Source organism: Castanea sativa, chromosome 5 (assembly GCF_040712315.1).
Source record: "Castanea sativa cultivar Marrone di Chiusa Pesio chromosome 5, ASM4071231v1".
Classification (NCBI taxonomy): Eukaryota; Viridiplantae; Streptophyta; class Magnoliopsida; order Fagales; family Fagaceae; genus Castanea; species Castanea sativa.
In genome coordinates, this window is record NC_134017.1 from 44,334,154 (window position 1) to 44,405,057 (window position 70,904).

Below are 70,904 nucleotides of genomic sequence, written 5' to 3' on the forward strand. Positions count from 1 at the left end.
CTTACCCAAGTGGAACGACGAAGTTCAGAACCAACAGGAGACTTAGGAGAGGGTGGTGCCACAGGATCCAAGACAGGCGGGTCATATGCCGGGGACAGAACCAGAGATGAGTCGTCTGGAGAGGCAGTCGATGTTGAAGAATCCTCCATAGGTTCAGGATAGAGAGGAAGGAAAAGATCAGTAAAAATGGGAGACTCTGAGGAAGAGGACGCAGGAAACTGCTGAAGACTTGTGAAAGGACGATGTTCCCAAAACTCAACATGACGAAAGACACGAAGGCGATGAGAAATAGGATCATAGCAGCGAAACCCCTTTTGAGATACACCATAACCAAGGAAACAACAAAGATGAGCATGAGGCTGGAGCTTTGTTCGTTCATGAAGAGGAAGAGAGACAAAGCAAGCACAACCAAAAACCCGAAGAGAGGAGTAGTCAGGAGTTTGACCATAGAGAAGCTCGAATGGTGATTTGTTGTGTGTAGTTGGTGAAAGAATACGATTAATGGTGTACACAGCAGTAAGTGCGGCCTCACCCCAAAAAGCTTAGGAAGAGAGGCAAAAATGAGAAGGGTGCGGACAACATCAAGAATGTGACGATGTTTTCATTCTACATGACCATTTTGTTAAGATGTGTAAGGACAAGATCACTGAGGAAGGGTACCATGACTGTCTAAAAAGGATAGGAAAGATTTATCATTATACTTGAGCATTATCTAATCGAAAGACTTTGACGATGTGATTGAACTGTGTTTCAATCATTTTATGAAATGTTTGGTAAATAGACACAAGTTTAGACCTATGGTGAAGCAGATAAATCCAAGTATATCAAGAAAAATCATCCACAAATATGACAAAATATTTTGATCCCCCTCAGTGGGAATAGGTGCAGGACCCCAAATATCAGAATGTATAAGATCAAAAGGTGTAGAAGAAAATGAGTCACTATTATTAAAGGGCAATTTTGTTTGTTTGCCAAAATGACAAGAAGTACAATCAAATTTTTAAAATTGAATTGAACCTAAATGACCTTGAGAAGCTAACAACTGAAGACGAGACAAGGATGGATGACCAAGACGAGCATGCCATAGATCAGGTGAGGGGGTGGTAGTGGTAGTAGCTGCAAAAATAACTTGTGAATGAATCTTCAAGTCATGAATCTTAAACATGCGACCAACTTTACAGCCTGTCCCAAGCACTTGACCTGTCCGGGGATCCTGCACATCCACACCATGATTAGTAAATAGAAGATCCACGCCTAATTCACAAAGTTGAGTAACAGAAAGTAAATTGAGGGATAACTTTGGGATATGAAAAGTGTCACTAAGGGATAAACAAGGAGAAGAGATTGTTCCTTTATGACTAACAGGCATAGGAGTTTCATCAGCAGTGTAAATGGTGATTGGATGTGCTAAGGGTGCCTTATCAGAAAATTGGGATTCATCAGGAGTCATATGGTTACAACATGCAGTATCAAAAAATCAAGGTTGTTTACCTGAGGTGACAGAAAGAGCAGTGAAAGTGCGGGATAAAACCTGTTGAACAACTGTCTCATTATCAGGCGTAGTAAGTGAGGAAGCTAAAGATGGACTTGTAGGAACTGATGGATCTGAAGGACATACAGCAGCTGCCCGAGGAAGAGAAGCTTTATTCTGCTCTTGCACAAATTTCTGCAGTTTGCGACAAACTGAGATGTCATGGCCTTTGGCACGGCAAAACTCGCAGCGAGTACCTTTGGAAGACTAAGAAGGTAGGATGCCCAGAGTTTATTCGTGGAGGAGCAGTGAATGCAGCAATGGGAGGTTGTGGAGATGGTGTAACCAATACATGATCAGATGATGACATGTGATGAGTAGGCTGACGGTTCTCCTCATAAATGAGCTCCTTGACTGCAGCATCAAGAGAAGGAGTAGGAGACCGGCTAAGCAAAGAAGCCCTAGTAGGCTCAAAATCCTCACATAGACCCATCATAAAGTGCATAAATTTACGGCGATTCCGATATTTAACAAAGAGCTCAATGTCCTTAGAACACACTAGTGGAGGATCTGCAGCAGAAACTTGTTCCCACATAGTAGAAGTCTGAGACTAATAATTAGAAATAGACTGACCTGTCTCTTGGCGCATTTGATAAAGTTTTGATTCAATGTGGAACTCCAAGCTTGAATCATTAGTACAATTATAACGATCAGCCAGAAATTTCCAAGCAGCCTCAGCAGTCTCAAAACGAGGAAAAAGATTATAAATTGAAGGAATAGAGTTATTGATAAACCAAGACAAGATCTTACTCTGAATACTCTCCTATTCCTTTAGGTGTTCTTCATAATCATCCGTTGTAGTAGCAATCTTGAAGACATCTTCAGCAGCTGTGGCTTTGGACTTAGGGTTTAGTACTGGCTTAGGTATTGAACCAGTCACATATCTCCACAGTTTACGACCCTTGAGGAAGACAGTCATATTTTGAGACCATGCATGATAGCTAGTGGGACCATCCAACATAATGGTGATAGGACGTATGATATCTCGATCATTTTGCTGAGCCATAATGAGAAAAATGACAAAAAAACGGGATTTAGAGACCTCAAATGCAAAAACAGAGCCCAAAATCGGAATCTACACAAAAAACTAAGCAAAACAGGTCCTATTGAAAATTTTTGACTTTGGTCAAAGTCAATGGTCAACGGTCTGGTCAAAGTCAACAGCTCGTGTGCTGACGTGGCAGTGTGACATCACCCTAGGGCTGATGTGGCAGTTCGTGAAATGAAGCAGGTGCGTGGAGGCACGTGACGGAACTGTCCTGGCGCGTGAGGCGCGTGAGGCGCGTGAGATTGGCCGACAGCGCGTGACGGCGCGTGGAACTCGTGCTCGTGAGGTAGAAAATTCAGCTGGCGCGTGTGGGTGCGTGGGAGGTGGTTCCTGGCGACGCTTTGCTAGGTTTTGCTCGGGATTAGAAGATCTGTCAATCTATGCCTTGACTTTGGCAGTTTGATCAACAAAATCGACGAAATCCGAGTGTTCTAGGGGCTGTGGGCATGACGGCGGTGACTCGCTTCTGACAGTGACTACTGGATGAAGGGGAGGGCAGCAGAAGAACGCCGGAGATGTCCACAGGAACCAGAAAATCAGAGGAATGACTCTGATACCATGTTAACAATATAAAGTGAGAGAGAGACTGAATAGTTAGTATATTAATGTGTATATAACAGTGTACAATAGAGAGCCTTATATAGGCTAGGTATGTGTGCAGTACAAGCAATATAAGTGAACTACAAGTACAGTATACTGGGTTAAGCCCAATGGGCTAAACTAGTCTAAGCTATACACTAACACTTTGGTTTATAATTTAACAGATTATATTTTTATGGTTTTCTAAATTAATTATCTCTATTTTTTCCCTCTGGTTTCCCAATTTCCCACAAAGTGTTCAAATAAATGCTTGAACTAAAAATATTGTTCTCTTTGTGCCGACCATCATTGGCTGCTGCAAGTTTAGAATCAAGCATGTTCTCTTTCCTTCATTTTTTTGCTGTAACTAAGTTGAATGACTTGGGAATTAGAAAACTAATATTTGGTAAACTCAAATTCTTATCAACAGGAAATTTCAATTACCATGAGCAGCCAAGTGAAGCTTGGTCTTCCCTAGCAATATATGTAGCGGCAGAGAAAACTTCAGCTATGTCTTATGAAGGCAATAAGCAATCTGTCAAAATGAACAATATGGTAGAAACCAAAGGCAAGGTTTGGATTGAATAGATTAAATGATTCATCATTACCAGTTACTTTTTTGTTTAATTTCTTCAGAGAAGGGGAATAGTATAGGTATTCAAAGATATTGGATTGGATGACTGTAAATATTTATGCTTTTGTATATTTAGTTTTTGTAGATCAGGCGTCAACATCAACAAGAGGCTTGACATTAGAGTTTTGAGACTTGAGATTGATGCTTAAGAGAGATTTTTTGTGCTCTCTTGCACTTTAGCTCAATGAAATTTTGCAATATAATGCCAACAGTATTTTGAAATTTCTTTATTTATTTATTTTTTTTAAATGAGGTGTAGAATATGGGGATATGATGAACTTGAAACAATGTCAATATTTGAGTATAAATCTTTTACCTTTTCTGCTACCGATAAGTTGTAATGCTAATTAAATTCTTGTAAATTTAAGCAAAAAGGTACCTTTAACTTTATAAATTTCTTCCCCCTCAAAAAAAAAAAAAAACTTTATAAATTTCACATGGAATATGGATAGAATAAATAAAACATTATTTATGCTTCGTTTGGCTATAAAAATTGCGATTTAAATATTAATTTGGTACCCTAAATGTTGGAATTCTTTTATATGACTTTTGGAATGTATTGGTCATGTAATTAAAACGGGAGCCTATAAAAAAAATTTTGTGCATTGCACGGCTATAAGGTGTACAAAAAGCACATAATTTTCTGTCTTTACATTTACTTAAAAGTGTGCATGAATAAACATATATAGCGAGAGAAATATTAGGGCGAGTTTTGGAAAAGTAATGTGCCCAAATAGCTAATAATATTGCCAGTCATGCTCATTGAGGTCTTGAATCCAATAATATTGTTAATATTGGTATTAAAATAGGTGGGTGGGCTTTTAACATGGCTAATAATATTGTGAAAACCACTGTTGGTCAAATTGGTTGGTATATCAAACGCGGTTTCTTTAATGAAATTGCTGTGTGTGTTGACTGTTGAGGATCCCCCAACAAATTCCTCTTGATGTGTTTTTTAAGCGGTTAAGCTTTTATGGCTAATTAGAAGAGCATCATACTAACTTGATTTTTTAATTTAAACTAAAGTTGGTGGGACATCATGGATCTAATGCACGATGATGTCTAAGAGAAGAAGAAAGGTCAGTCATGAATGGAACACAATTTGGAATCTTGTTATACATATGGAAGATAATCTCCAACTTTCAAGTAATTTTTAATGAAATTAACAAAACCATTGATGCTTTATTTTTTATTTTTCATAAATAATGAACAATTTTTTGTCGGACCATATAAATGAAATTGTCAAGTTTTGATTATTGGGAAAGATAATTACCACCAAAAAAAAAAAAGATTAGCGAGAAAGATGAAGCTTTTCAGTAATATATTTATAGCCAAAACTTAGAAAAAATTCAATTAGATTTTAATTAAATTCTCAATTTTGCGCCACTTGTTCCATTTAATTTTTAATTTTAATCGAAAAGTCCAAATCCAATTAAATCCTAAATTAGATTTCAATTGGAATCTAATTTTCAGCGACGTATTCATTTAAGTATTTAATTTTTGTAACAATTGAATTATTAAGTGCAAAAACTGAAAAGTTTAAAATCAATTAAGGGTCATTCTACCGTACCCCCAAAAAAACAAGGGGGTACGGTACCCACCTATCTCTGAGTCGTTAATTTATTTTGATTTTGATTTTGACCATTGATATAATTTTAAGGGTTTTTGGTTACCGGTGAAACCAGTTTTATATATAAACAAAAAACTAAAACATTCTTTTCAGCCCTTTCTCCTGTCTCACGTTTGCTTCTCTCATCGTTTGCTTCTTCTCTTCCATTCTAAATCGGCGGCGACACCCACAATCTTCAGGTTCTCTGTTTCCATCTCAATCTCCAACTTTTATTTACTATTCTTTCTTCTGGGTTCAACTAATCACTGTGAAAATTTAGGGTTTATATTGGGTTTTTCATTATACCACGTTTGGTTGCTGAGAAAAAAGGTAGGAATCGAAGAAATTAAAGTTAGGTTTTTTTCTTTATCTGGGTCTTATAAAAGCAGTAATATGAATGTCCACTTAATTTTGCCCAGCAAACAGTTTTGGAGAATAAGGCGTTAAAGACAGGAATTTTTCTTAATGCTATATATATTATATTGTGCTTAACTATATATTTTTGTTCTGTATATCTTTTGGTTCCATTCATTCACATAGATTCTCTCTTTGTGTTTTTGTGTGTTTGTTTTTGTGGGTTTTAATGTTTTTTCAGTGACAGAAAAATTTGGTAGTTATGGTCTTCTGGGTTTGGTAATCTCAAAGAGTCTTACATTTGTATCCCTAGCTCGTGTGTGAGCTACTGGATTTAACCACCATGTCTCAGACTAACTAGGAAGCTGATAAAATGAGAGTTCTTTTTCACTCTTCCCCTACATTTTTGTTCTTGTTGTTGCATTATTCTATCTGGGTTTCTCTTTTCTTATCATTCTATGGCTTTCCTTTGCTGTTTTCTGTTTGATTTGGGTTATGGGTTTCTAAGATTTTCTGGGTTTTTTCTCCTTTCTTTTTTTTTTTTTTTTGTATAAATTATTTTGATTCAAGTTGTGCTCTTTAGTTTTGTGCTAATTTGTGTGTGTGTGTGTATGTGTAAATTTGCATGTGTTGTATTTGTATCTTTTCTGTACTTTAGGGTTTGTGTTTTTCTGTTATTTAATGGAGTTAAATTTGTGCAATAAGTGATTTAGTATTTTTATTTTTATTTTTTATGTTTGTGGCTGTAACATTGGGGTTCCTGGACTGAAATTGTCTAATGATACCACAGTTTCTTTGTACGCTTTCTATAATCTCTATTTCGTATTTAATCTTGGGTTATTGTTGTTTTGAGCTATTGTTCTTTGTAAAAGTTCTAATTTTTCTTCCCCTAATATTCATGACCCAGACAATATGTTCTTGCTACTTCTAAATTACAGGTTAGATGTGTATATCCATGATTATTTAGTAAAGAGGGATTTAAAGGCTTCTAAGCAGGCTTTTCAAGCTGAAGGGAAAGTATCATCTGATCCTGTTGGTGAGTATATTAGAACAAGATGTTGGGATGCAAAGACAAGTTTCATTTCTGAGAGACTCTTTTTTCTTCATCTCTTTTAAACCTTTTTAATTGGTTTACATTTTTGGAACATGGGTTACAGCTATTGATGCCCCTAGAGGTTTTCTCTTTGAGTGGTGGTCAGTATTTTGGGATATATTTATTGCTTGAACTAATGAGAAGCGCTCAGAGGTTGCTGCATCTTACATTGAGGTTGGTTACGAATATTTTATTTTCTTGGACATTCTCCTTTAGTATTTGTTTTGTTTTGACAATCATTGTACAAGAGAGGAGGAAATGCGGTAACTACCTGGTAAAGCAAGAGAATAAATAAACTTGCGGTTCAAAGACATAGAACTTTTCTATCATGCATTTTCCAAATTGTTTCATCTATAGACACTTATCCTTTCAAGAAAGTACGGATTTTGAGCTTCCCATGCAGAATCAACTTGAGCTCTTATGTGGCATTAATTATGGGAAATTATTGATTCTCTTTCCATCTCTAGTTTAGTTGGTGCAAAACAAAATTATTTATTAAGATTTGTTTGAAAAACGTTAGTTCTGATCTCACTCTTAGATGTTTATACTTTGGAATCCTGGATATCAGCTAACTTTGTGATTTGCTAATTCTAAAATTGCTTGTTTTATTCCTGTGACTGGTGTAACACATTTATAGTTATCATGGCCTTTCTGGTATTTATCTTTTTCTTTGTCTCACATCCTGGAAATCGAAACTAATCTACTTCTATTGCTCTGTCTGCTTTTGGAAGTCTGTAACTTGGTATCATCTATTATAATTATTGCTAACTGTATCTTGCATTTGTCCTTGACTGTGACAAGAAATTAGAATCAGAAATGAAGGTTTCTCTTTCTCCATGCTTAGCCTTTAGTTTTTCTTTTCCTTTCTGCAACAAGAGTTCATCTCCCTCGAAGAAAAACCTGTGTTAGGTGTTTCTCTTGCTTGACTGGTTTATATTTTTGCATTGCTCATTGACAGTTGAGTGAATGACAGAATTCTTCTTAAAGAAACTAAATCATGTTATCTCCTTTACATGTCCTTATGTTAGATGTTTCCTGCCAAGATGTTTGTAGCTAAACTGGTTGGCACCTCCTAGTGTTTTCAACGGACACATATAGAGTTCAAATCTTCTGCCCCCAACTATCGAATTATCAAAAATAGATGTGCCCTGATTGTTCCTTTTCTTTGATTTCTCTTTTTCCTTGGTACATATGAGGTGAATCATTGGCTTATTTAAGGGCCGGGGTTGTGAGTTTGAAGATCAGTTGCACATCTTCAGTGATAGTCATTTCCCATAGGTAGCCATTTAAGAACTTTGATTTGCTGACGTAGAATTAGTATGCCAATCTTTGTGGAAATCACTTATTCTTTCTGCAAAACTGTCAAATGGCATAAAGTTCCTAGCTGGAAACATGGTATAGGAGGGTAGCCTATTTTGACATTATAATTGTTACGAATTTTTTTAATGCTACAAATACAATTAAAAATAGATGTGTACAACATGCCATTCCTATGGAAAAATATATGAATTCTCCCCCAGTACTTTTGGGGGGAAGCTGCACCAGACAAACACATTCTTGCATTATTCTCGTCATCAATTTTTACTACTGTACTGTATCAGTCAAAGCTTATGGAATTATGAAAACGCAGACGCAGTTGATTAAAGAAAGGGAGCAGCAGCAGCAACCTCAACAACCACAACATCAACAACAGCAGCAGCAGCAGCATATGCAGATGCAGCAGATCCTGTTGCAGAGGCATGCCCAACAACACAGCAGCAGCAACAACAGCAACAGCAACGGCAACAGCAACAGCAAAAGCAACAACAACAACAACAACAACAACAACTGGCAACCTCAAAAAGAAATGCACTACATGAAGTACTCAGTTCAGTGGTAAAAAGACTGTAGAACTTCAACGAATTTTAATCCAAATAGAGAGTAATGCAAACATTGTGGGAGCTAAACAAAGGACACTGATGACAGGAAAGGGTGTAAAAGAATTAATCAGAAAATGTCAGTCAAACAAAAGTTACAAATTGATTAAATCTGGGGACAATATCCGTTCCAGTCTAAAGAAAATGAATGGTGATGGCCAACGAATGAGGAGGTGACGTTTGGGCTAAAGCCCATTGGCAAGTAAATCCTACGGTTCCCAAAAGAACCTAGAAGCTAAAGGCAATTTTTATTGATAATAAAAAGTAAGGTTGTCTTACGATAATGCCATAATCTTCTTCTATTAGAAGACAAAACCTAGACCCCCAAAAATTTTATGACCTTTGATTCAAACTAATCGTAACCATACTTTTATATATATATATATTTTATTATCAATAAGGAAGTAAAAATTTCATTGAACAGAAAAAAAAGATAAAAGCAGTATACAGAAAGTATACTAAAGAAAACAGAAATGGAGAAAATAAATATATAAAGGGACAGCAAATCAGAACCACAATCTTGTGGAGGAGAGAAGCCTAGTTCCAGACAAACAGGTCGCTCAATAATTGCATTTTGAGCTTGGCAACCAAAGAATCTTTCTGCCCGTTTGCTGTGTTTTAACAACAGTTTTCTGCTCGTTAGGCTTTTGTGGAGAGTTGTTTTTGATAGAAAACAAGTATTGAAGTTGAAAGAATATGGATATACATTAATTGATTCTTTTAATACACCAGTATATGACAAACATGGTACATTTTCATATATACATTATGCTTAAAACAAAGACAAAGTTGGTGCCAGTATCAAGATTTGAGATCTGTATTCCCAAATTGAGATTTGACGCAAGAGCTTATCCTGTTCCAGAGTGAGAACTTGGATCCAAAGAAACACACACTCAATGATTTTCTTGACCCATCTCTCACAAATTCCAACTCCCTAGCAATGTTGTAGTTAATGCTTTCACCATCATCAAGAAGGGGGTAATGCAAGTGAACCATGTGTCTCCAGGTTTTTGATCCACCCATATAGTAAATTATTCACAACCTGTGTGACTATAACTGAAGGGGATAAAAATAGGAGACGGGTATTCCCATAGAACTCGAAGGGACGGAGAGCATGTAGACGGATCGACACCGTAGGTGACGCGACTATGACGGTTAAATTTAATTGAGTATCCGTCATGTACGAATTAATTGAAGATTCCAGGTTGCGTCATTTGATATGTTTTAAATCAACATTTGCTTTATTTCTACGCAAGCGTGCATACTTGGACTTCTTGCGACACACGTTTGAGAAGACTCCTATATGGAAAGGAACTTGAGGGGGAAGTTGTATCCTAAAAGAAAGGCAATTCTACCCAATATAAATACCCCAGAAACCCTAGATATGAAGGTACGCACAATATTCTTAACTCTGGCATTCTAGGGTTGAAGAAACAAGATTCTAACTTGACCTTCAGAGGGTTTTTGGCCGGCACCACACCGGTGCTCTCTTTTAGGTCCTCTGTTTTTATTTTTGCAGGTATTGCATTGGTTTGAGGAGTGCTTGCAACTCACTGGTGATTTTTTCGGCATCATCAATAACAGTTAATGGTCTGGTCTAAGTACTAGAATAGAAAAGGAAATAAAGCTAACCAAGGTAAAATTCTGTTTTAGTTTTCATTTGTCTTTACCACAATTTTGATTTATGCAATGTGAGTATATTTCTTTACAAACACTATCTAAGAACACCCTAAACTAGCGAGTGCCAAACTACATACCTTAGGAACTTCATCATGAGGGCAGTGACCAACTAGGCTGATCTCATAATATGGAGCTTCAGGGACCTGCCGTTTCACCTGAGTATGATCGGCATAAACTTGCCTGAGTATCTCTGCAATACTTCTAGGATCACTTATTTTCTGCCAACTGAAATTTTATTAAATAATAACATTCCCATTTACGATGGTTACTGATCTTATATGCGATGCACTGGTGCTCATAGGTTTAAGACATGACAAGCTGACTTGGAAATACAGGAACATATATCCAAAAATGGACACCATGTGATGTAAAAGATCAGTTAAACTTAAACGGATTCTGTGAGCTTCCTCACACTAGAAGGCAGAGGAAATGTTCCAGACAATGGAAATATTTTTGCTAGTCTAGGAGATGTTATTAGGTGAGGCAGAAATCCCCAGAAAGGAGTTGCATTAAGCAATGTAACACCTTTCACCAAATGAGGGTTGGATGCTATACAATGTGAGCATGGAACCGTCAAATGTGAGAAAAAAAATAAGGGAACTATCAAATGTGACAAAAGAACTGACACATGATGTTGGCACCGCACAATGTAAGGATGGAACCGTCAAATGTGAGGAAAAAAGTAAGGAAACCACCAACTGTGAGAAAAGAACTTTTACATGTGATGTTGGAAATGTACAATGTAAGGATGGAACCGTCAAATGTGAGAAAAAAAGTAAGAAAACCACCAACTGTAAAAAAAGAATTATCGCATGTGATGTTGAAATTGCACAATATGAGGATGGAACCATCAAGTGTAAGAAAAAAAGTAAGGGAAACATCTAATGTGACAAAATAACTGTCATATGTGATGTTGGAATCGCACAATATGAGGATAGAACCGTCAAATGTGAGAAAAAAAAGAAAGGAAACCACCAAATATGAGAAAAGAACTGTTAAATGTGATGTTGGAATTGCACAATGTGAGGATGAAACTGTCAAATGTGAGAAAAAACTGATCCACTGTAACAAACTTCAAACTGAGAGATTTTTATCAAGCTAAGAATAATAGTTTTGTTTCAGTGAAAGAAACTAAGGAATAAGAAATGGATACTCTTAGGCAAAGAAATCAAGATCAGAAGAAAAAATCAAAGATCTAGTATCAACATTTCCAAAATGCCAAAGCCAATAGACCCATACACACAACAATTACAAGAAAACCCATTTTCATTCAATCACAATAGATTCGGCCATATTGCAAAGCCCTAATTTTCAAACTCAAGCAAAACCATCAAGCTTTACACTCAACAAGAAAACCCATTAATCAAGCTAATAAAAAAAAAAATCCAATTTCCATACACATAGCATCACAGTTTTGGCATAAAAATCCAAAAAAAAAAAGGGCAGAATACAGAGAGATGAACTAAAACTCTATGAGGCATTTCAACAAACATCTTTAATGCTCACCCAAAAACCAGCTTTAAAAATGCCAATAATAACAGTTATTGCTAATTCCAGAAATCCAAACAAGAAAACCCATTTATCAAGCTAATCAAAACTGCAACAAAATGTTAGTCATAAAACAAAATCTCATCCCTCTCACCCCAAAATCAATGAGCAAACAAGAGGAAAAAAAAAACCCACATAGAAAAGAAAATAAATTAAGGAGAAAGAGAGGGTACCCGACGACCACTAGCGTTGGTGACGTTGTTGAGAAACCACTAGAGATGGTGGTGTTGGGGCAAGAAAAATCTTGGTCACGGCTAGACTTAAGAGAACGAGAAAAAAGAGGGACCTTAAGAGAGGAGAAGGTTAGACCGGCAAGCACCGCCGGTGGTGGTCGGTGGGCCTCGGAGGCTTCCAGTTGTAGCCATGGTTATGGAGATTAAACTTGTTGGAATAGACAAAAGTTTTGATAATTGGATTTGGTGAATCTGAAGACAATAGAAAGGGGAGAGGTGAAGAAAGGTAGCCCAACACTAGGTGAGACACGGATCGATGACGTGGTAACTAGTTACAACTGTTGGATTAAATTAAAGGTTGAGATTATGAATCTAATTTTTCTTATACGAAAGTACAGAACGGTGGTACTACTCAATAGGGAATTCCATAAAAGTGCACTGACATGTGATATTGATGTTGCATAATGTGAGGATAGTACCTTTAAATGTGAGAAAAAAAATAAGAGAATTATGAATGTGATAAAAGTAGTGGCGGAGCTAGGATTTTAGTCTAGAGGGGGCAAAATTAAAAGATGATATTAAAAGTGAAATTTATCTAATAAACATTAATCAACAATAATAACAAAATAAATAAAAATTGTAAGCAAATATGAATATATTTCATATTATTAAAATAAATAAACAAAAACAACCAATTCATAGCTACTAAAAAATTTACAAACGGGTGGAGTAAAAATATGATTAGTGTTACTTAAAAAATATAATGAATAAATGTTTGAAATTATTTTTTATGATTGGTGACATGCTAATTTGTAAGACATAAGTAGTAAAATTTGTAATATCTCTAGCATCATTTAAAGATAAAATGCTGTGAAAAGTATCATAAATAGTAACAATGATGTAAATAATGATATAAAAAAAATAGTGAAATAGGTGGTTTGGTCACTTTCAAGTTTCAACAAGTAGAAGCTTTTTTTTTTTTTTTTTTTCACGTGACTACTAATACAAAAAAAAAAAAAAAAATTAGTAGTCAAGCGGGGTAGGTGCCCCCCCACACCCCCTCTGGCTCCTACCAAAGGATAAAAGAATCACATTGCGAGTTGCGATATTATGTAATGTGAGGCTCGTACTATAAAATGTGAGAAAAAAACAAGAGAATCACCGAACGTGATAAAAGACAGCCACATGCGATGTTAAGTATAGTCATATGTGATGTTGAAGATTACGAAATGTGAGACTTGGTACTATAAAATGTGATAAAAAATAAGGGAACCATCAAATATAACAAAAAAAATAGTCGCCGTAATGCTTGCATTTACGCAATGTGAGAATGATACCATAAAATGTGAGAAAAAAAATAAGGGAACTACCAAATGTGACAAAAGTGCAAGCACGTGAAGGATGCTGATATCAAGAATGAGGATGATACCATAAAATGTGAGAAAAAATAACAACCATCGAATGTGACAAAAGTATAGTCACATGTGATGTTTGTACTCGCATAATGTGAGAATGTTACTATAAAATGTGAGAAAAAAAAATAAGGGAACCATTGAATGTGACAAAATTACAATCAAATATGATGCTTGTACTACACAATGTAAGGATGGTACCATAAAATGTGAGAAAAAATAAGGAACCACCGAATGTAACAAAAGTATAGTCACATGTAATTTTGGCATCGCGTAAATGCTGAGGATGGTACTATAAAATGTGAGAAAAAAAATAAGGGAACCATCGAATGTGACAAAAGTACAAATACCACATGTGATGTTGGTACTGCGTAATGTGAAGATACCATCAAATGTGAAAAAAATAAAGGAACTATCGAATGTGACAAAAATACACTACATGATATCACTACACAACGGAGGTACGGTACCATCAAATATGAGAAAAATAAAGGAACCATCGAATGTGACAAAAGTATAATCACATGTGATGATGGTATCGCGTAATGTGAAGATATTTCGTACTATAAAATGTGAGAAAAAAATAAGGAACCATTGAATAACGTGACAAAGATACTACGCGATGTGATGTGTATCAAGAATGTGGAAGATGATCCAACTCAAATGTGAGAAAAAAATAAAGGAACCATCGAATGTGACAAAAATACACCACATGTGATATTGGTACACAATGCGAGATGGTACCATCAAATGTGAGAAAAAATAAAGCGAACCATCGAATGTGACAAAAAAGTATAATCACACGTGTGGCATGACGCGCAATGTGAGGATGGTACCATCAAATGTGAGAAAAAAAAAATGGAACCTTCGAATGTGACAAAGTACACATACGTTGACAGCGACTACGATCTGCGGGATGATACTATTAAATGTGAGAAAAAATAAGGAACTACCGAAATGTGCGACAAAAGATGCTTACATGTGATATTAAGATTACACAATACGGTTAGGTGACCATCATCAAACGCGATATTTTTGGTAACCTGATATGGCGGTTCAACTACTAGTGGGTACCATACCCCAAAAAAAAAAGGGGGTACGCTAGAATTACCCATCAATTAAATTCTAAATCATATATATATATATATATTGAGAAACCATTACATCTTTTAAAATTAAATAATTTTAAAAAAGTATAAATTAATATCATATATAATTTGAACCTCACTTAAAAAAAATATGTAATTTGAATGATATAATTACGATTATTTGTTTTTGCTATACACTACTGTTCAATTAAAAAAAGAACCAAATTGAAGACAACCGCAGGGTCCACGTAGCTCGATTGGTTAGCGCGTTGGTCTTATGAGCCGAAGGTCGTGAGTTTATTTTTTGCCACACCAACTCGTAATGTCTTACACGGGCCCAAGAAAACACTCATTAATGGCCAGAATACTTTTCAACCTTAACTCCAGCATTCAGGAGTAGGACACAAAGCACCCAAGTCCAACACCGTAAAGAAAGAAAAAAAAAAACAGCAATCATACGATTACATGAATCAGTTTTTGTTCCCTTGTGAAACTAACATCAATAATTAAAAATCCTATTTTGAGAAAGATTTGTAAGCAAGACTGCAAGAGTAACACACCATATTCAAGAAAGGCAGCCCCTTTAATTTAAGTATTTTTTAATTTAATTTAAAAAAGTGGCGTCTCAACATTTTACAATTTTACTAGACTAATTCGCTTGTTATCATTTCTAATAATAATAATAAGTAAATAAATAAATAAATAAATAAAACTCAAATGTCTATAAGATAGGTGCCTCAGAGCATTTACATTAAACATTATAAAATTTTTAGTATTTAGCAATCCAAAACATTACTTTTTTTTATGATAAAAAAGGGGTGGAGGCGATCATATGTGGCTTATCCTAGGGCGTAACCTAATAAAGGCACCCCGCTAGGAAATGTTGGATTGAGTCATAACTACTGTGACTGGGATGCCACAGACCTCACCTTAGTACTTCAAGAGAGCCAGCGAAAGAAGTGCAAAACATGCTAGGAGTCCACCCCCATATGGTATCCACCACGACTCGAACGAGAGACTTTGTGCATGCTTGCGAGATCTCACACTAATTAGGCCACCCCTCTTGGGCCTCAAAACATTACTTTATCTCTTTTAACAACTCACTTTACTATTCATCCAACATCAATTATTCTATTTTTTTAACACTTCATTTAAATATTATTTTCTTATTCTCTCTCTTCCTGTTCATGACTCTCTCCTCTAAAGTAGTCCAAACAGTTCACATTCTTCTCAACTCCGTCCAAGCAAACCCACAGCCACACCCATCACTAGCCACAGCCAGCCACCACAACCTAAAAAAAACACCTGCCACCAGCCTCACCACTTCATGAGATAGAACTAGTTCTCTCATATCATTCACTTTTCCATGATAAAGAACCAAGAAAAGTGAAAATGGCAACAAATATTGGTCACCAACTCTTCACACACATTTGTCTGGCCACTCCATTGGATGTTCCAAACATCCACAAGCTCAAATGGGTGATAGTGTACTCTTGATGAGATTTTTACCAGACACTCGAAGATCAAATGGGTACCAGAAAATAAAATCACACAAACGCAACAATCCCACATCGAAAAAAATCCCACGAACTCAACAAACCCACATCGATCAGAACAAAACAAACTCACTTTCTTTTAATCCTTTTAATTCTTTCTCTCTCATCTGGCTTTCACTTTCTCTGGTCTCAATCCATTTCTTTCTCACTCTCTCTTTCCTCACATCTCTAGTGATTGGGCCTCCATGCCGACGAAGCAGAGATCAAAGCTTCTCCGATCTACTGGCTGAGGGGTTTTATGAGTTGGATCTCGTGGCGGAGGAGTGGTGGGCTGTGCGTTTGAGTCGTGGTGGGTCTAAGTCGTGGTGGGTCTAAGGCATGGTGGCTGTGGGTGTGGGTCATGGTGGGTCTGTGGTGCATGGGGCGTGGTGGTGCAACGGTGGCGTGGGGTTATGGGTTGTGGGTTATGTTTGGTTGTTGTTGTGCGTGTGCGTGTGCGTGTGCGTGTGCGTGTGTTTTCTCTTGGTGGTGGCGTGGTTTTCGTAGCCGGTGTGGTGGTTTTTGGTGGGTTGTGTGTGTGTCTTTTTTTTTTTTTTTTGGTGGTTCTTGTTGGTGGTTTTTTTAATAGATTTACAAGGTGGCATGGTGGTTGTTGGCCGGTGTCTGGTGGGTTAAATGGGATGTGATTGGCGGTATTTTAATGGGTTTTGCAGGAGCTAGTTGCCTGGAGGAAGAGGGGTAGAGAGAGAAACTGTAAAAATAAAAAATAAAATAAAATAAATTTAAATAAAGTACCAGAAGAAATAAAGATTGAGATGGTGGATTTGTTGAAAAATGATGCGATGAAATAAATAAAATAACTTTTAAAATGGTAAAATGAGATATCTTTTACGTGTGAATGCTTTCGTTTTGTTTGTTTCAGTATCAATATTTTTTGAAAAATAGTTCATTTATTAAAGAGCATTTTTTTAAAAATTATATCATTTTTCAGTATTTGGTAACGAACTTGAAAATGAGCTTGAAAATGTTTTCCGGTGTTTGGTATGCAAATTTTTATTTTCATTTTTATTTTTATTTTTTTGTGTAATTTAAAACATGTGTATTATGTAAACCAACTAATGTAATCAATATAAATAATAAAAAAAAAACTAAGAATGAATTTGGTTTTCATACTAAAATTTTGACAATAGATACAATCAAAATTAGTTGTCAAATTTTCATGATTTCTACCACTCATCTTGCTCATATATATGGACAGAAACATCCATACATACATACATACATACATATATATATATATATATATATATATATATATATTAACCATTTGTCTATATACATAAAATTGATAAGGGAATACGTCTTTAATAAGTATAAATAATAATAACTTTTAATTTTCTACTCTTTTTGCTGGTATATTAATTGTCTATTATGGTCAACCACAAGTCTTTGATATTACTCAAAATTATGTATTTATATAATGCATCTACATAATATATCATCACTGCATAGTATCTGCATAATATATCTATCAACGAAAAATATTATCCTATGTAAAAGCAATTTAGAGCCATATAGGCACTATGTTAAAAATTTTGTCTTTTACTTCATTCATTCTTTCTTTCTTCTTTTTTATATTTTTATTTTTTTAGCACTTTTATGTGCAAAAAAAACTTCTACCTGGAATCCATCAAACCAAAAATTTCTTAGAGAAAAAATAAAATCAAGTTTGAAATTCAAAGTAAAGAATTGAGATTTTGGTAGAGAGGAATGAAATAGTTACCGTTGCAAATATGTTCTCTTTTGTAAGTTGGTAGAGAGGAATGAAATAATTATTGAGCAATGAGGGAAAAAAAATCTACTTAAAGAACTTTGTTATAAAGGGGAAGAGAAATATAGAGAGAGAGTGAGGGAGAGAGATCTATGGAAGAGGAGAAACCAGAGTTAGCGACTGTGAGGGTGTGAGGAAAGAAAAAGAAAAGGGAAAAGAGAAAGAGTGAGAGAACGTACTGTGAGAGAGAGATTGTTTTCCAAAAAAAAATTGTTGGAAAACAATCTATACAAAAACAAGTTTTATTTTTATTAGGATTTTCCATTGACTAAAAATAGTTTTCTGTTGACCAGTTTTTCTTTGTACTACCAAACACTAGAAAATATAGAAAAATATGTTTACAGAAAATTTTCCAGTAAAACAAATAAAGCGTCTGAGTCGCTAAAGAAGCTCACGGTAGCCGAGTGTCAAATTTTGTTTGCTTTCGAGAGATTTGATGAAGAAGGTTTTCTTTGGGGGGAGGGGGGGAGGGGGCGGGGTTTGGTGTGTTTGGTGCTAAAATAACAATACAGCACTTTCAACAGTATTATTATTATTATTATTATTATTTTTTTTTTTTTTTGCTTTGTGAATTGTGAATGATCTCAACATCTTGCTAGACTAATTTCCTCTCTATTCATACGATATCTTAGAAATGATATAGACCGGATTGTGTGATGGACAAAATTTGAGAGTACATTGCACTCGCTATCGAAGGACCATGATTACATAAATTATTTTTTGTTCCATTGCAAAACTCATATCAATAATTGAAAATTCCCTTTCGAGGAAGATCAGTAAGTAGGCCAGAGACTAATCCATCATATTCCATTTAAGAAAAGGCGGGCCATCACTATCAAGCAAGATCATTTATCATTCAGCAAAAAAAAAAAAGCAAGATCATTTATCACTGTTACTTCATTAAAAAAACACACGAAAAAAACATTGTCTCTGTTTGTTCTGCTGTCGTTTTAGCCAACCTTCTGTTGAATTGTCAAACCTCAAAAGAATAAATGAAAATTAAAAATACAAAATCCAACACCAACTACACCACCACTGACCACACTGCACAACATTCACATCCACATGAGCTGTACCGTTGGTTGAGCCTTTGATTGAGGACTCAGAGACAGACAGAACAACAAATAAGAGAGAGATTTTATCGTTTTATATACACTGATCTTTTTCTTTTTCTTTTTTTTGGGGTGAATATTTTTTTCAGGAAAAAAAAATTGTAGTAGAAGTAAAAATAAAGAAAGAACAGAAAAGCTAGTGTTGGGGCCATGGCGAGCCATATTGCACACCCACCTTTTATTATTTTCTCAAGTTTTCCTTCTCCTTTACTACTACCACTACTAATACTATTGTCAACACCTTTTTTGGTCCCAAGATCTCTTGAGTGCCCATTTTTCAAAAAGGGTCTGTTTTGGACCCTTTGGAGCCTATTCTCTGGTATGTCATGCTTACCCACCGACTCTTTTGTTTATATTTTTGCTGTTTTCTTTCATTTCTGGCATGACAAATATAATTTGGGGATACCCAGTTGTTACTTGGGAGTGAATATGTGGGATCTGGAAGCTAATTGTAAGAGAATTACTAGGAATAATGCAGATTCTTTTGGAATCCAGTTATTTGTTACTTTCTCTGATTAGTTGGTTGTAATGTGGTTTCTTGTGTGATATACAATTTAATTTTTGGTGGGTATATAATCAATTGGTGAAAGCTGTCTTGCATATTATTATAAGATTATGATTCCTTCTCTCTGATTCCAATTTGGTTAAGTTTGAAATCTTGTGGAGTTGTTTCATATCATTTTTGTATTTGTTAATTGAGTTATGATTGTTTTATAACTACTAATAAGATGTGGCAGCCTCAAACATCCTGTTGATGATTGTCTGGTTGGTTGCTGAGTAGTGAGTAGTAGAGGAAAAGAAAAACTAAATGTTATAAATTCTTAAACTTTATGCTGTTTTCTCGATGCTGATTTTGACTAGATTTACATTGGAATTACTTTCAGGGGTATGTTGAGTTAAACACAGATTCTTAATAGCAGGGATGGGTTCTGGACATTGGTTTAAGACAATAATCGGCTCAAAGAAAGGAAAGCGCGGCAGTTCAAAACAAGTAAAGGTATGGAGCCCTTCAATCGCCATAATACTGCTAAATGGGACTATTTTCCCAACAGGCCTCCAATGGATCAAAAACTAAATTGTTATCTTCTTTCTAATTTTGCAATCCCTTTAGCTGTCACATTGAGTTCCTACTAATTATAGGCTTAGAATTGAAAGTAATGAGCTATTGTTGCTACATTATGTATTGTTACTTGAAGACTGAAGGGGGGATTAAGTTTAGGAATAGGAAACCTAAATAGAGTTAGTCAAGGTTTTGGCTTGGAATTGAAAGTAATGAGCTATTGTTGCTAAATTATATATCGCTACTTGAAGACTGAAGAGGTGATTGAGTTCAGGATTAGGAAACCTAAATAGAGTTTGTCAAGGTTTGGGATTTATAATTTATGTTTTCAATGGGCCTATTGTTATTTATCATGCTTGACATGGTAGAAGGTATAACTTTATGTAACATTGTCATGCTATAGGTGAAGAACATTTGATCAACTAGTACCTATCAAAAAACAAAAGAACATTTGATCAACTAGTACCTATCAAAAAAAAAAGAACATTTGATCAACTGGTAGCTTTACTATGAACTACATGCGCTTATTATGCAGGACTGAAGTTGGTATAAAGTGGCTGATTCTCATATTTTCTGATTGTTACAGGGATCCTCAGTTTCTGCGAAATCAACAAATCCCGTTAAATCGAAGAATCACTCATGGTTGGCCAATGGTGCTAACAGTAGAAATCATGGGTTACTTGGCATGCCAGTTGAGGATATCGCTGCTACAAAGATTCAGACTGCATTCCGGGCTTACATGGTATGTTGAGTTACAAATTGTTTTTTTTTTTTTTTTTTAATATTGGTAAGTTACAGTTACACACATGCCCAAAAGTCACCCTCTGCCATTCGCATGGGAGTAAAAAATACCACTAGAGCTCATTGGCCATGTCCTGTTATAAAATTTACAAACAAGAGTCCTAAATAGAATGGTCTAAGATGAGTTGGTTTATTGCAGTGCCATCCTTAATAAATTTCTTCTTCTATTTTTTTTTTTTTTTGTGGGGGGGGACTAAGGCTTTGTTATTTTTATTGTTGTTGTTGTTCTCCTTTTTACTTCTTGTTTTCCTAGGTTTTATTTGCATTTGTCATGGGGAATTGACAATTGAGAATATACTAAAACATGCATGCTAACAAATTTGTACAACATTATGCAAAAAGGATTTCTATCTGATTAAAAAATCCATTTAACATCTTGCATTGACAAAAAATAAAAAATAAAAAATTATTTGCTCATTACTGAAGAGCAGTGAGAGATCCAAGTAAATGGAAAGCAATCATTCAAGGGTCTTAAATCTTTAGTAACTCTTTGGTTAGGCAGGCTTGGATTAATTTTGATCAATTTATTTTGGAAAATTATAAAGCAATAGAGTTTCTTTGGTCAATGGACTAAACCAAATCTGTTCTGCTTTTTTTTTTTTTTAAAGTAAATGAAATTAATTGAAAAAGAGCAAAAAGGGACACAACCTTAGTACACGGGAAGTATACATAGAGCCAAGCAAGAAAAAGCATAGTAAAGAAAAATAAAATCTAAGATTCAGATGATCAATGAAATCTACAAAAGCTGTCAAGACAAATGAGCTGGACCCTTGACAGCTTCACCACTAATAGCTCACTGTCTTCAAAAGTGAATGCATTCCTTTCCCTCTAGGTCCACATCAAGTACAACGGAGCAAACTTCCAAGTTTAGCCCTAATCATGTTTTCCAAAGTGTCCATCCCAATAAGCCAATCATAGAACTTGGCGTAACCCAAGCCACCACATACTAACAGAGAACAAAAGACCATAATTCTCAAGGAATCTCGCAGTGAAGAAAAAATATGATCGACCGGCTCTCCATTAGATTTACACGTGCAGCACCAATTAGTGATTATAATATTTCTATCATCTCAGATTATCCATCATTAGAGTCTTATCCATGGCGGTTGTCCACCCAAAGAAGGCCACTTGTGGTGGACTTTTACTTGCCATATACTTTGCCATGGAAAATTTCTCTCCTCCATCTTCAATGCCTTTATAATCTCACACTGAAGCTTTTTGAAAGAGACCAAACCATTTTGTCTTCACCCCAATGAGTGAAGAATTAAATAAACAGTTATAGAAAGCAGAGAAGAAGGCCTACTTGATTTTTCTTTATAAAATAATTCACTCTAATTGACTAGGATATCTTTGGCCCTGTCACAAGAGTTAAAATATAGGTCATGGAGGAGAGAATGCAAAAAAAAAGTTGAAAAGTAGGTAAAATGGTAGTCATATAATGACTTCCAAGGTACATGCCTGAACTGGATTATCACTGTTATGGTATCTAATCAAGCAATTGAAAGATATAAATGTGTTTCTAGTAAGTTAGTAACTAGAAAAGTTAGTAACTATTTTTGAGGTCATTATTAACTATTAAGTGAGTAAAGTTCTTTCCTTTAGGAAAATTTAAGGGCAGTGCATGTTATAACTGTCATATGCTTCCGACTAAGAATAGCTCTTTGGCATATCTTTGGGATGCATTAAAATAAGACATATTTTCCCCAATTTTCTGGACATTCTCATAATTATCAATCAGTTTGCAGTATGACTGTCACGTGTTTCCTTGGTGTATAGGCATTCCTGCAAGATGGAAGATATTGTATGGAAGTACATTTCCCCTAGTTTCAAGAACCCCTTAAGTTCATAGGTTTAGCAACTTTTTGGCCCAAAAAGAAGGAACTTGCTCTCAACAGGAACTGTTTGCATTTGATTAGGCTCATGGAAAGTGTCCTTACTTCCTGTTATAAGAGGGAACAGTACTGATCCTGCTTTCTAGTTTGATATTTTTTCCCTGTTAATTGTAGTTAGCATAGGCTATATGAACCTTGAAAATTTTTCTTATTTATCTTCTTTTTGCAGTGTTTATTTGATCTCTGCTGTATAATTGGTAATGATTCTATTCTGCTAGGCCTTAGTTCTAAATAATATGGTTAGCAATTGGCCACCAATTTGTGACTGGGAATATATGAACCTATTTTTTCCGGACAAAACTTAGGCACAGTACCTTAGATGCTGTGTTTTTAGGTTCCCCTCTTAAGATTTAACCATGTAGCTGCTTAACTAAAAAATACACTTTCATCCTATGAGAATCCACATAGCAAAATTTTAAAAGGGAAACCTAAGGAACAGTAACTAACTACTGTACTTAAGTCTTGCTCATGTTTTCCTTTGAGCGAATATTAGGTGGCTAGCTTATCAACTTCTTAATAAGTACGTATTAAAACTAGCAGAGGAGCAGTGTAACCTTTCATTGTGAATTTATTGATGTCATGTACAAGCTTTATCTTTGTTTTGCTGGTTCTTGTGATTCAATGATTTATTTTCACATCCTGCTGTCTTGCAGGCTAGGAAAACTTTACGTCGTTTGAAAGGAGCAGTAAGACTACAAATCGTAGCCCAAGGTTATTCTGTTAAGAAGCAAGCTACAACAACATTGACCCATCTTCACTCTTGGAGCAATATACAGACCCAGATTAGAGCTCGCAGACTTTGCATGGTAACAGAAGGTCGGCTTAGACAGAAGAAACTTGAGAATCAACTGAAACTTGAGGCAAAACTTCATGGCCTAGAGGTTAGACCACTTGCTCCCCATCCATGAGGAATTGCATGACTTGGAACTTGTTAATAATAGTGACAATGGTCTTTAGACTAAATGGCATCTCTTTCCCATGGAAGCTTATGAGAAGTGATGTTTGGGCTCCTTGCTCTGTCAGTTTCTGATAGTAATATTGCAAAATTGTTAGATGGGGTTGCATCCAGGGTTTTCTCCCTTTAAAACTTTCCTTACCTCAGGATAGCAATTCTGAGATTCTTGATTCATCCCTCATGTCATTGGTGCTTTCTCTAAAAAAAGAAAGGTTTAAATTAATATAAAAAAGATAAGATAAGATTAAAACGTGATTCATTCTTTAGCAAAGTCTGTCATTTGCTAACAATTTGAAATCAAACCCTGGGGCCTATCATTTCTTTTTCCATTTTTTTTCATTTGAAGATCAGAAACTTGAGTACATCTTTTTTACTGATTACTGCCAGGGCCAGTGTCCTTCAATTAAAGTATTTCATACATGGGCCTTTTTTAACCCAATTACCCCATTTTATCTTTCACTGTCTGAGTAGTAGTTCAAATGGATAATAGGTGGAATGGTGTGGTGGCTCTGAAACGATGGAGGAAACTCTTGGAAGGATACATCAGAGAGAAGAAGCAGCAGTTAAGCGGGAGCGAACCATGGCATATGCCTTTTCTCATCAGGTATGTTCTCCAAAATGAAAATGTGTGATTCTCATTATTTTGGCTCACTGGATCCAATTGAAATGGACACTATACCATGATTTGCAGTGGAGGGCCAATGCTAGTCAGATGCATGGGCTGGGTAATTATGAACTTAATAAGACTAATTGGGGTTGGAGCTGGTTGGAACGCTGGATTGCTGCCCGCCCATGGGAAAGCCGTGTCCCTGCTAAGTCTATTAGCCCAAAGAAACCCCAGAGTAGGCAGTCTAGCAAGGTTGGTAGGAATGTAATTCCACTGACACCTAAAACATCTGTTTCGGTCAAACTTCCTTTAACCAATGGAAAGGGAACCACAAAGGCCCGGAGATTGTCTTACCCTGCTGGTGGAAAACCACCTGCACAAGAAGAGAGCAACAAAGCTGAAGAGGCAAACAGTAAGAAAGAACAGTTGGTTTCCTAGCATCAAGCTGATAATGGAAATAGAAATTTTCTATTGGATTTTCAAATACTTGAAATGTGGAAATGCATGGGAAAATCCATTTGTTGATTATGTGTCATATTCGATGTTGTGCATCAGGGAGTGAGTGGAGTACTATGCTTTGGCCTGTGGTAAAGAATAATTGGAAAGACCTGTATATGGGACTGACCTAGTTATCATTTCTTGTTTCTTATTATTTTTTCCCCTATATTGTATAGATTAAAAGAAAGACAATCTTATTTATAATGTAGATATATATGTTGGTGATGATTTCGTAGAATTTGAAAGCTGTTCTCTTCTTTGCTCTCTTTATGTTTCTGCCATTATGCTGAGGTGGCTTTTGCAGCTGCAAGTCTTAAGACAAATGAACATGGTAATATCCCTTTTCCCAAATTGATTACTGCTTAGGTTGCTGCTTGTGTGAACTTTCATTCATAGGACTCCCAAGTTTTTTTGTTGAAGAGTTCATTAGTATTGCCTCTAGAAGAGACACCTAACAGATCTTCTACACTAGAGTTTAATCTCTTCAGCTCTCCTGCATATACTGTTACTACTATCTCTATGAATTATAGTAAACTTGGCCAAGCTTATGTAATGTCCCAACCCCCATGGGGAAAGAAACAAATTGGAGCTAGTCTTCTGTTGGAAATAGAGGTAAACATGAGCTTTAAGAAGTCTTTTGGGCTCAATCGAAAGTCTGTATAAAACAAAGGAAGCCTCACCAGACCTCATGACTAGATCCAAGGCAAAACTACTCCTTTAGTTCTACCGCATAAGGCCTATCTGGCTAAAGAATGAGCCCCCGCCTATATCCAATCATCCATGAACAAAAACTGCAGTTCATAATTATTTGGTGTTTGTTTGGCAATGACTTTTTTTCTTTTAATATTTTAGTTTATTTGTTTATGTATAATTTTTAAAGTCTCACTTTATGTGATTTGTGACCAATAGAATTAACAAAACCATATGAGTTGTAGTCCTAGAATTTTTTGATATAAAATTTTAAATTGATAGCACAGGAATGTGTATGAAAAGAATTTATCAAAAAGGGTGTGTTTGAAAATGACCCACATGGGTCGGTTGGGTTTATGTAATTTGCCCTATTTAAAATTGAAGTCTAGTATTGAGTAATGCTAGTCCCACCAAAATTGGCATAATTTTATGCCACACCTCCCCACATAACGAGTTATGATTAGTAAAGATATGTCAGTGGGTCATGTGAGAACATACATTCACCAATCATAACTCACTATGTGACGAGTTGTGACACAAAATTGTCGCATTTTCAATTGTAATTCCATTAGTCGTCTGGTGTTGCATACCCTAAACTAGACGGTTTTTGGTAGAACTAAGATCCAGAGCAGCAAAAGATAGGTCTTGGTCAAATAACCTTTAGTATTATTTTGGTCCTCTGCAGCTCTGAAGCCAACTCTATGGGATCATAGACGCTACTCTATGACTCTCTGTCCACTACACTCTTCAAAGTACAAACCCCAAAACTCAAAAGAAAAGGAAAAAGTTCTTGACCAGTTATAATTATGTACTCGGGAAATGGAAAATACAGTTGGATTGGTGGTTCTTATGGCTTTCATGGGATTAATAATTGTACCTACCGGCTATTGTCACTTCTTTTACAGGACTATTCTATTGGCCCTCAACCACCAATACCCAAGTAAGTTTCCTGTTCCAACTTTCCAATAGCATTACGAGTCTAGAATCCTTAAGAGTAATGACACTACAAAATGAAGTAACAGACTGGTTAGCAACGGACTGGTTAGCAACTAAAAAGGTAACTCACCACTATTGCCATCAAAACAAGCAAGCAATCACTTTCTCTATTTGCTTCCTAGAATTATCAAGGGCTTCTATTATTGAAGTTTACATATTGGGATTGAGATAGCTATTGCACCGTGCAATACATATTCAATGATTCAGATCAAGAGTGAAAGTATTATGTTTTGATATCAACCATTGGATTAAGAACATTAAAAAGATTAGAGGATTCAAATTTTTGAAAAAGTTAAAGTGATATGAGAGGAATTATATTGTGCAATAGCCACCGGATCACTAAACAGCTATCCCACCAAAAAAGGATGATTAGATTTATAGAAAGGGAAATGTTAAATAATGCCTTTAGGGCATTAGTTTAGGAACCATTTCTAGAAACATTTTATTAAGAGAATGATAAAATAATAGATGTTATTAACAGTTTTTTATATTTTCCATTAAAATAGTGTCAATTTTTTTTTTATAATATATTAACAATTGTCTTGAGTGTATCCATTAACATAACCCTTATAGAAAATGTCAAGACACACAAATTTTTCTTTCTTTGAAAAAAATTATTTGAGGGCGAAGGTTATGCCCATTGCATCTTTGCATGACATGACGTATCGTGTCCAGTGCACTTTAATGGCCTAATACTACATCAATGTTATCATCTTCTCCATGCATGCTGACATGTTTGTCTGTGTGAGTAGTATTTGCTTGTGCTTGAGCATGTGCGAGATTACCATTCCATTGATATGATTAGAACATTTATTGTTGTTCCACAGTCTGATAACGTAGTTTGAACTTCAGAGGTGTGAAGATGTAAAGTATTAACTATTCGTCAATCAAATAAAATCAAGAAACATGCACCATTCAATTAAAAACTAGTATACTTAGCAAAACTTAACTACAATTATTTAATGATTATAAGTTCTAATATCAAATAAAAAGTCATAACTATTCTACGGGATAGATTGTGAATAGTTTTCTGTCACTATCATATAAATCATCACTCATAGTCTATTATTTTATGTAATCCTAGAAATTTTTGTAATTAAATTTAAATATGTGATTGCATTGATTAATAAATTTATAGTTAAATTTAATTATACGTGAAAAAGATAATAATGTTTGTGTTAGTATTGATAATAGCTATGTATCTGTAACTAAATTTCGATGTTCTTTTATTTTATTTTGTCAGTTAGTTCATCACTGAAAAACTAACCATTTCTGAACAGAAAGAAGAAATATGTTCCATGAAAGCTACCACCGGCTTCTTATTTAGAAGGTTTTTTCTCAGCCAAAAAAAAAAAAAAAAAAAAAGAAGCATTTCCAACATGCAAATATCAACAGTGCCGTTGAAATCAAAATCCCAAATCTGTCATGTGTTTCTGACTCTGATTTTTATTTCGTTACATTGATGGGACTTTCAAAATCAATTCAAAACACATACCTTTTTAACAGAGAGAAATTCAACATGCAAATTTAGTAGTTGTTATGGAAAAGCAGTTTGACAATGACTAAAGGAGCACCAACCCCAATCCCAAAAAATCCTACATCTGAGCATAGCCGGATCTAGTAACCAAATCTCCAATCCCACTTATACATTCTGAACTCATACTTTGAAGAAGACTTGAGACTCCCTGAAACCAATATAGGAGAAAAATGAACGAAATATAACAACAACTGCTAAGAAACTAAAAATTAGTAGTGTGTAGAGGGAGAGTACCTGGTGGAATGAATATTTTGATAATGCTAGCTAGTATCAATAGTGACAAGGAGAGCAAGTAGAGGATGACCTCTCAGATGTTGCATTGTACTCTTGCTCTTCAATCTGAAATCTTGGTGAAGTTTGTGAACTTAGTGCTGACCTATTATGGTGAACAGAATTAATGGAAATTGGTGGGATTGGTGGGTTGGTCCATGCAGAAACTGAAAGCAAGTTATTGGACTGAAGGGGTCCCCAGTGAGATAACAACTGGTTTTGGCATAGTAATGCAGATTGTTGTGGGGGCAAGGAATCAAAGACAAAATCTTCTCCTCCTCCATGACAACTTGTGTCAGAATTCCAAGACATCATTGTTCTTTGAAACCAACCAATCTCTATGTCAGTGGCACTGAGATCTGACAAACCAGCTGAGGCAGAATTGGCAGCTTGTTCAGTGAAATTAATTGGACTAACATGGCTGGGATCATTATCAAGAACTGGGTCTTGAAAGGATTGAAGTGAGAGGCAAAGATCTTGTGTGTGGATAATAGTTCTTGAATTTAGTTCAGGTGGGAAATGGTCATGAAATTGAATTGAAGGTGATGGATTGTATGCATTAGCATTTGCAGCCTCTGAGATAAAGCTCAAACTGTTAATGGAGTTCTCATTGGAATGCTGCTGATTTTGATAACCAAACCCAGAATTCAAACCCATGATTGTTTCTGACTCACTGTGATGCTGCTGGAGATTTAAACAAGCTTGTTCAGCAGAGTTCATGGCACTAGTAGAATTTTGATTTGGAAGTGATGATGAGTTAGCTGTTGCAAGTGCTTCAATAGCTGCTTTTGCCTTCTCCATTAGCCAATCAATGGCTTTACTGGGTCGGTCAAAGCCAAGCCTATCTTGGACATCATAGAATTGAATAGCAGTATGAGCAGCAAGTCTAAGTCTCCTATCTCTTGGACCTTTTGAAGTACATACCTTGCTGTGACGATCTTTTCTTCCTATAGCTTGTGCAATGTGGCCTCCATTAACTTCTACAATCTCTCCTCCTTTAGTGCTCTTTGACTTCTCCTTTAGTGCTCTGGCTAGGTGGGTATAACGTGTTCTTCCATGTGGTGCTCTATTGGGTTGTGATTGTTGTTGTACATGCTGATCATAATGGCCTTGCATCCTTTGCTGTGCTTGTCCTTGTTCTTCTTCATCATCATCTTCTTCTTCTTCTTCTTCTTCTATTTCTTGCTCATCTTCTTTTGGTTGAAGATCTTTTTCCTTTTCCTCATCCTTCACTCCTCTTGTTTGTAGTAGGTGAGTCCTCAGAGGATCCAGGCTTAGACAATTTTTGCTCTTCTCTTCCAGATTTTGTGTCTTTTTCCTCTTCTCTTTTTTATGACCTTGTGAGGTTTATTTACTTATTCTGCCTTGATATTTGACAGCTCCAAGACTCACTTAGGACAACTAATTAGGGCTGAGACAATGTAACCATATGAATTAATAACCCAGTGAACTCCATGTTACTCACACTGAGAACGAAGTAGTGCAAATATTCTACAGAATATTCTACAGGGCAGTGTTTCTTTCACACACTGTATTTTACACATTGCGTGAAAGAGTTTTTACACCGTCTATACTAGTACACATTGTGTTTTTTGTAACTAAAAACGTGACTCATTTTTTGTGTAACATACTATATGAAAGAGTTCTTGTACATTTCATGAAAGAGTTTTTACACGGTCTATACTAGTAGGTACGGTGTGTCTTTGTAACTAAAAACGTGACTTACTTTTTGTGTAACATACCGTGTAAAAGAATTTTTAACCATAGTTAATACCAATATACATTACCAAGTCTTAATAGGAGCCTATGAGACAACAAAAAATATGCTTTTTTTTTTTTTTTTGGGTGTGAAAATGTCTATTTCACATAATCATTTTCACACTTTTTTGAACTAAAATTATGACTTAAAATCACGATTCCAAGTTGGAAATCGTCAAATTTATGCGCAAAAGTGGTGTATGCTCTATGTGCATAAGCAAGTGCATGAAATAAACATCGTTTTTTTTGGGATGAGTTCAAGATGCTCAGCATGTGTTAAAGTCCATGACAAAAGCATTGGAACGTTACAACATTAGGAAGTGGGTGAAGAGAGGGTGGAGGTTTGGTTATGGCTTTGGCTTGTGTGTCCAGGACTCCAATGCACTAGACATATATCAAGCAAACATGTGTCTAAAAGCGATCATGTGTTTTGTCATATTTAGTCTAGAATATTGGACGGCTTGCATCTAGTGTTCCAAATGCACCAGGCATGACATGATAAGGACAACAAGGCTGAATCAACATAGTTTAGGACTTAAGGTGATAAATTTAAATAGACCTTCTATATTTGAACATCAATTAAAATAAATTTATTTAATATACTAACCAAATCAAGATTAATTTGATGAATTAATACTAAACAAACTAAAGTTAATTTCATATTGAGAATGAAATATCATGGTTCAAGCATAAAATTTAACAAAAATAAATTAGAATTATTATTCTTTTAGAAAGGAGGTTTACTTTGTCTTGGACAAGTACGACAAGGTGATGCATTGTTTTTTTTTTTTTTTTGAAGTTTTAATTTAATTTTTCAATTTTGATTTTGGTTTTAAAGAAAAGGATAGAGATTTTTTAACATGTGTCCATGTGGGAAATTAGGTGGCTGATGTTGACAATCTCTTATGTAGGATGTTGGTTTACAAAAATTAAAACATCAAAACTTTTTTTTTTACCCAAACTATTTATGGCTTTCAATTGGGTTGAGTTTTCATTGGTCTAATATTTTGGGGACTCTTTTAAGATTAAAAAAAAAGTGCATAGCCCTTTTTTGTTTTTTTAAACCACTTATTATTGCACAATTTTATAAAATGTTAAATGTACTATAAATTTATTATATAAATATATAAAAATATACAAATAGATGTTTGAATAAATGTGATAGGTGTGCTTAAACTACTTTATTAATGAAAGTTTTGAATTGTTGTTTTATGATTGATAACATAACACATCATTTTGTAAATTTTATGTAGAAAAATTTGTAATATATTCAACATCATTCTACTATTTTAAGCTTTATTAAAATGGGGGTGGGAGGCTTTTATAACAAAAAATCTAATACTACAACATTATGTGATACAACTTTGCTACATATGTAGTTGGTTTATATGAAAATAATAGATAATCAGTCGTAAATTACATAGTTAGAATAATAAAATAATAAATATTATCGACAATTTTTAAATTTTTTATAAAAGTGGTATCAAAATTTTTCTATTATAATTTATGGGTTGTGTTAACGGGCACTGTAAGATGCCCGTTAACAATATAGTTTAGGTAAATTTTTGAGTAACTTTTTTAACTTTTGGCAGTCTTTCAATTTTTGGCAATTTTTTTTTACTCTTTTTGACAATTATTTTAACAATTTTTTTTTTCTTTTTATAAATAAATCATAAAAAATAAAACCTTAACAAACACCTCTCGATACTTATTAACTTTTCTTCATAATTTATTAAAAAGTGTCATAAAAACATCCATTAATATAACCTATTCTTTTTAACGGAGCTCAAAGCCTACGCCTTGAGCCGCCACTGACAAACACACGTACAAATTGATCATGTGTCTCTATCTTGTCCTATACCTTGTAAGCTTTCCCTTGAATTATTAGTAGGCGTTGCAGGAGCTCCAGTGTATTGATTTGGCAAGATCCTCTTTGGTGGGCTAAGTGCAGCACTGCATTCTCATCAGTTACTGTTGCTTCTGTTCTTATTACTTCTTTCTTCCAAAATAGGAAATGGCGCCAACCAACTCAATTACTAGCTCACTCGATGTGCTATGATTCACTTTCTAGTTAGTACTGCTGCTGCAGACTTATTTGGGTTTGACAAAGCTGTTTTCACGAAGTGTGTGACGATTGATGCAAAGATTCCTCATACGAAAGTGACCTGCAACATATCATATCATATTGGTTACTTTGGATTTTTCTTGGGAGGAGCTCCTTTGCCTATGCTTGCTCATCATGTCAGCTCCTCGCCCTATCCAACAAAGTAACATATTCACGTTACTTTTAAAATTACACATGCTTTGTTATAATTTTTTCTGGATTACACTGCAATTGATTGTCTGTTATCAGGGACGGACATAGGTGGGTCCGGGCCCGCCTGGCCCAATTTTTTTTTAGTAGGTATATTTAAAAAAATAATAATAATAATAACTTGGGCCCCCCTTACTTAGGATCTTGGCCCCCCTCCAAAATTTTCAGCCCCATTACCAGCCGGCCAACCCAATGTAAATCAACCAAAAAAAAAAAAAAGTAAATACTGAAATTCAGTCCAAACTCCAAACGCAATAGACCCCTCCAAAATTTTCAACCACATTACTAGCCGGCCAGCCCAATGTAAATCAACCCAAAAAAAAAAAAAAACCTCCAAAATTTTGAGCCACAATTGACAATACCCAGCCGGCCAACCCAATGTAAATCATTAAAAAAAAAAAAGTAAATACAAAAATTCAGTCCAAACTCGAAAAAGCAATAGAAAAAGAAAAAGAAAAACTGATAAGAAAGAGCAAGACTACAAGACAGAGAAATTTTTTTTTCCTCTTATCTCCAGGCCCCCTAGCCTGAATTCCTGGGTCCAACCCTGTCTGTTATTATCCCATAATTTACTATTTTTTATCCATTATTTGTAATATCTCGCTTAGAATAATTAGAGCAAAGTATGCTGTACTAATATTACAGTCACCTTTAAAATAGTTATTAGCCATATATATATATATACACACACACACACACTTTTAACTTGGGACCTTCCTTGGCTTTGGGAACGCAATTGACAGGTCCCTGCTTGCATGCCTATGATAAAGATGTGGCTACTTCTAAATTCAAAGTACTTTCATCGTCACCAATTTTAACCTTTACAAAGAAAGTTATGAAAGTAAATTCTATGGTCTAAAGTTGTAAAAGAACCACCCCCCCCCCCCCTAAAAAAAAGCTTGACGCCACTTTGTCACTTTTACATAAAACCGCAGTTTTTTTCTTTTCTTTTTTTCCTAATACTCAGAATCTATCACATAAATAATTGTGATAAAAATGGTGGTCATTTATGTCCAAAATAATTTTTTGGGCAACTAATTAAACTCCAACAAAATTTGAAGGTAAAATAATGAAAGTAGTGGTAGATGAATAGTGCAGCGCACAATAAAACAATCAAGTGGGTGCTTGTGCTCTGCTAGCGGAGATTGTTAGTAGCATGTGGGCGGAGCCCACTTGCTATGATCAGTATCGGCGTGCCCTCTGAGAGCCCTTTGTGGGCCTTAGCTGTCCTATAATAGGGTATTCAAGCCCCTTTGACCGATGTCATTATTATCTCTTCAAATAATGTTTGGAACACTCAATTTCTGGTTTAGTTTAGTTTAGTTTAGTTGGTTTGTTCTCCTTGCCTAGAGTTCTTTAAAATGTTTAGGCATTTTTGAAAGGTAAGTTTTAACACACATTTTCACATTTTAAATAATATTACATATATTTTTATACACTTTTTCACACACACGTATATCAAAAATACTCAAATAACATTACTCAAACTCCTCCACCAAACAGACTCATCATCATGGTCGAAGAAGCACAAACCATATTATTATACACAAGAGGCCTAAACCCAAATGTATTGTAGGCTATACACGTAGAATAAAGATTAGTTTCGGGTTACGTTTCTTTAATATATAAAGTATAAACCCAAAATTAGGTTCATTGTAAGATAGAAGTATAATAACAAATATGTAGTTATCAAAGGTTTTCTTGAAGTGGATATAGGTTGTCAAACCAAACTATGTTGATTTTTTTGTGTCTACTCTATTTTCCCTTTTCTCAATAACTCAAACACTTAACAATTTTAACAATTGTATAAAAAGGCATTTATACTATATTTTAGATTAGGTTTCAAGTTTTTATTTGTCGGTTGAAGTCTTGAATTTATGAGATCATTTAAATTTGAAGTCTTTGACCATCTCCATTATTCATTTCTATATTTTGAGTAGTAGTGAAGCATAAAAATAAAATAAAATAAAAATTTTAAAAAGAAGAGGAAACCACAGATTAAACTCTACATTTCACTTAAGTCTTGTCCATGAATCAATTTAGCAATCATAGAATAACATAATCATAAAACAAAATGATAGCCAAAATATCAAACCTATTTACTATGGTCAACACATAGTTTTATCAACGGTTTTCCATTTTTATCTTCTTCATTACTACCCATAATATATAATGAAAATGAATAAGGAGATAGTCTTTGGCTTCAAATTAAAATGATTTCATAAGTTTGGGACTAAAATTGACTATATTAAAAGCCTAGACCTAATCTAAAACTGGTATAGCTCTAGCTTCTTTTTGTTGTAATTTTTACACGAGTTTGGCTAGAGGTTTGTAGCATATTAAAAAGAGATTTATGATTAGTAGTCAAGAATAAAGCCAAGAAAGAGAGCAGTTGTGTTGAGTTTTCTCCATATAGAATTTTAGTTTTTGAATTTCAAGAACTTGGAGAAAGGAGAAAGTTTTCCTTTAACTCAATTAGAATTTTATTTAAAAAGTCATGTAACTAGAAGTACACATGAATAATTGAATTATTTTTTCAATTGCCACGTAATTGGTTGGGTGAATTATCCTCCAAGTCATTTTATGTGATAAAATGGTGTATTTATCATTGAAAAATGTTTGAAAAAAAAAATTAATAAGAGAATTTGAGCAAATGAAAAATTTTTAGAGGTGAGAAGATAGAGAGTTGATAAAGAAACATAAGGTCCACATTGACACTTCATGGCTTGGTTTAACCGTCTAAGTGTCAATTTTATTCCAATGTTTTGTGTTTTCAAATGATAAATTCATGACAGCCAATTTTTATGAATGTGAAAAATGGTCATTTGTCCCATCTTCCTAATACTATTGAGAAAACAAAAAAAAAAAAAAAAAAAATTTTTTAAGGTTGTGAAATAAGAAGTCTACGCACCATCGTTTGATTGCCAATGGACGGAAACGAAGGAAAAGAAATGGGAGTAGTCTTATTTAGAATATTGATTTTAATGTTTTATGAGTTAATTTTTTTTAGATAATGTTGGATTTTTTTTTCTGCCAACTAAGAAATTTAAACAATTTTTTTATTGAACAAATTTTGCGAGCCAAATGAAGAAAAAGGTAATATTAAAATGTATTTGAAAAGAGCAAAGGAATGAACCGATACAAAATTTGTTGAGAGCCAAAATAAAACTGACCATAAAAATTGAAGACCAATAGCATATTTAAACCGTACCTTTTTTTTTTTCTTCTTTGTAAAACCCAAAAACTATTTTTTAAAAAAAACTGTAGCTCCTGACCTTTATAACTTGGGTTGTCGATTCTAATACTTGGGCATTTGGGCCCATTTTCCTATCCACTTTGGGATTGTTTTTTCCTTCCCACGAGTGACATGGGCTGGCCATCATAAACTCTCATATCTAATCTTTACTCAGTTTTTTTGGGTAAGAAACAAGCAATGGGCCCTGTCTGTCTAAACAAATAAACAAACAAGAGTCGGTGTATATACGTCGGATCCATGTTCCAAGTTCCAAGTTCCTACATCATTGAATTTCCTTGACAAATTATTTATTTACATCGTTGAATTCTTTTAACTGCTTAAATAAAAAAAATAAAAAAAAATATCCATGTTCATTGAACATTGATTTATTTATTTATTTATTATTATTCAATGATGATGGAGCAGTTGCAAAGTAAGGACATTTTATCATTCAATTTCAATGATCCAAATTTCCTTCAAAATTCAAATGATGCTTATTAAGAAGAGAAGATGAAGTCAGATTTTTGGTTCGCAGTGCATACTTTAATTCATGAGTCATGACTCATAAATTATCCCAAAACCCTTGTGCTTACCCAATTCCGCCAAACCATCCTTTTTTGATTTTATGATTCCAATTCTCCGAAGCCTATCAAAATCCACACCCTTTGCATTCTCGAAGCTCACACTCATGGACTCATCATCATCCAGCTCAGGCTCAAAGAAACTGGTGGCCTTGGCCCAACAGCTCCGTCTCTACAAGGCAACACCAACCATGAGGGACTTGGACGAGCAAATCCTCGAAGAAAACGTCGGAAAGGTTGTTTCCCAAGTGGGTTTTGCAGAATCAGCCACCCCAATTGGCCAACAAGACCCACAAAGCATCAGAGCCCACAAGACCCACAAAAAAGCTGCTGTTTTGATCTGTCTCTTTGAAGGTGACAATGGAGACCTGCGTGTCATTCTCACCAAACGCTCTTCCAACCTCTCCACTCACTCGGGTCGGTGCACTTTCAGTTTCACTTTCACACACCCTTTTTCTCTGTTTGGTGTGAGAAATTTGACACCAATTGATATGTGGGTTTGTTGTTGCAGGTGAAGTTGCGTTGCCAGGTGGGAAAGCAGAGGAGGGGGATAAGGATGATGGAGACACTGCCACAAGGGAGGCAAAGGAGGAGATTGGATTGGATCCTTCGCTTGTCAATGTTGTCACTTCTCTTGAACCATTTTTGTCTAAGGTACTATATTACTATCATTTATTGTTTTTGTTGGTATGCTCCAATTATGTTATATCTTTTAATTTTTCAGTTTTGGAAGTTGTAGGTTTGGAAAATCGACTAGGAAATGATAGTTGGGATTTTATTTACTTATTTGTACTGCTAACTGAACGTGTCTGGTTTATGAACTGGTCTATGGATCTTTACCGTTCCGTTCCTGTGATATAATAGTATAGGAAAAATATTAAGTTATCTTAAGTTTGAGGCCTGCTTTCACTTTTGTGCCTTAGTTTACAAGGAAAAAAGTATTTTGTAGATATGAGAAGTGCAGTTGAGAGGTTTCTGAAAGGGCTTTTTGCATGGCAGAAGTTCACAATCATTTTAAGTGCTATCCTTAGATTATAAGGAGTATTAATGTTCAATGGTGCTTCGTGCTTAAACTAGAAGGCCCTTCTACTTCCAATTACTAAATTTTATATTTTTGCTGAGATCTTCATGAGTATTTGTAAATCCTGAAATGAAACTGAAACTTAACTTTCCACTGCACGAAGTAATGAATTCAAAAATTAGGCACCCTGGATATTATAAACAATCAGTTGCAGCTCATCCATCACTTAAACTTTGGGAGAATGATTTTTTCAAAAGAAACGCAGAAAGGTTATGTAAAAGCATTGAGTAGGTCCTTTTTGGCTGCTCACCTCCCCCTCCCCCTCCCCCACTAGCTACCTACCAAAATACAGTCCTTTTTGGCTGCTGTCTTCATGTCTAACTAGGATAATTTTATTCAGTTTAGTTCATTTTGTGTTAGACTTATAGAGGAGCAAAGAGTTGGAATTTCTATCCTTTTGATTTGGATTGTGGGATTAGCTCTATTATTTAATATCTGGAAATGCAAAGTTTGAAGTCCAAGTCTTGACTTGCAAACTCTCTTTTGAGATTTGCGGGAGTAAGACTTCTTCACAAATGGTGTGATAGGATATTGATGATTGTGCTTCAGGGAGTACAGGTCACAATGCTCAAGGTGAATTTCTTGTGACTGTTGGTGTTCCATTATGGAAGGCGTGCACACAAATTTCATGTTGATAAATCACAGTCACAAAAGAGTTTAGCAAATAGTCAAATTTATATTGATATGTATAAAAGCTGGTACAATTCTCTATATGATTCTTTACAAGAAAAGAATACAATAAACTCATTTGATTCGATCTCCACGATGCTTTACGATCCAAATGGCTATAAAGCTTAATCTTGAATCATGCCTTAATGTCCCTGAGTTGGATGTGTAGATGGAAGTACTTAATTTAGTGTCGAGTTTCATTGGCTTAATCTTTATGGAAATTGAATAAAAAAATTTCCTACTTTGATTTGGAGGAATAGGCCTTCATTTTGAATGAGCAAGAGCTCTCTTTTGGACTTAGAGATCTTTTTTTGTTTGAGTGTCGGTATATATATATATTTTTTCCAAGTGTTTGTGTCCCCTTTCTCATATGAGAAGTCTTTATTCATATACAACTCAAGGGTACTTGATTTGGAATTTCCCTCAACATTTATTGATATTTAATTATGAATTTGAATTTGAATTTGGCCTTTCATTTAATCAATGTAAGCCTCATCCTTTGATGCCACGACATGGTTTCAACTAACTTGTGACGTGTCATTTTTTTGTGAGCGGGACAACTTAGCGGGCTTGACATGTGGCTCAATCTCATTGGCTTAAAGTTTGTTGAGTAGGATCAAATATCAACATGTCACCATTTGGAAATTAACTTAATAAAAATATTGACCACCATCAATCAGATGGCTATCAAAATCATGAAAATTTTCATGTCTACAGGAGGTTTTGCACTTCTGCTAGCTTTTCTGTAGTAGCTTCCAGTATGTTGGCTAGATATAAAGCCTTAACAGATAGACAGGGATCTTCTTAGGGAGATTTTTGTTCCTTGTAATCCAACATATTCACATTAACATAGTTCAAATCTTCTCGAAAAATTCTTGTTCCCTGGAATCTATCATATTCTGTCTGGACAGTTATTGCAATTCTTCATGGTCACTAGCTCTTCACAACTTCCTTTATTAAGAAGGCTACAGTGTTGCAGATGTTCTTGTGAACTATGCATGTATTTAGGTGTCAGATTTTTTTTTTTTTACCCAGAGGCTCTGATCTGCCTAGAGATATAAGAAAAAATTTTCAAATGACTTACACAGTTGTCGGGTTTGTAGAGTTCTTAAAAAGTTAGCCAGTAAACAAAACTGTCATCTTCCACCATCACAAGAAAACCATAACATATTTCCATATTATTCCTCATAATTGGTACACAAATTATTATTTCATAAATAACTAGTGTTTTTCATCTTTTGTATCTCTCATTACAATCCAAGTATGAGATTAGCTTAGGATAAGTTTGCATGTTGAGTTGCACATGACCAGTTGTATGTCAACCATTCATTAGGTTCTCCCCCCTTGGGTGGTTTAGCAACTATTGTTTTTCTCTGCAGCACCTCCTGAGAGTGGTTCCTGTTATTGGCATACTTAATGAAAAGAAAGCATTCAAGCCTGCTCCCAATCCTGATGAAGTGGAAGCAGTATTTGATGCTCCCTTGGAAATGTTTATCAAGGTTTTTCTCTTTCAAGGCCATTTCTTGATGATTAGATTATATGAGTTTTATCTTTTAATTTTCCTTTACCATATTATATAATCCAGGGTGAAAATAGGAGAACAGAGGAGAGAGAGTGGATGGGACACAAGTATCTAATTCATCACTTTGATTATGAAATGGAGAATAAGAAGTATCTGATATGGGGTTTAACGGCTGGGATCTTGATAAGGGCTGCATCAGTTGTGTACAAACAGCCACCAGCTTTTCTGGAACAGAATCCCATTTTCAAGGTTTCTAGAGATACTGATAAAGATATTAAAATGCCTTGACTTCAAGGAAAATACTGTGGGTTGTAGTTATGTATACTCATTCTTCTGCAATAATGTCCATCACAACCTGTGGTTGTTGGACTATTATAATGTATTCAAGATAATTGTTTTAGATGTACTGAAAAAAAACAGAGAAGCTCAAACATTGCTCTAGTTAGATGTATTTAAACTGAAGAGGCTGAAATATTTCAGACCGGAGGAGGCAACTGGCATTGGGTGTCAAAGAGATCTCAGCTGTGAGTAAATTATCTGAACAAAGAAGTTGGAGTCACCCTCTTCACCATTGTTCAGGTCGGGTTTTCTTTAACTGGAAATTTCCTCAATAAGTTTTGTTATAATTCTGTCTGATTTTCATCTGTAAGCTGTTGCAGGACCTGATCTCAAGAACAAAGAGCCTATCTGGTTATTGATTAACACGATTGACAAGCTTATCAGCATCAAGAATTTTTCCCCATAGTTTTACAAAGGGAAGAACAATTGAGTTTACTCTTACGCTTATCAATGCTGAGCTGTTACTCGCCAGGGTAATCTTGCATATGTTATGATAATGAGCATGAAAGCCCATGTACAAATTTCTCTTCTTATTATGTATGATTGAAAAAAAAAATTTGTTAAAAAGGAATTCTCAAGCCTAAAGATTACAAAAACTTGAAGTTGTTGCCATTTCAAAAAAACACAAAAAAAAAAAAAAAAAAATGCTGGATTTTAATTGAATGAAGCTTTAGAACTCCTTTTTGCCTATGAACTATAGCATCCAATTACTAATCCACGAAAAGGATCTTACCACTTGGCTTAACAAATGATCAAATACTCTTCTTGACTTTAATTTCGATATTTATTGAGCTTCTAATTATGGTGTATCTCTATTGGAAATTTAGTGTATGGCATTGGTAGGTAGTGAATAGTGCACTTTTCAGTAGTCTCTTTACCCCCCATGTGGTTTAGCTGAGCTCTTTATAATTTAGCACGTTAACTTTCAATTGCTAAATTAACTCCCTTAGCATTAGCATTGGTGGTGCAAAAAAATTTAGCAATTTGGCACTACAAAAGGCTATTTTATTTATTTTATTATCTCACTTTACAAAATACTCAACATCAGTGATTTTTTTTTAGCATTTAACACAATAAAATAATATAAACACTCTATAGCTCAATAACAACAAAATTTGGCTTTCCCTTTACTGATGCAGGAGCATTTTGTTATATTTGATTAGTAAATTTAGCATTTTAGCAATTTGCCTCCACCAGTACTAATTTCCTTTATTCAAAAATAAAATGAAACCATACAAAATGTGTTAATTTAAATGGACTCTTAATGATTTTATTTTAATTCAAACATTAGTGTCAAATGTAGTAATTAAAATTTTGTGGACTAAATTGTGAAGAAAAATAATATTATGTTTTATTTAGATCTCATTCGGTAAAATAGGCTTTATATGACCCTTAGGAAATAGAAAGAGATTATATTTAGGGGAAAAGGGAATGGAATGTTAAAATCTTGTCAAAATTAAGGCCCAAACCAAATCGAGTATTATAAGTTAATTATCATTTATTTAATTTTATTTTGTGTACAAGTTGAGCTTGAGTTTATTATCAAAATAAAATATATGTTTAAGTTTGATTTATTTTCTTGTGGAAGAAGCTTGAGCTTGTTTACAAGTTACAAGATTATTTTATCCTAGTTTCTTAAAAAAAAAAAAAGATTAACTTATTCGTTCCCTATATATAGTAAACACTACAACTAGTTATTATCTACCTTTTCACAAGCATGTGCTAATCATTGTAAATATCAATGATAAATGTCATATTTCCACCGGTGGTTGAGCCAACCTTTGGGTGGTCTATTTCCCAATGGTGCTTCTGGAAAAGAGCAGCATGAGAAATATTTGATATTAAAAAGTCTAAAGAATAGAGAGTGATTGTTTTGCAATAACCACCGGTCCTATTTGGCTAAGCCAAGTAAAATGCACCCCAGTCTTTGAAGTCCATACCTCACCAATAGTTGCATATCATTCTATTGTGTTCATTATAAAGGGCTTGAGACAATTTAAAGCAACTTATGGTGTACACAGGTTTTTTTTTTTAATTATTATTATTGTTATTGTGTTTTGCTAAATCTAAATTTCATTCAGCAGAAGAAGGAACAACAAAATCAGCTTCCAAGCCTCCCTAACAGTAGATGGGATGGAAGATGTATTACAACCACAAGGCCTATTAGCACCTAAAAAGTATATTGTCATAGAGTGGGCTACATGATTCAACTACCTCTTAACCCAAATACTAAAAAAAAAAAAAAAAAACCAAAAACACTTTCTACGGTTCAAGGATATTACGGATAGTGTTAAAAACAGACCAGCGAGTAATTGTTATCATTTGATGCTAACTTCTATGCAATATTTTCTTTGGTTAGTAGGATGTCTGAGACCAGCCTCCATAGGAACATTTTTTTAACTTTCGTGGATCTTGAGCCTCCATAGCTTTTGCTAGTTTTTTACACAGGTTGCTATACTTGAGGCACTAGTATTTGTTGACCAGTGGCCTTGGATAATCCTATAAGCAAACTTCACTGACAACAACCCTTTTGTATCTTCAACCCAACTTAAGCTATCTTGCTTTGGTCTAATGGGAATAGTGATTCTCTTGATGGCCTCAACTGAAGTATCAATAAACAGCTCATACAACATTTCTTTCCTCTAGCTGTGAGTCACTAAGTTGATTAGGCTAGCCGCCAATAGAGGGTTTTTTTCAACAATATCATTTTTTGGGATTGGGATGAACCCTTCAATTCCTAGAACCCAAGGGTCAAGCCAAACACTATAAACATGTCATCCCCAACTAAAAAATGTTAACGTACCCTTTTTCTTATTCAATATTTTGCCTTTTCAATTGCTTTCCATATTAGTGAAACCGATTTAACAAACTCTCTTTAACCAATCATCCCTAACTTGGTGTACACATGTATGAATTGGACCATCACTTTGATTAACTCTTCTCTTCCCTACTTGTGATAATAACTTTTTCTTTCATTCCGAAAATTACTTCCAAATTGTAAGAAACATAGATTTTGCAATGGAATATTAATAATTGATTTTTCGGCATATCTCTCTTGGACTAAACCAACGATTACATTGGAGTTTTGAGATTATTCTATGTTGTCTAGAGCCAGCCTCCACATAGACCAACAATTTAGACTTGTTCTATATTCCAAATTGTCTAACTCACAAACAAAAATATTTTTCCGATGGTGTTTCACATTACTAGAGTGATACAAACATAACCCACAACCTAAGAGTCACAACACTTTGCAAACACTATAAGAAATACAAGTTTCATTCACTGTACAATGGGTACCACTCATGGTGTTTATATACATAGCACTCCATTAATATTGAGTGCGATAGTAGGCATAGTGGGTAGAGTAACGGTTCAAATCATCACTCTAAAACTCCTAATTGTTACTCTTGGTGGAGTATACTAAGGGACATGCCCACTTTAGGTGTCCTATTTTCCTCCCCAACAAAGTATTTGAATAACTAATTCCTCCTCTCCTTTGCTGTTATAAAAATCCCTAGATTTCGCTAAACAATCTCAACAAAAAGTTAAAGCAAGAATTAAAGGTAAGGAGCTTTTTGCCCCAAACATAAAGTAGGACTAAAATGAATCATTCGGAAGAATATGAACCATTTTGAAATATGGGGCAAATATTGAGGACTAAATGTGTAATTAACTCAAAACATAATCATAAACAACAACAATAGTAATAACCAAAATTTAATCCCAAAATTTTGGAGTTGGTTTCTAACACAAACTCAATCTTTAATTGCAACAAAAGTGGCTTGCTTTGATTACACAACAACTGATGAAAGATCTCTAAGTAAATTATGGTTCTTGATCTTAGGGAATCATAGTGTATTCTATATTCCCTCTTTGGTCTCCACTTTGGTGTTCTTTATGAAATTGAATAAAGTCTTGCCTCAGTTTCAACTGTTGGCTAGAGGCTCATAAATTTACAAAATCTTGCAAAGATTAGTTGCAATATTCCATATTTGGCTAGATAGCATAACAACCCATCACTAGCAAAGAATAAGTGAATTAATCTAGAGCCACTCATAGAAGCATATGTACAAAACATCTCTTTATCCTATTCAGTTTGTCTTAACAAGTAAGGACTGAATACGACATACTTTTCATGCTTATCATAATCAAGTGTATCTAGGATGCATAAACACCCATTTTAAACATTTCTTCTAAAAACTATATTTAATTTTTTTTAAACACCTATATAATCTTAAGCTTTGTTCGTATGGAGTTTTAGGGGCATGCCATTTGGCCATAATTGCCATTAGTTTTTAATAATCATATAGAATACATTACAAGAACATTATCAATAACGAATCTACATGGAACAAAGGTAATTTGTGTATTCAGTAATAAAAAAAAAAAGGTAATTTGTGTGTCCGAGATGTCCTAGGGAAGGATGCCTTGCAGTCTGATTGTGAACACTTGGACAATGATCTTGAATATCACATTGCACAGGGCAATGGGTCTACAATAATAATCTTGTGTCTTCTCTGGTTATTTACCCTTGGGGATGACCGGGTGAGTAATATGTGTAGTTAATTTTCTTGAGCATATGGTCAAAATTCAATGTTGAAAGGACACCTTGGGTGATCTCAAGGCCCACGATATCCCAGTAGTTTTTTTTTATATATTTTTTAATAAGACACTACTCCCATTCAATTCAAACCAGGCTGACTTGGAATGAGACATTTGATTTATTGCTTGGGCGACCTAATTTAATGACCAGAACTCACCAGTAAATGAGAATTCATGTCTTTGGTGACTACTTTGTCCACACGCGCTAAGCTCTTCATTATATTAGTGGATTCAGTTGTCATTCATGAATAGGCGCTGCAAATAACCAGTGCCAATCTCCATCACTTTATTTCTATCCCTGTACAACACTGCCATTACAAACCTTGACTTTACTTCTCTTTTCTTTTTCTTTTTTTTTTCTTTTTTTAAACCAAATTAAAGTTTGGTATAAGTTAGGACTAGAGAGTTAGGTAGGGTGGGTTAATTAAGGAAACGCAGACACTACGAAAAGTTTTGCATAAAGTTTCAACTTCAACGATAAAATTACGTGTTTGGCAGCGAAAAAGAAAGTCAATTTTGTGGTAAACGTTTTTCTTAATTTGTTTTTGAGAGCCCACATATGCACAAATAAATGTCATTGAGGCATAAGGAGGACGGTTCGCATAACAAGTCACTTGTGAATTGCCAAAGAACTAAAAAACAAAAACAAAGAAAAAGGCCCAAAAATAATAATGGGTTCAACTTCCAATTCCAACAGCCTCGGAAAAGTGTTAGAGAGGCTTGAAACTCTAGCTCAACAATACCGACTTCACAAACCTAGTCCACTTCCAGTTCCCGATGGTACCAACTCGACACAACGCACTTTGGGATCCAATAAGAGAGCAGCAGTTCTGGTATGCCTCTTCCAAGATCCCTATGGAGATCTTCGTGTCATCCTCACCAAGCGAGCTTCTACTCTCTCTACGCACTCTGGTACGTACTGCACAGTCCTAGATCCACTAGCCATGCTTTGTGGTTTTGATTTTTACTTCCTTGACCGAAAACAAGAAATGGGTTTGTGTGTGTGTGTGTGTTTTGGTTGCAGGTGAGGTTTCGTTGCCCGGTGGGAAAAGAGAGGAAGGTGATGCTGATGATGTACAGACGGCATTAAGGGAGGCTAAGGAGGAGATCGGCTTGGACCCTTCCCTTGTCAATGTTGTCACTGTTCTTGAACCATTTGTCACTAAGGTAATGCCTGTTATAATGGCATGATGCTTTGCAATTTAAGGTCTCTAATTGCTCGTGTCGTTTTTTAGACACTCAATTTTGATTTCAGGAACTCGTGGTGTGGCAGTCTTAACTTATATTACTCACTCTAAAGTTTTCATTAGTTGTATCTTGTATGGGATGGGACAATATTTTTCGTGGTACAATATAAGTATGATCATGGGTACAACAATGATGTAAATTGATTTGGGTTATGTCGGCAGATTTTAAAACAAATTGTTGGATGTGACAATGTGTCTCGAACTATATATATCAGCACTCCTGCACATATTGATGTTCAAACTTATTATTTAATGATAAATCATCAACTATCGATAGTAATGATGGCCCTTTTGCATCGTGTGGGAGGTTTGACATGATGTTATAAAATTGGATATTGATTCTTGAGTCGTTCGTGTTAGAATTGTAATCAACCATTCACTAGTAATGACTAATGAAAAACCTCAGGTACAATCTTTAATGTTTTTCTATTTTGAGCCCAATAAAGTGTTCGAAATCATAGAATGTTAAAGTCATTTGTGCTTTGAATAAATCCAGAACACGACCTTTACCGGAACTTAGGTTGTGAGTGGTGAAAAAAAAAGGTTGTCTACTACTCTGAACTCGCTATCTCATCATGTTGTAGGGCAAGTTGTGTTCATAGCAAAGTTAACAACTAGTTTAAGCTAATTGCTTGTTTTGTATTTTCTGCCTATCTTTGTTCAAATTTGGAATGAAATGATCTTTAAGTCCCCTTGGGGTCTAAAGGGGTATCTGTAGGTGTAGGCCATGGTGTAAAGTTGCTGAGCAGAACTACAATTTACACACTTCACCTGTTTTTGACTAGAACTGGTTTCTTTGCACAGATTGGTTTGACAGTAGTTCCTGTGCTTGGCATACTCTCTGATATGAAAGCATTCAGTCCATGTCCAAATGCTGCTGAAGTGGAGGCAATATTCGATGCTCCCATAGAAATGTTTCTCAAGGTCTTACTATACTTTCAATTCTCACTCCTATATTTTATTCTTTTTGACGAAATTAATCTCAAAGAAATTCCTGAGTGACATTTCTTTTTATTGCCATAGGATGAGAATAGGAGAGAAGAGGAGAGAGAATGGATGGGAGTTAAGTATCTTCTGCATTACTTCGATTATGAAGCAGAGACTGAGAAGTATGTGATATGGGCTCTAACTGCTGGAATCTTGATTGAGGCAGCATCATTTGTCTTCGAGCGGCCACCAGCATTTCTAGAGAAGAGGCCAAATTTCTGGAATAGAGCTACTAACAGCAATACTACTACAACATAGATCCTAAGCATTTTTTATGGGTCTTATATCATGTTATACTTCCTTGTTTAACACTACTAATTATTTACAATCTGCGATGTTTAAGTTATCACATCATTCTGTGTGAAAGATTGAATTTGCAAAATGAAAATGAAATAACTAACATTTTCTCCAGCTCTTCTTTCTTTTTCCTTATACTTTGTTACTGTTGTTATTGTGTGCTAGATGTTTTTTTGCAAACTAATTAGATCATCTATGACCAAAAATCTCAGTAGGTCAGCAGACTATTGGATATCAAGCAAGATCATAGCTGAAGTTGATGGATAGTGCACAAAATGATCAATGGCTATTAGATCATTGTTTTCCTAATATCAATAAATAAATAAAAAACACTTTTTTTTATGTTAGTACTTTCATGTCAGATATTTGGGAAATAATAGAAAATAAAAACCCCACGAAAATTGCCTACACATATCAGCAAATAGATGAAACATGGTTCAGCTGACTCACTTATTAAGGTTTCCTGACCTATTAGCGGATGTGCCTTCCATAATATCAGAATAGAAATCTCAGCATGACTTGGTTTAGTGGTTGATTTGCACATATAAATCACAAGCTATTTTGTAAGAAAACAAAAAATTGAAGCGAGTGTCATTGAATTGATTCTGGCAAAAACTATAGACAGAACCTGTATACATATGGACTCTTTAACTTCATGCTCCTCAGTACTACTAGGGTAAAACTTAAATGACCGTGGAAATAATTCTGAATTTCGCTTGTGGGGGAAAGAGAATGGACATGACCACAAAATATCAAATAAAACATCAATCTCTTCAAGAAAAATTACAAATACCTCCCTCAGCTAAACACCTCGTAAAATTTTTCAATGACTAGTAAACCTGAGTCAATTGACTCCAAGGGATCCTTTCGAAGGCGGTGTCTTAAGCAGTTAGGAATTACAGTTGCAATATCCTCTGTGGTAACATTATCTCTTCCCTTTAGAGCAGCGAGAGCTTTTGCAGCTCTATTTGTCACAATGTCTCCTCTCAACCCATCAACATTCAATTCTGCACAAACCTTGGATATTTTCACCTTGAGATCATGATCAATCTGAACAGAAGAAAGTGATCTTCTAGCTGAGCCAATTTGTTCTTGGAGCTTTTCTTGCTCAGCCTTGTAAGAATCCCTGAATTCCTTGGGATTTTTGTCAAAACGAGCTCTCTCCTCCACAATCTTGACTCTCAGCTCTGCATCCCTGACAGTCCCCACTTGTGCATGCATTCCAAACCGATCAAGAAGCTGTGGCCTTAGCTCCCCTTCTTCCGGATTACCTGAGCCAATGAGAATAAACCGAGCAGGATGTGAAATTGAAATACCCTCTCTTTCCACTGTATTCCAACCTGAGGCAGCTGAATCCAATAAAACGTCCACCAAGTGATCATCCAAAAGATTTACTTCATCTACATAAAGAATTCCTCTATTAGCTTTAGCTAGAAGACCAGGCTCAAATGCCTTGACACCCTCAGTAAGGGCTTTCTCAATGTCAATTGTCCCACAGACCCTATCTTCCGTAGCACCCAATGGCAAATCAACCATGTTGATTTTGGTCATGACAACAGATAGCTTCTCTCCTTTCATAATGCTTTCTCTGACTTCCACGCCCATGGACTCTGGATCTTCTGGATCTGAATTAAATGGGTCACCAGATACTACCTTGATTTCAGGAAGCAAATCAACTAAGGACCTAACAGTTGTGGATTTCCCTGTTCCCCTATCCCCCATGATCATGACACCTCCAATCTTGGGATCAATCACATTTAGCAGAAGGCATAGTTTCATTTCATCCTGTCCAACAATAGCAGGAAATGGATACACTGGCCTCTGGCTTTCCTTTGCAGCAACCTTCTGGGGCTTTAAATCATGAAGTTCACAATCCTTATCAGCATAAAATTCAAAACCTATTCGTTAAAATTCTGCTATAAACATTCACTTCCAAGAAATGTTATCATCCACAGATATAATTTTCTTTTTGTTCTTTTTTAAATATAAAGTTAAAGAGATACTCATTAACCATAAGATTATTTTGACAAACATCCTGAGTGCACAAATGGACCTCAAATCTTATTCAAACACCCCAAGAAATATTCATGGTAACTTGAAATTTTTGAGCAACCAATTTATCTAAAGCATGTGTTTGAATAGAAAAGATAGCAACAAAAACCAAATATGATCTAAACAATAGGATAAATCAATAACATTAGACTAGTACCTGGTCAACAGAGTTGATATCAGTTGCAACATTGGTAACTGCAACATGGAACTGAGACCTCCCCCTCTTACCACGAATCCCAATTCCTCCATAAAACTTCTTCCCACTACTCTGCCCTGAAAACCCACAATTGTCAACATAAATATCAATCCACTAAAAAAGCTAAAACCCATTTCTTAACATCATTGCTAAAGACTAAAAATCAATAAATTTAAAGTTTTTGGACAAAAGAATCACCATAAACGAACTGGGTCTGTCACATATGTACTCAATAAGAGAATGTAAGCCCAAAATTATGGTTCTGACACAGAAAAATGAAGTGGGGTTTAGTTTGTTTAGTTAGTAAAGTACCTGGAGATAAAGTGAGAGAGGAAATGGAAGGCTTGGAGGTCCGAGAAGAGAGGGGCCTGGAAGACAAGATTGCAGTTGAGGAAGATCCTAGTACCGACGCCATGGGCAAGTGTTTGAGTGCAGCGTGTGTTATGGTCGATGAGTTACCTAGCCTTCACAGCTTGACATGGTTTCCTATTGGTTTGATAGGTTGCGGATAAGAGGATAGATTTCATTCGAATCTTTTAAGTTCTTTTTCTCTATTTTGTCCTTTCTCGTTACTAATAATATAATAAAGAGAAAAAGAATTACATTGAAAATAAAATAAAATAAGTTAAAGAAGAGATTTAGAAAACAAGAAAAAGAGAGAAGTCTCTTTAACCAAAAAAGAAAAGAGAGAAGTCTCGAAAACAAAAGGAGAGAGGGATCTCTTTTATTTAATATTTATTTATTTATAAATTTTACCTATATTACAAATTACACCCTAAATTTTGAGTATATTAGTCCTGTGCTCTAAAATTTCAAATTTTGATTAGCATTTAGTATCATTTGGATTTATTCACTTTTGTTAATGCATTGGGCCTAGTTGTTTTTGGTTAAGTTCAAAATTAATCAAAACGACCCCAAATATAGAGGATGCAAAATCAAAATAAATACAAACGTAGAAGGTATTGTTGGGGTGATAGTTTGGGTGTTAACAAAAAGCTAAACATTGTGCATTGATGAAACAGAGCAAATTCAAAAAATGCCTAACATAAAGAGAGCAGATTAAATTTTGAAACTTTAAAGTAAATAATCAAAAATTTTACAAAATTTAAAGATGTTATATACAATTTAGTCATTTTATTACTGAATGAGAAGGATCTCTTATTCCAAGAATATTGAGATCCTCCCAATCATGCTCTCAACATTTTTTTTTTCAAATTTTATCTTGTTAAAGGAAAAGAAGAATTTAAAATAATGATAATAAAGGTTAAGGTTAAATAGTAACCTTTATGCTCACACTAATTTTCTCTTCAGTTTTCTACCCATAATTTAATTGATGAATTTTGGGTAGCTTAGACGGGAATAAGGCACTGACCCAATTTTCTTTTCCTCTTAATTTCCATTTACCATCATCTTTTGCTCTCTTTTTTTTATCTTCCCTTCTCATTTCATTGTCTTGTTAACCAGCCAAAACGACTTTAAAAATAATAAGGAAAAAAAAAAAGGCAAAGACAAAAAAAAATGTCAAGGCTAAAATAATACTTTTACAAGTTCTTTAATCCCATTATCCACTCATTTTTTTCCTCCAATTTTCTACCTATTTCTCAGCATATGAATTTTGGTCAGCAAATGAATTTTTGTAGGTACATGTGGGAATTGACATCCACCCTCCTTTCATTTTCCTTTTAATATTCATTTATATCAAATAAGAGCATTCATAGTGATGCTTTCAAATTGCTATATTGCTATTTTTAACAATCCATTCCACAAAAAATATGTTGCATTGATGGTTCTTTTTCTAAATTTTTTTGCAAATGTGCTATAGTAAACTACCATCTATAGAAGTAACCTGTAGCTCAAATGCTATAACAAATAATAACTCTTTAAACACTCACTCTCTCTCTCTCTCTCTCTCTCTCTCTCTTCTATTTTCTTTCTTCCTCACCACCCCTACCCTTTCTCCCCTCTCTCCCAAGCCTTCTCTTCCTGCAATTAAAAATCCCAAATTCTTTATCTTTTTTTGTCATTCTCAATTCACTATTCTTAGTCTCTCACCCCCCCACTCCCCCTCTTTCTCTCTTCCTTGTTGGTCTTCTCTCTCGAAAAAACAAAAAGGTGGGTTTGCATTGGTTCATGGGCAACATTGGTAGTGGTGACGATGGCAGCAGGTTAGCAGTGTGGTGGGTATGTATTAGTTGTAGTTGGGTTCTTGTTTTTATGTGTGTTCATATGAGTTTGGTGGTTGTGATGGTGGTAGTGGCGGTGGTTGATTTTGGTTGTGAGTTGAGATCAGGATTATGGGTTGAAATCAGGATGTGGGTTGTGTTTAATCTGAATGTGGGTTTGGTTTTGGCTATGTTTGATCGGATTGAATTTTGGGTGTTAGTTGTGTTTTATTGGATCAAATTTTGAGTTTTGGCTATGGATTGTGCTTGATCGAATTTTAGTTGTGTATGTTTATATGAGTTTAGGTTTGATATGGATATGGGTTTGGTGGTTGTGGTGGTGGTGGTTGATTTTGGGTTGTGAGTTTGGTGGTTGTGGGTTGAAGAGACGATGAAAAAGAAAATAGAAAGATAGAGACAAAGAGAGGTTGTGGGTTTGGTGATTGTGGGTTGGAGAGAGAGAGAGAGAGAGAGAGAGAGGGAGGGAGAAAATAATAAATAAATGAATAGTATTTAGCTATGTGGGTGGAAAACTACCTACTATTCTATCAAATAATGGAAAACTATTGTCGGGAACATTTTACAACAAGGGTCGAAAATGCAAGAATGGCGCAAATCTCTCCTTGGGTTCTTAAGAAGTATTTATTGTGGAGAATCAATCCCAAAATTCCAGATATATAATAAAGAAAAGACTAATGGTGCTTTGACAAGAGAGAACAAAAATGCTAATAACAAAAATGCAGAAAAAGCATAAAAAACATAATTGGTCTGAAACTTCGACCCATATTCAGTGAGAAGAGAAATTAAGGAAGGTTATGAGGAAGAGAGGGAAGGTTCCCCTGTAACCATATTTCCACCCCTAAGGTTCAGAATTGTGAGAATGTTTCCTGACTCAGTGGGTTTTTGCTCTCAAGTTTAATCTCTTATAGGGAAAACGTGATTCAACAAGTCTGAAACTTCGACCCACAATCAGCGAGAAGAAGAAATTGAGAGAGGTTGTGAGGAAGAGAGGGAAGGTTCTCTTGTACCCATATTTCCACTCCCAAGTTTTGGAATTGTGAGATTGTTGACTGGCTAAATGGGCTTTTGCTCTGAGGTTCCAGGTATATGGGTAGAACGTGGTTGGTTTTGTTTTGAACTGAAGAGAGAGTTTTATATAGAATTTGGAGTGTTGCTAATGACTGGTTTTTGAGTAGTGGAAGAGGCTTTTATCCCTTATGATACTAATTTGGTGTTTTTGCTTGGGTTGTTTTTGTTTAGGGAAGAGTTTGGTATGCCTTTTATATAATTTTGGAAATAAAGGGGGCTTGCTCTAATTGGTTGCCTTTGGTCAGACATTTCAGACCATTGGGAGGCTCACCTAAGTGAGTGCTAGCAGATGGAGTTGGCCAATGAAAACCAACTATGTTTTAAATGTAAAAGTGGGTTATGACAGAAACTTTAAGCCATAGTCACCTAGAGCATAAAAGCTCTTTTGAGGTAGAAATTTCGGGTACAAGGCCTCCTCTATGAGCCTGAGGTGATACCAATGTCCCTTGTCCACTTGGTAACACGCTTGGTCTAGGCTCATGCAAAAGGTTCAAAAGAAACCAACACATACCCTCCAAACCACACTTCCTCAATTTCCCCTGTAAGTCACATGGGCTTAGGCCATGCTTAAAAAAATAAAATATAATATAATACATGAATTAAACTTGTAAAAAAATGTGTCGCGAAACTGGGTATCAACATTAGCCCCTCGAGCACGCGTGGCGCTTGAGACATGCGTGTGAGTAATTGATGTTTCACATTACTTGTACATGTCGCGGATTTGGGAATTAATTTTTGCCAACTGCTCTTTTTTTTTCATTGAGAAGATACTAGTCAATGGTCCATTTGTAGAGATATCATGGTCACAAGTCCAAAAAAGTAGAGTTGTAACCAAGTGACAGGTCCAACATGAAATGCTCCTTGATTTTTATGTCCACATGTAGCTTTATAATTTTTTTTTCTCCATTAGTCTTTCTTTTCATACTTGCAATGGTAACTTTAGCATTAACCATAGAAATTTCACTTCCTTGACACCTTGGTGACTTTGGCTTTCCTCCTTTGTATCATTTGACTTTCATACTACGTAGGTGGCTCTAGCATTTCTTCTTTTAAAGCCTTGGACTTTCACGCCACTTACTTGATTTAGTTTTGCATCAGGTAACTTTTCTTTCATTTAAGATTTAGCCAACACATCATTTGCTTCTTCCTTGTCTCTTTTCTTCTCATTTTTAGTGGCCTTCACATCACTTTGCTTCAATAGGCCCCTTTTTCTTTTTTTTATTTTTTATTCATGCCACTTTGCTTCCCTAGCAATACAACTTTTCTATTTTCTTCTATTCTTTGTTATTTTCTTCAAGAGCTATGAATATTTGCTTTAACCCACATTTGGCAGTGAGATGATGACAGTGAAATAGAGGAGATCTTTTTTGGTGGAGAGCATAAATTTGAAGAGCTCAACACCATCCACCTTTCAAAATATTGGGATTTAGGTGGGACAAAGTGTTGCTGCTGAAGAAGAGAGGGAATCCTGATAATATGAAGCAAGGAAACTTTGCCGATGACGACCAAAGAAGGTCCGTAACAGCCCGCTACCCATGGCCATGAGCTTGTTGGTACCAATGGTGGTGAAGTAGTGCCTTGGTGAGTTGATTTGTTCATTGTGACTATCTCTTGGTTGTGCTTGCTAATATGTTGAACAAATTATTCAATTAAATTTGTAGAGTGGCTTTTCTTTGGAAAAATGATAGTCCCATTGCATCAAAGCATGAGGTTAAGCCTTTTTTTTTTTTTTAATTGAAGCCAAAAGCTCATATTAAAGTCAATTTCCATTGATTCTGATAGTCGCAAGGCATGAAACTTAGTTTGCAATGCGGCTATGCTTGACTTTGAATTGGCCATCGTGTTGGAAGTAGAATGAGTCGATAACTTACTGTAATTTTGACTTGGACACATAGGGGAACATGATGATGAATGAGAGACCATCTTGAACCTCTATACAAATTGGACCACGGGGATGCTTCAATATTTGAGTTGCTTGATTGTTGGTAAATTTGGTGAGATTATGTTTGCCAAGATTAGTTTTGACGTATCCGCAAACCATGAGTGATGAGTGATATTGCTAGCTGCCTTGGGATAGCATATTTGAGGTGGAATGGGGTGAAGATATTAATTGTCACTATAATATAGAGATGAGACATAGCCATTACATTGGTTGGCAACCCCATGTATCATGTTTTTGCGATGAATGCAAGTGAGAGTGAGTCACCAAGAGTTAGTCGCTTCTTGATTCAGCAAGTATGAAATGAAAGTGTCGTATAGAGGCGCATGGGGGTTGAGTAAGCCTTTAGCCCCCAGTGATACCAATGAATGAGTTATTGGGTTATTTGTATAACCGCTTAATCATTGTGAAATATTAAGTGTTGACACCATTGAGGGCAAGCCATGTGTTACATAACTTGATTATTAGCATGAATTGGTGAAGCTGAAGTTGGTGATTCCATGTTGCAACCACTATTTCTTCAATGTAATTGTCAACGGCCTCGATGCTTTGCACAAACAACAGCTCCGTTTATTTGAGAACGAAGACGAAATTTCTCTAGCAAGTCAAAATTTTTTGTGGCAAGTCAAAACTCGCTGCCAGCCCGTTTTCATTCCATCAGGGATTGTTGAGTGCGCCGCATTGCCATCTTGCATAGAATAAGTGTACTTTGGGAGATACGCCATTGTTGAGTGGGAACTTTGTAACTCACTTGGTAAGTCACATATTGTCTTCATTTTTTTATTGCATATAATAATATATTGAGTGAGTTGTACTATGGTTTCTTGTAGGATGACTTTGGCTTAGAAAATTATGATGCCATCATTGGGAATTTCATTCCTGAGGTCAATCCCATTGCCAATGCATCATTTTCTAAGGTTGAAGCCATTGTGAACAACAACATAAAGCTACAATAGATGGTACCATGGCTGTCGCTAATAACTTTGGACCCTTTTAGTCTGTCTCTCTCTTGTGGCTTTAAAGTAAAGAAGAGAGTGATTGTAAGCCAATGCCCCGAAGATGGTGATGTTGGAAGCAGACTATGACATCACTTCAAACTTTCCTTTACCTCCTTTCTTGCTTCTTCTTCTTCTTCTACCTTTTTTTTTTTTTTTTTTTTGTATTTGTATTTGTATTTGTATTTGTATTTGTATTTGATTGTCTTATATTGAGCCCCAAGTTTTGAAACTTTGAACTAATTATAGTGTGTAATAGGGGTTGCTGCCTTGGAGACACTTTCTCTTGTATTTCGCCTTCATGGACAGCCCACTTATGTATAGAGTAGCTCCTATTTAGTTGCATTGGTGCCACTTTTAGTTTGTACTATCATGGTTAGTTAACATAATTTGCATTTATATACAAAACAAACATATATGATATTTGGATGTATATTTTGTATTTTGGAATGAAAAATTGATTTGTACCTCAAGGATGTTTACGGTTTGTAATTGGTACCTTGAGAATGGCTTCGTACTTTTTTTTGATAGGCTATAAGCACATTTTTGTTGTGAAAATCTATGAAGCACGGGTGCGGCGTTTGGGCCACTGCACCCACGCCGCTGCCTGCGCGTCGGGCAATAAAAAATCATTTTTTTCGGCGCGATTCACGCCGATACGGCGCCGATTTGGGCCGACGCGCGTGAAATTGGGCCGACGCGCACCGATTCGGCCTGAATCGGTCCGTATCGGGCGCAACGCTGATACCGGCCGATACGGCCGAAATTCAAAAAAAAAAAAAAAGAAACAGGTGCGAAACGCACCGTTTTACTTAGCCCAAAAAAAAAAAAAAAAAAAAAAGGCCAAACGGTTGCGTTTTGTAAAAAAAACTTTGAAACCCTTATATGCCTAAGCAGTAAGCTCCCTCACAGATCACTCGTCCCAACTCCCAGCAGCCATAAACCTCTCTTCATTTTTTTTCAAACAGCCGCCCCAGCCCCCGCCTCTTCAAGCTAGTGCTCTCAAGTCTCAAGTCTCTCCCACTCTCTACCTTCAGTCCTTCACTCTTCAGCACATCTCATTTTTCAGCGCTCCACTTCGTCTCCCTTGCTCTCCGTCTCCCCTCACTGTCAGGTATCATAGCTAATGGCTCTCACACTCACACTCTTAGTTTATTGTTAATAGATGATTTTTTAGTTAGTTAATAGCTAAATTTGCAACCATTAGTTATTATGATTTGTGATTGTGTTGTGGACTGTGATTAACTGATTTTTTTCTATTTTTTATTTTATTTTTTGTGAGTTTTGTGACGTTTAATTTTTTATTTAGTTAATACTTAATAGTTATTATTACTTAGATTTGTGATTGTGTTGTGAATCTGTGATGATCTGATTTTTTTTTTTTTTTTTTGTGAGTCTGTGACATTGGGTTTGATTTTTTATATAATTAATAGTTATTATATATTTGGAAATTATTTGTAGGTTAAATTGAATTTGTTGAATTTGAAATGGATGAAGCTACTAGCACAAAAAGTTCACCTTCATCTAATGAAGGAGTGCCAAATGATGAAGCTCCTCTTTGGCAGTATGTGACTAAAATAGAAAAACCATCTGGTTCTACTATTAAATCAGGTGGAAACACACACTTTAAGTGCAACTATTATGGTAATATTTATTTGGGATCCTATTCTAGGGTTAAGGCTCATTTATTAAGAATTGTTAATAAAGGTATTAAAGTATGCCCTAGTGTGACACCGAGCCATAGGTTGGAAATGCAGCAAATGCATGATCAAGTTGAGAATGATAAGTTAGAAAGAGAACGGAGAAAACAAATTCCCTTACCCCCACCTCCCCTAAGCCGTGGGCCTATTGGGAGTATTCCCTCATTTCGAACACAAGAAGAGAGTGATAGTACAAATCCCTTTGATGGTAATAAGAGGAGGAAGGTTGTGAATCCTACGGTGGAGAAATTATTCCAGAATAATGCTAGACATGAATTGGATAGTCAAATTGCTAGGATGTTTTACACCGGTGGGATTTCATTTAACTTTGCAAGGAACCCATATTATTGTAGTTCTTATTCATATGCCGCTACTCATAGCATTCTAGGTTATATTCCTCCTGGATACAATGCTTTGAGAACAACACTTTTGCAAAGAGAAAAAGCTCATGTTGATAGACTTTTGAAACCAATTAAGGACTTTTGGGTTGAAAATGGTGTAAGTATAGTTTCTGATGGATGGTCAGATCCACAAAGGAGGCCTCTTATTAATATTATGGCTGTATCAGATGGGGGTCCAGTGTTTATTAAGGAAATTGATGGGTCAGGTGAGTTCAAAGACAAACATTATATTGCTGGGGTGTTGAGGGATGCTATAAAAGAGATTGGACATGAAAAAGTTGTCCAAGTCATCACTGATAATGCTAATGTGATGAAATCTGCTGGAGCTCTTATTGAGGGTGAGTATCCTAAAATATTTTGGACACCCTGTGTTGTCCACACTCTCAATCTAGCTTTGAAGAATATTTGTGCAGCAAAAAACACTGAAAAGAATGAAGTTACATATGAGGAATGTAGTTGGATTACACGTATTGCTGATGATGCATCCTTCATACGTGTTTTTATCATGAACCATTCAATGAGGTTGGCAATGTTTAATGAATTTTGTCCATTAAAATTGCTCCAAGTTGCTGATACTAGATTTGCTTCAGTTGTTATAATGCTAAAAAGGTTGAAGTTGATAAAAAGATGCCTTCAAGCCATGGCTATTAGTGAGCAATGGGCTTCTTATAGGGAGGATGATGTTGGAAAAGCTCAAAAGGTGAAAGAGATGATTCTAAGTGATCTTTGGTGGGATAAGGTTGATTATATCCTTGAATTCACAGCACCTATTTATGATATGATACGAGTAGCTGACACTGATAAGCCTTGTCTTCATCTTGTGTATGAGATGTGAGATTCAATGATAGAGAAGGTAAATGTAGCAATATATCGACATGAAGGCTTGGAAGATGATGAGTATAGCTCATTTTCGAGTGTGGTGTATGATATACTTATTGATCGTTGGACTAAAAATTGTACTCCACTATACTGCTTGGCTCATTCCTTAAATCCTAGGTAAGTACATTTATTTTCTATTTTCTATTTTCTTTAGTTTCCCTTTCTAGTAAAACACGCGTTTCATTTATATTTGTTTTTTAATCTTTAACTCTAGGTATTACTCTATTGAATGGCTTTTGGAGAATTCAAAACGCATCCCTCCACATCGAGATCATGAAATTTCTATGGAAAGGAGCAAGTGTTTGGATCGATTCTTTGAAGATGTTAATGAATTAAATGTGGTGAAGTCTGAGGTTGCTGCATTTTCAGGAGGGAGGTTTCCTTCACCAACTGTCTTGACAGATAGGTGGGTCTTACAACCTTTGGTTTGATGGCAATACTATGGCTCCGCATTTCCAACTCTTCAAACCCTTGCCCTTAAACTTCTTGGACAACCTTGTTCATCCTCATGTGCTGAGAGGAATTGGAGCACATACAAATTTATTCATTTCTTAAAAAGAAACAAAATGGCTCCTGCATGTGCTGAGGATTTGGTATATGTGCATTCTAATCTTCGACTCTTGTCAAGGCGCAATGCGGAGTACATAAATAGAGATACAAAGATGTGGGATATTGCAGGAGACTCTTGGAATGAGAGCGACATACATGGAGGAGCTGGACTTCTTGAGAATGCAGCTCTTACACTTGATGAGCCAGAGTTGGAGGCCATGGTTATTGGGAATGTTAGCACTAGTGTTACTACTAGTGAAAGTGAAGTTCGAAGTGAAGCTATTGATCTTGATGATAATGAAATTGGTGTTTGATTGTCTTGTTGATGTATCTTTTATTTTGTTTTAGTTTCAAACTTGTGAGTTGTATTTTAATTTTCGAACATCATGGAATGTTTATATAATGAAGTTGTATTCTAGTTATTATTTACTATTGTTCTTAAATTTGGTATATGTTTATATAATGTGAAAAAAGTATGTTTAGCAATATATTAAAAATATAAATAAAAATATTTTTAATAATTTTTTAATCGCCGCACCCTGCCGCACCCGCACCCTACTTTTTCAAAAATTGCCGAGTCCCGCACCCGCTCCCGCACCCGCACCCGAATCCCGAAACTCACCCGTGCTTCATAGGTGAAAATAGCCTATGTATGGCTATGAGCATTTTAGTACATTGAGGAGAGCTTGCTTGGAAAGGTCATGTGCACCTTATGATTGAGTAGCATCTTTTTGATAGATTATATGCACTAGTTTCTTGAGAAAGACTTGTGCTTGAATTGGATAGCTTGTGAATATGACTTTGCCTTTGCTTAGGCAAGTTAATAGACATGTTGCTTGGTTCTTATGCCTTTGCAGACAAGTTTTGGCTAAGCGCACATCTTGTTATTTGTGCGCCCTTTCTTTTTGTAGTGATCTTTTGATGAGCAAATTTGCTTTCACAGACCGCAACTCATACATATTAAAATTTGGCTTGTTGCTTGGTAACCGACTTATAATTGACATATATTAGGTCGCTACTTTGTTAGTTTCAAGAAGCCCCCACATGGGCTGCGTTTTCGCTCATTGCAGTTCATGGTACACTTGTTTGTCACCGTTTCATAGAGGCTGATTGTGTTCTCACTAATAGCAACTTGAATAAAGTTTGTATTGCTGTCATTTTTTGAAGGCATCACATTCTTACATATAACGACTTATAGAATGACAAGTTTGCAATTTTCTTGAGGATTTTTATCCTTGCATATGGCGAATTATCATATAGCAATGGGGTAATAGTTCATTGACTTCCTTGCCATTTACAAGTTTTATGCCTCGGCTTTCTCATCCTTTTAAGGGTTGGCTATATACCCGCATGTAGTGGATTACCGTGCTTGAATTTTAAGATATTATGTTGGTTTCCCTACCGCTTCATAAGGCTTGCCGTTAAGAAAATGTTGTCTTTCCCTACCTTGTTGAGGGCATTGCATCCTCGCAAGTAGGGGTTTTGCCACATATGAATGATATGACATCTCGCCAACTTCCTAATCATTTGGTAGTGATTTCCTTTGAGGACGCATTGGCTTCCCTACCTTGTTGAGGGCTAGTTGTGCCCTCACAAGTAGGGGCATCGCCATAATAAAAACGCCTCATTGGCTTCCTAGCTATTTGATAAGGCTTACCATTGAGAGAGTATGTGTTTCTCTTTCATTACCTAATTAAGATTATTTTTTACACTTTCATGTAGAGGCTTTGCCATAAGTGTAATATGTTGGTTTTCTTGCGCTTCACAAGGTTTCTCATTAGAAGAAAGCTTTGGCTTTCCCTACCTTATTGAGAGTATTTTTTCCCTCGCATGTAACGGTTTTGCCGTAAGAGTAATTTGTTGGTTTTCTTGTCGCTTCGCAAGGTTTCTTATTAGTAGAAAGTGTTGGCTTTCCCTACCTTATTGAAGGAATTGCACCTTCGCATGTAAGGATCTCACCATGCTTGGATAACATGATAGTTCGTCAACTTCCTAGTATTTCATAGGGCTTGCCTTCGAAAGTTGGTATAAGCGAGATGTATTGTGGTTGCTTATGAACGAGGCGTCAAAGCAACAAATGATATGCTACTTGATGAGTTTGGCTACAACCATTCCCATCACTTTTCTTGAGTCAAATTGCTTCTGCCCACTTAATGAACTATTTAGTGGCGGCAAAGACCCGAATGTACTCATTCAAGGGTGCATGGATAGGTCCAATGAGATCAAGCCCCTGAGTATAAAAGGCTATGGGGCGCTCACGTCTTGAAGGCTTATATGGTGTGTGCGTATAAGCTTAGAGTGCACTTAGAAGTGTAACTTCAGCGAATTTGGTTTTGCCAAACCAATGGTATCCCATCGCCAAGAGTTGTTGGTGGGATTTATTCCTCCTTTAGTACTCACCATATTCCTCCAAGATGAATTCCAAAAATGGGGTTCCTCATTTGCTATATAGAGGGCAGAATATAATTCATCTTTGTCGAAGGTTTGTTGTGCCATAGATAGCATCTCCATACTCAGCTAATTTGGCTTCTAATTTTGGGACAATGATAGGCTAAGCGTCGGAGATGTTGGTATAGGGTTGTTTCATTCCCAGCACAAACAGTTTTTATCCCACGCTTCGGTTAGCCTCTCTGTCGAAGATACATGGTATCACAAACAGCGGCTCCATACTTTGATTGTTTGACTTCTAACTTAGGAATAATGATGGACCAAGCATTAGAGACGTCGGTGTAGGATTGTTGCATTTCTAGCACAACAATTTCTCTCATTAGCCTTTATGCCGCTTATTCCAAGATTCCACATTGTACCAAGATTCCACTCCAAAGTCTTCGGAATGGATTTCCAGCAACTATCATGTGATTTTTGAGCTTTTTGACTTCAATATCTAGAGCGAGGTATAGCAAAGAATTCTTCAAAGGCACGCGCGCAAACCCTTCTTATTATTTGGCTTAGTTGCGAATTATATTTGCAAGAGTTGAGTGATGATAATAATTTTCTTGAGGATGGCAACATTGGCGTTTCCCTCTTCAAGCATAATCTTGAATTCAAGAATGATTAAGGCGTTGACATGGCTTGGAATGCATACGCTTGTCGCAACTTGAGATATATGAACATGCCATGGCTTGATGTGTGTGGATCGACCATGACTTCAGATGCGTGAGCTTGTCATGGCTTAGAATGCATGAGCGTGTCACGACTTCGGTGAGAGGGAATTAAGTCCTGCTTTCCCTCTTTGTCGGATGGTCCGAGAGGGTTTCCATTTTGTCCTCTAGAGTAATTATGATTTGTATTAGTAAATGATAGTCATGGCTAAGCTTTAGCATGAACGACTTATAGAAAATATTTTGATTACAAGTCTAGAGTTTTGAAATGGTTTAAACAATATATATAAAAAAAAAAAAAGAATTAGCAAAGATAATGCTTGAGAGTCTTAGCTTAAGTGTGCTTTGACGATTGTTAATCGCTCATATGACTTCGAGACTTGACGTATGGAACGTCGCTACCTCATGGCTTGGTATATAAAATATCTAGTGACTTGTGGTGGGCCATTTAGCTATTTGGTGAAGACTTAATTTAGTGGTGACACCAAAAAATATTCAATTGCGAAGGGATGCACACAAAAACATTTATATTGGCCCCAAAATGAGTCAATCACCAATGACGGCTCCCATATGCTCAACGCATGAGGGGTTCTTAGGTTGAAATGGAAGTTTAGAACTTCACTTTGTTTATTATTGCACGGAGCCTTCCTTCCCTTCACGGTCAGACTTATGGCTCACCATTTTTGCATTTTCAAGCATTTGAGCTATTTGACATTAATATCTAGAGCGAGGTCTAGCAAAAAATTCTTCAAAGGTGTGTGTCAAGCCCCTACCATTAGGCTTACGTAGGAATTCTCCTTGCAAGAGTTGAGTGACAAGAAAATTTTTCTTGAGGATGGCAACATTTGCGCTTCCCTCTTCAAGCATAATCTTGAATTCAAGAATGATTAAAGCGTTGGCATGGCTTGGAATGCATGCGCTTGTTACGACTTGAGATATATGAACATGCCATGGCTTAGCGTGCACGGATCGACCATGATTTTGGATGTGTGAGATTGTCATGACTTAGAGTGCATAAACGTGTCATGGCTTCGATGAGAGGAAATTGAGTCTAGCTTTCCTTCTTTGTTGGATGCTCTAAGAAGGTTTTTGCTTTGTCCCCTAGTGTAGTTATGTTTTATATCAGTAAACGATAGGCATTGCTAAGCATTAGCACAAACAACTTGTAGAAAATATTTTGATAAAAAATACTTGAAGGATTGAAATGGTTCAAGCGATGTATAAAAAAGATGAATTAGTAAAGAGAAAGCTTGAGAGTCTTAGCTTAAGCATGCTTTGACAATAGCATATCGCTTGTATGACTTCAAGACTTGGTTTATGAAATGTCACTACTTGAAGACTTGGTGTGTCGAATATCTAGCGACTTTCGGTGGGCTTAGCTATAACCTTTAGAAATTTGACGAAGACTTTATTTAGTGGTGACGCAAAATATATTCAGCTCCGAAGGGTTGCACACAATGTCAACTATACTCGTCCCAAAACGAGTCAATCACCCGCAACAACCCCCATATGCTTGGCGCTAACTCAGCAACAATACAACTCAACAATAAAAGACACGTGTTGAGAGGATGTTGAGGATGAGCTTTTAGTTGTTGTCGTTGGGGCTCTTGGTTTGAAATTGATGTCTAGAGCTTTACATTGTTGATTATTGGTTGGAGCAGTCATTCCCTTCACGGTTAGACTTATGGCTCACCATTTTTGCATTTTTAAGCTACAACCAAATTTTTGACAAATATCATGTAAAGCAAGAGATATAGGATGATTCATCCATAAGAATGATAGCTAAAAAATAATATAGATGAGTGGAAGAAACTTTTTCCCTTGAATAAGAAAGTTGGTTGTTCCCTCCATCATTCACTTCTTGTGTGGTTTCTGAAGGTTGGAGCGATTTCGTCACATGATTTGGAGCATCTCCAGTAGCTCAATGAGCTAAGGATAGAACTTATTTCAGCTCAACTTCACCATGCTCTTCTTGCACGGCAAAGTATCATATGGTTTTTCTTAGAACGACAAGTTAGCGTAAGAAACATCATCTTTTTGCTAGTTTCGCATCTTCAGATATATGACTTCTCTTGTTTCAGCTTCTTGACTCCCCAGCGGAGTTGCCAAAATGTCGGGGACATTTTGCGACAAGGGCCAAAAATGCGAAAATGACCCCAATCTCCCTTTGGATTCTTTAGAAGTGTTTATTGTGGAGAATCAAGCCCAAAATTCCAAATGTATAATGAAAAAAAAGGCTAATGGTGTTTTGATAAGAGAGAACCAAAATGCTAATAACAAAAGTGTAGAAAAAGCATAAAAAAACATAACAGGCTTGAAATTTCGACCCACAGTCAGTGAGAATAGGAAATTAAGGGAGGTTGTGAGGAAAAGAGGGAAGGTTCTCTTGTATCCATATTTCCACCCTTAAAGGTCAGAATTGTGAGAATATTTCCTAACTCAGTGGATTTTTGCTCTCAAGTTTTATCTCTTATAGGAAAAACGTGGTTCAACAGGTCTGAAAGTTCAACCTACAGTCAACGAGAAGAGGAAATTGGGAGAGGTTGTGAAGAAGAGAGGGAAGGTTCCCTTCTACCCATATTTCCACTCCCAAACTTCGGAATTGTGAGATTGTTGATTGGTTGAATGAGTTTTTGCTTTGAAGTTTTAGGTATGTAGGTAGAACGTGGTTGGTTTGTTTTGAACTGAAGGGAGAGTTTTATAGAGAATTTGGGGTGTTGCTAATGACTGATTTTTGAGTGTGGAAGAGGTTTTTATCCCCTATGATACTAATTTGGTGTTTTGGCTTAGGTTGCTTTTGTTTAAGGAAGAATTTGATATGCTTTTTACATAATTTTGGAAATAAAGGGGGCTTGCTAACTAATTGCCCTTGGTCAGACATTTCAGACCATTGGAAGGCTCACCTAAGTGATGTCTAGCAAATGAAGTTGGCCAATGAGAGTCAACTATGTTTTAAAAGTAAAAGTGGGTTATGATAGAAACTTTAGGCCACAATCACCCAGAGCATAAAAGCTCTTTTGAGGTGGAAATTTCGGGTATAAGACCTCCTCCGTGAGCTTGAGGTGCTACCAATGTCCCTTGCCCACTTAGTTGCATGCTTGGTCTGGTCTCATGCAAAATGATCGAAAGAAACCGACCCATACCCTCTAAACCACACTTTCTCAATTTTCCCTGTAAGTCACATGGGCTTGGGCCATGTTTAAAAGAATAAAATATAATATAATACATAAATTGGGCTTGTAAAAAAATGTGTCGTGAAAATGAGTATCAACAACTATCATCCTTTAATTTTTTTTTCCCTCTCTTTGTCATCCTCTCTTCTTTCATTTTTAGCAAACACCACCTTTTTACTATATATTAAAAAAAAAAGATAAAAAAATATTTTTAATGATTTTTTTTAGTAGGAGAGGGAGGGAATTCAAATATAGGTTCTCCCACATTGTCACCAAGCCTTAAGGCTTTTGACAACATCCTATCAATTAAAATTTATTATCTCTTTTGGCACAAAATTGTAAATCTTTTTTTCTCTGCTTAGACCCAAAATGGCTAGCTATAAGACAGAGGCAGGATGAATCAACACCTCCAACTGATGGGAATCTATTAACCATTGCAACTGTGAAATCTTTTCTCAAAACCTCTAAATTGGCATCTTAAGCTAGGAGGGAATGGCAGTACCCTGCCTTGTATTGCCTTTGCTTAGTCTTCCAACTCAAGGTCTACAACCGGTAACTTTCATTGGCCATCCAAAAGCCAAAAGGAGAGAAATCAACTTCAATCTATAGGTGAGGTTGTCTAATAAGATCTTGCTAAAATGGCTAAGCAAGCCATAATTTGGATATCACTCGGAGTAAAGCCAGTCGCCGGATTAATTCTAAGAAACCAATCATTCGTTATTAAAGAACGCTAATTGATTCTAAGTAATTTAATGTAGGGGAAAAAACTACTATTAGTAACATTAAAGACACAATATACATATTTTTCACAACTGTTAAGTATCAAAATATAGGATTGATTTTCACATGAATTCATCACTAATATCATTTTATCATTTTATTGTTTATAATTGAGAGCTCGTCACTTTATCGAATGCTTCTATGTATTAGCCAATTTAGGACACGTGATGTGCTTGTATCATGTCATGTGCCAGGGAGTATTGGATGAAAGCCAAAACTCATTCCAATTACAAATAAAGACTTATTACTCCGTGAACAACTCTCTTGTCTGATTGTGGTACCCCTGTCAACCAAAATACATACTACAGTAAAATTATGATGTGAACTTGTTATTTAGGGCCTGTTTAGTAGTAGTATTTAAGTATTGTTATTTAGTTTTCAGTATTGTGAAAATACGTGTTTGAGTGTTATATAGAAATACACATCAAAAGTGTTATTGTTGTTTAAACACTGAAAACTGTTGTTTAAAAATGGGTACCGAACAACCCTTAATATCTAGACAGCCCAAACTCGTGGTTGCCAAACCCCTTCATCTCTTCCTTGAAAGCAGGCATGGCACTCTCTCGCAAATTCACTAACACCTTGAAACCATCCTTCCTTCCAGCACTCACCGAAGAATAAGGTAAGAAAAAGCAAGGCTCAACACTTCCAAGAAGGTTTCTTGAGAGTGGCAAAACTGTTACAGGACCACCCCAACCAAAATCAACAGTTGAGTGGCCTAAGTGCCTCCAATCTGTGAATCCACTCACTCCTTTTCCTGCTGTGATCCCATCTCCATAATGCAGATGCTGAAAGTCAATAAATGAGCGAACGTATTCATCAGTGGCTCTGCTTTTGCTCTTGTTGATCACCTGTGCTGTTTCCCAAATAGGTTTCTCTACTAACTCCTTGGCACTAAGCTGCGCGTACATTGGAACACAGCCATTACCCCAGTAACCGGCAGGTAGTGGTGGCTTTACCTGTTTTCTCATATTGATTGCATAAGCAAACTTCACCTTCTCTTCGCCTGGAATTTTTGAGGCTTTAACCCTGTTTCGTAAATGACAAACAAAATGTCCAGGAGGCAACTTATAAGGCATAATTTCCAAACTTTCATAATCATAAAAAAAAGAAAAAGAAAAAAAAAAGACTCGGCTTTCAGTAAGTGTTCGTAAAGGACATAAATTGAATGTCGAAGCTATTGCCTAAAATGACAAAAATTACAGGGTAGTACTTGTAATTGGGGTAAATAATTTATCTATGATTCCTTATGAGCTATTAGGTTCCTTAATTAGTTCAATTCTGTGGTTGTATTAATCAATAAATCACATGATTGAATCTAATTGTACATAAAAAAGAAAGCATTATTTGTGTTGTAAAAAAAAAACCAACGTAATGGGTTTTAGTTTGGTATGCATGTACCATACCTACCACCCCCCCCCCCCCTTTTATTTTTTTAAGAATATACCATGCCTACCTAATCTTACAAACTATTAAGAAAAAAATTCGTAATGCTAAAGCAACTACAAATTTTTTTTTTGAGAAACAAAGCAACTACAAATTGAAACATGTACTTAATGCCAACTACAAATTTTATTTAAATAAAATTATAATACATCAACATAATAAATAGGCTAAAATTCAATAACTTTTTTTCAAAGGTCAAATTAGTGCATAAGGCTAGTAACATTGTAAAAATGACTAAATGAGTCAACCCCTTTATGAATATTTATTTTTTCTATAAAAATAAAACTTATCAAATAACAAAATCTATCAAATAAAATTTTTTATAAACATTTAAATTTAAGTGGTGTCATTTACTAACAGATTTGACAATTTAGCTGAAAATAAAATATACCAAAAAATTTTAGAAGGCAAACACAAAAAAAAAAGGAAATAATATAGAGGGGACTTACTTGGCTCGCCATATGAAAGCACCCAAAGCTTCAAAAGTGGTGAATTTCAATCCACACCGTTCAAACAGCGCGGTCTTGAACTTTTCCAAGCACTCATCACTCACATTAAAGCACTCCCTCAAAACCGGACCAATCTCCTCACTGTACGACGAAAACCCCTTCTCCAAACTCAAGAACTCACGAATCGGTGCCTCAACTCGGGGCGGGTCTCTGGGTCCCAGCAGACTCGTCCGATCCCACACCGGTTCAAACGAAACCCGAGTCGCCCCACGAGCCAACTCAGCCATAACGTTGAAGAACTGAGTCGCGCCGAGTCCATCACAAAGCGAGTGGTGTATTGCGGCCCCAAGAGTAAACCCACCGCACTTGAACACCGTGACCTGTAGCACGCACGGGTTTACAAGCCTCTCTTCCTGATCCGGGTCGGGCACTAACTGTTCGAGAAAGTGGGCATCCGGGTTGTCGTCGAGGTAGTTGAGAGAGTCGAGGGTGGTGTCGTCCACGGTGGCGTGGATGAGCGGCACGGTTAGGTTTTTGGCACTGCAGAAGAGGTGGTTGTTTTGGCGGAGAGTGGCGGCGAGAGGGTAGTAGTGGACGAGAGCGGCGGAGAGTGCGGCGGAAATGACTTGGAAAGGGTCTTTAGCGGCGGCGGAGGCAGCGGTGTTGAGGTAGGTGCGGAGGTAGCGGAAGGTGACGTGGAGGTTGGGGTCGGTGTCGAGATGGGAAAGAGGGAGGGTGTGGTCTTCGTGGAATGGTGGTGTGGTGGGAGATACTAAGGTGGTGTGTGAGATCTTGACCTGCATTATTTTGTTGCTGAGGAATTGAGCTGCTAGGACAATGAATGAGGTGAATTCTTTAGTTGGTTGTTGGTGTGAGTGATGAGTAGTGTAGCGTGGGATATTTATATGGTGTTGGCTCTGTTGTCAAGTTTTCAACTCTCGAGATTTGGTGCGTTGAAGTTGGCGGTGTGACGAGGACCATGCTGCGACCACACCACAAATTATTTTATATATTTTCTTTTTTATAATTCTGATTTGACAGATTATAAGGATTAAATTATCACTTACACATGCCACTTACCCATTTTTCTTTGCTAAAAAATTATACTACTCTACAACGTTATCATTGTAGCGAGAAATTATAAAACATTTTGTGGTATACGACTTTTCTAACTAGGCGGCTGGATATTAAAAAGATGACCGAGCTTTGACGTTTTGGAAGTGCAAAAGTATGGACCCAACAACCAGAAAAACTTCTCCATGTTACGGATACATGTTACCTCTCCCTCACAAGGAAGTGGACCCCACACTGGATATTAAAAAGATGACCGAGCTTTGACGTTTTGGAAGTGCAAAAGTATGGACTCAACAACCAGAAAAACTTCTCCATGTTACGGATACATGTTACCTCTCCCTCACAAGGGGGTGGACCCCACACTTGTGGGGTCCACCCCCTTGTGAGGGAGAGGTAACATGTATCCGTAACAGGGAATACCTTCTCAACCAACAACCACCGGGCGATTTTTCCTTATAATAGTTGCTTTTTTCGATGTTTGACGGTTTCAAATACTTTTTTTTTTTCCTGTTAAACGTGGACGTGATACTTTCATTTGATTTTTTATTTAAAAAATAAAGGTATAAAATGAGATTTTTTTTTAGCTCGCTTGGATTGAATGAAATTTTCAACTTATTTATAATTTTAGTTTATTTTTATTATTATTTATAAGTTTTATTATACTTTTTAAATATTATTTATAAATCTTATTATATTATCCAGTTTATTCTTCTATATTTTTTTTACACTTTAAATAAAAAGATAAATAAACTGTTCTTAAATAGACACTTTTAATGTTCGTAATTAGTAAAAAAATTATTTGTACACATATTTTTAATTATTTTATTTTAATTTTTCATCATTTCGGAGTTGAGACTTGCATGACCCAATGTATCGCGGACAATATTTATTACATATAGTTTATTATGCACTATGCATTTGTTTGGAATAAGCTAAATTTTTTTGCTTATCTACCATTTTAGCTTATTTTTGCTACAATTTATGAGTTTTATTGCACTTTCTGATACTATAGATAAGTCTCACTGTTTTTTTAACTTATTTTCTATATTTTCAGTAAAACAATTTTAGATTCAGCTAAATAAGTGGTTCCTAAATAGATATTATATGCACTAATTTTTTTTCCCATGGATCAAAATAGAGTCAAATGTATTTTGATGCGGTGGCTACTAGCTAGTAGGAACTAGTAACGGTAATTGTTGAAGGCAACATGAAGGCAATAGTTTTCTTCCAACCTGTTGAGTTTTTATTTATTTATTTTAATTTAAAAATGGTATAAAATACATTTGTATTTATAAAAATAACTCCACCTGCTAGGGCGAAAATAGAGTCACATGGATTGAGATGCGGTGGGTAGCTGTTTGCTAATAATATATATATTAACAAGTAAAACTGAGAGAAAATCCAATTGGAATTTAAGTTGGAATTCAATTAAAGTCTAATTTTGTGTCACGTGTTCCATTTAATCTAAGTTTTTTTTTTAAAAAAAATTTTTTTGTCAAATGAGTTAATTTAGTATAGGAAACGAGGAGTCCAATATAAATAAACCATAAAACTCCTAATCATATAATTAAAAAACAATTCAAATTTATAAGTTATTTATATAATATATCATGACTATGTACGGTCCATTACTAACTAGGTTATATATATAAATATTGAACCATAGTTTATAGAAAATTTAATTATAATCAAAATTGGATTTTGCTTTTGTTAGCTTTCCATACAAATTAAATTGTTTAAAATTTTGTTATTATTTTTTCTAGCTCTGAACTAATGAATATATTCTTTAAACAATTTGTATTCAAATATTTGTATACAAAGATATTAAACATAACAAATCGCAATTGAGTTGAATGATCCCATACACGTATCTC

At 35.7% G+C, this 70,904-nt stretch overlaps 6 protein-coding genes and 1 pseudogene across 10 annotated transcripts; 4 read left to right on the forward strand and 3 right to left on the reverse strand.

Annotated features, from left to right (window-relative positions):
• Positions 1 to 19,014: 19,014 nt before the first annotated feature.
• On the forward strand, positions 19,015 to 25,155 carry LOC142637063 (protein IQ-DOMAIN 9). 4 transcript variants are annotated; one of them, XM_075811349.1, is made up of 6 exons: positions 19,015 to 19,423; positions 19,989 to 20,101; positions 20,751 to 20,906; positions 23,511 to 23,738; positions 24,303 to 24,416; positions 24,504 to 25,155. In XM_075811349.1, the coding sequence occupies exons 2-6, from the start codon at positions 20,027 to 20,029 to the stop codon at positions 24,855 to 24,857; spliced, it is 927 nt and encodes a 308-aa protein (XP_075667464.1). In that variant the 5' UTR covers positions 19,015 to 19,423; positions 19,989 to 20,026; the 3' UTR covers positions 24,858 to 25,155. The 4 variants fall into 4 exon arrangements, with proteins under 4 accessions (XP_075667464.1, XP_075667463.1, XP_075667465.1 ...); XM_075811348.1 differs by having other exon boundaries at positions 19,169 to 19,423; positions 20,025 to 20,101; XM_075811350.1 differs by lacking the exon at positions 19,015 to 19,423 and adding an exon at positions 19,424 to 19,555.
• Positions 25,156 to 27,985: 2,830 nt separating this feature from the next.
• On the reverse strand, positions 27,986 to 29,814 carry LOC142634493 (transcription factor TCP3-like). Its single transcript, XM_075808787.1, has 2 exons — positions 28,375 to 29,814; positions 27,986 to 28,288 (listed from the first exon to the last, which is right to left on the reverse strand). The coding sequence occupies exon 1, from the start codon at positions 29,524 to 29,526 to the stop codon at positions 28,411 to 28,413; it is 1,116 nt and encodes a 371-aa protein (XP_075664902.1). The 5' UTR covers positions 29,527 to 29,814; the 3' UTR covers positions 27,986 to 28,288; positions 28,375 to 28,410.
• A 6,445-nt stretch (positions 29,815 to 36,259) lies between these two features.
• LOC142636612 (nudix hydrolase 15, mitochondrial-like) lies at positions 36,260 to 40,481 on the forward strand (annotated as a pseudogene).
• A 4,620-nt stretch (positions 40,482 to 45,101) lies between these two features.
• Positions 45,102 to 47,159, forward strand: LOC142634262 (nudix hydrolase 15, mitochondrial-like). The gene is made up of 4 exons (XM_075808557.1): positions 45,102 to 45,426; positions 45,539 to 45,681; positions 46,566 to 46,685; positions 46,785 to 47,159. Exons 1-4 carry the CDS (start codon positions 45,186 to 45,188, stop codon positions 47,004 to 47,006), a joined length of 726 nt encoding a protein of 241 aa, XP_075664672.1. The 5' UTR covers positions 45,102 to 45,185; the 3' UTR covers positions 47,007 to 47,159.
• Positions 47,160 to 47,604: 445 nt separating this feature from the next.
• LOC142636476 (magnesium-chelatase subunit ChlI, chloroplastic) lies at positions 47,605 to 49,810 on the reverse strand. Of its 2 annotated transcripts, none has more exons than XM_075810713.1 (3): positions 49,606 to 49,810; positions 49,255 to 49,370; positions 47,605 to 48,920 (listed from the first exon to the last, which is right to left on the reverse strand). In XM_075810713.1, exons 1-3 carry the CDS (start codon positions 49,706 to 49,708, stop codon positions 47,844 to 47,846), a joined length of 1,296 nt encoding a protein of 431 aa, XP_075666828.1. In that variant the 5' UTR covers positions 49,709 to 49,810; the 3' UTR covers positions 47,605 to 47,843. The 2 variants fall into 2 exon arrangements, with proteins under 2 accessions (XP_075666828.1, XP_075666829.1); XM_075810714.1 differs by having other exon boundaries at positions 47,605 to 48,896; positions 49,606 to 49,809.
• A 7,155-nt stretch (positions 49,811 to 56,965) lies between these two features.
• On the forward strand, positions 56,966 to 58,414 carry LOC142635253 (uncharacterized). Its single transcript, XM_075809444.1, has 2 exons — positions 56,966 to 57,917; positions 58,146 to 58,414. The coding sequence occupies exons 1-2, from the start codon at positions 56,966 to 56,968 to the stop codon at positions 58,412 to 58,414; spliced, it is 1,221 nt and encodes a 406-aa protein (XP_075665559.1).
• A 7,990-nt stretch (positions 58,415 to 66,404) lies between these two features.
• On the reverse strand, positions 66,405 to 68,841 carry LOC142633532 (tetrahydroanabasine acetyltransferase). The gene is made up of 2 exons (XM_075807768.1): positions 67,957 to 68,841; positions 66,405 to 67,090 (listed from the first exon to the last, which is right to left on the reverse strand). The coding sequence occupies exons 1-2, from the start codon at positions 68,757 to 68,759 to the stop codon at positions 66,550 to 66,552; spliced, it is 1,344 nt and encodes a 447-aa protein (XP_075663883.1). The 5' UTR covers positions 68,760 to 68,841; the 3' UTR covers positions 66,405 to 66,549.
• Between the last annotated feature and the right edge of the window lie 2,063 nt (positions 68,842 to 70,904).

What these genes read in the sequence shown, in the direction of transcription:
- LOC142637063 (XM_075811348.1), top strand. Translation starts at nt 19,255, where the DNA reads ATGGCGAGCCATATTGCACACCCACCTTTTATTATTTTCTCAAGTTTT. An exon ending in GCAGTTCAAAACAAGTAAAG is followed by an intron (nt 20,102 to 20,750) that starts GTATGGAGCCCT and finishes TGATTGTTACAG; the next exon opens with GGATCCTCAGTTTCTGCGAA. An exon ending in CTGCATTCCGGGCTTACATG is followed by an intron (nt 20,907 to 23,510) that starts GTATGTTGAGTT and finishes GCTGTCTTGCAG; the next exon opens with GCTAGGAAAACTTTACGTCG.
- LOC142634493 (XM_075808787.1), bottom strand. Translation starts at nt 29,526, where the DNA reads ATGCAAGGCCATTATGATCAGCATGTACAACAACAATCACAACCCAAT.
- LOC142634262 (XM_075808557.1), top strand. Translation starts at nt 45,186, where the DNA reads ATGGGTTCAACTTCCAATTCCAACAGCCTCGGAAAAGTGTTAGAGAGG. An exon ending in TTGAACCATTTGTCACTAAG is followed by an intron (nt 45,682 to 46,565) that starts GTAATGCCTGTT and finishes TTCTTTGCACAG; the next exon opens with ATTGGTTTGACAGTAGTTCC. An exon ending in CCATAGAAATGTTTCTCAAG is followed by an intron (nt 46,686 to 46,784) that starts GTCTTACTATAC and finishes TTATTGCCATAG; the next exon opens with GATGAGAATAGGAGAGAAGA.
- LOC142636476 (XM_075810713.1), bottom strand. Translation starts at nt 49,708, where the DNA reads ATGGCGTCGGTACTAGGATCTTCCTCAACTGCAATCTTGTCTTCCAGG. An exon ending in CTCTCTCACTTTATCTCCAG is followed by an intron (nt 49,371 to 49,605) that starts GTACTTTACTAA and finishes GTGGGTTTTCAG; the next exon opens with GGCAGAGTAGTGGGAAGAAG. An exon ending in ATATCAACTCTGTTGACCAG is followed by an intron (nt 48,921 to 49,254) that starts GTACTAGTCTAA and finishes TATGCTGATAAG; the next exon opens with GATTGTGAACTTCATGATTT.
- LOC142635253 (XM_075809444.1), top strand. Translation starts at nt 56,966, where the DNA reads ATGGATGAAGCTACTAGCACAAAAAGTTCACCTTCATCTAATGAAGGA. An exon ending in TGCTGGAGCTCTTATTGAGG is followed by an intron (nt 57,918 to 58,145) that starts GTGAGTATCCTA and finishes AATTGCTCCAAG; the next exon opens with TTGCTGATACTAGATTTGCT.
- LOC142633532 (XM_075807768.1), bottom strand. Translation starts at nt 68,759, where the DNA reads ATGCAGGTCAAGATCTCACACACCACCTTAGTATCTCCCACCACACCA. An exon ending in GCTTTCATATGGCGAGCCAA is followed by an intron (nt 67,091 to 67,956) that starts GTAAGTCCCCTC and finishes TTTACGAAACAG; the next exon opens with GGTTAAAGCCTCAAAAATTC.